The sequence below is a fragment of the Condylostylus longicornis genome, unplaced genomic scaffold, assembly GCF_029603195.1.
Source record: "Condylostylus longicornis isolate FDR11 unplaced genomic scaffold, ASM2960319v2 ptg000004l, whole genome shotgun sequence".
NCBI classification, from domain to species: Eukaryota; Metazoa; Arthropoda; class Insecta; order Diptera; family Dolichopodidae; genus Condylostylus; species Condylostylus longicornis.
Window position 1 is genome coordinate 12656961 of NW_026577973.1, and position 72089 is coordinate 12729049.

A 72089-nucleotide genomic window follows, 5' to 3' on the forward strand; every position below is an offset into this window, starting at 1 on the left:
AACCTTTGGTAACGGTTTTATATTATATATATAATATAATATATAAGTATAAAAATTTACTTGCATGCGTATTTTCTGCATAATGAAATACGCAATAAAGTAAAAATTCTTGTTTGACAACCTTATTCTTGTATGTACTGAAAGAAAATCAAAATGTTCAAAATAAAAAATTTAAAAACGTATCTATAAACATACATACATATGTACATATGTATATAATTTAATTTGTGCATTTATCATCAAACACATTCATACACAATACGATATCGTATATCAGCAATAATGCACACAATATTCATACGTATAAATTTTTTAATTGAATGCGAATCAAAAATCAAAAGTAAATCTACACAAAGCAACAGAAAAAAAATAATTATTTGTTTTATTTTCAATGTCAATTTTGCTTTTAATATTTTTGTACTTCAAAATGAACAGAAAAAAAAAACTAGCAATCAACAACCAATAACAAGTTGCAACATAATTTTAGTTATTACATTTTCTGTTATGTAGGCATAACATGTCGAGTGCACTCTATTTTTCTTTTATTCATCTTTTACCACGCGAAAAATGCACAATGAGAAAAAAAATGAAAACCAGAAAATAAAATGAAAAAATTTCTGCATTCCAATGTTGATGGTTCTTACCGTTGATACCATAAAAGCTACTGGTCATGTGGTTTTTATTATCACTTTATATGTATACACGGTAAATTGATACTTATTGCGCGCTTTTTCACATTCATAATAGCTATACATATAAATGCACAGAGTGAGCGCATATGCTATACAAATGAATACATTCATTATCAGTATTTGTATGACAAAATTCATATTTCACCTACTATGTATATCCGAAGTGTAATCACTATTTGGAGTTGACGTTTAGACTGATTTTTCTTATTTTTTTTTATTCTAGTTAATTTTAGGCAAATTTATAAATATTTACATGAATGCTGCTATTCTTCGAAAAATCATTCTTGATCCCAAATATCTAATTTTTTTTAATTTTTTTTATAATTTCAATTTTAATTCAGAATGTCCATTTTACAGAAATAATACGTTGTCTTTCAAGGTGTCAAATATATGTCTTTGTCAATTACTGCATAAAACAATTGCATAGTACATAGCTTCACTAAAAATACTCGACAAGGGGAAAATCGCACTGGTTCGGTTAATTTCTCAAAACAAACTTACAAGTAAATTTCGATATCAGATAAAAAAGATAATAGCATGGAACTCCCTTGTTGAAATCCCGTCTAGTTCATATTAATGACCTAATTCAGGGTACTGCTAAGCCAATGTTCAAATTCAATTTGGATATACTTAGAGCAAAACTGTACCTCTGACAATGTCAAAAATTTATCCACACTGTTCTTGTAAATTCTATATCGAAGCCAAAAAAAAGAAGCATTCGAAGAATATTAATAGTAATCCTATAGTACAACTGAATAGCTTTTCGATTCTTTATGTGTAAAGCGTTCAGTTTTTTTTACTTGCAAAAAAAATATCAAAATGTTAACATTATTGTCAGCAAGAATTTGTTAAATTGACTTTTATGGAATATTTTAAATTACTATTTACATTTTTCTTTTTGCCTGCAGATACATACATACGTATATATGTACATTATTGTTGGTGTCTATAAAAATATTTGCAACTTCAAAATTTATAATTGATTATTTTTAACATAAATTTTGACATTTCAGCCTATTTCTGATATATTTGGAGGTAACATTTATTGAAAAAATTTTTGGTATATCGTTTTTATTTTATGAATTTGTTTTTACATTTTTGGCTGGTGCTATATGAAAGTTAATGAACATTCTTTAAATATACATTGTACGAGTACATCTAGTACATACATATTTTTGAAAACCAAAAAGTAGGTGTAATTAAACACTATTTTTACAAACCATAACACTTTTTGACGGCCGTATTACATACAATAAAGGAGGTTATGTGATGGCACCAAATTTCGAATATCTAGTTTTCGATATGAACGTGTACACGCGTGTATCTCAATTTGGATGAATCGATTTTGATGATATTTTATATGTGAGTTTATTTTGGCTACGGATTGATCAACTTTTGTAATATATCAGGCTCCCGGAAACTGGACTTTTTTGCGAGCAGATTTTATATTTTTCAACCAATTTCCTTGAAATTTAATATTTAAATTCATGATATTAAAACAATGAACCTATCATGTAAAACTCATGCATGAGTTCTGGTTATTTCCAAAACTAACTCAAACTCTACTAACAGCCAAGTTTACATTTTTTTAAGTGTGGTAGCTAAAAGTTTACTAACTTCCTTAAAATTGAAAAGAAGTTTTTGAAGGGTATTTTGATTATCTTATGTAACATTTCCCCTAAACTAGACAACACACATTGTGGTCGGTCATGTGCTGACCACATCGTATTTTTCTTTCATTGCATTTTGGTTGTAAATACTGACTAAGAGAATCTGCCAAGCGTTAACTAAATTACAAGGTAAAAACATGCAATATTTGGTGTAGTAAAACAAATTTAATGTTTTAGTTTTATTGTAATTTAATTAAAATAATAAAGAAAAGTGGTAAAATATAAGTGTAATTTATTGTAGTAGATATAATTACGACTGTCTGCTAAGGGGGTTGTTATTATAAGTGATAAAGTTAAGTGAAAATTTTTTAAGATGAAGTAAAGATGAATCATTTTGTTTCAAGTGAGTTGGTACAGTTTTTGTTATTTGAAAATAATAATAAGGAGACTGGAATTTTCCTCGATTTTCATTCTTTAATACACGTAAATGGAATATTTCAAAGAATCTACTGTATTTAATTTTTCTCTTAGCTTTGTATTTTCAATTTTATATTTTTAGTATAAGGTTTAACGTATGTAAGCCCCTTCGACTAAAATTTTAACTGAATTTGTAAAAATGAACAAATGGTGGACGTACACATTTTTATTTTCACATTTGGAAATGTACTAAAACTAAAATCCTTATGCGAGTTATAACTATTTCATTGCAACAGTGGTGGCATTAAAACGCATACTTGTAGCAATATGTTTAGTTTTATAATTAATTCATTGTCATGCATGTAATTATTAAATTCAGATAGCTTTATAACACTTACACTGTTTTATACTGTAAACTGTAAAGCATATTTAATTTAACTAAAAAAATTGTACTTCGTTTTTCGTTTCCAGCTAAGTGTAGCGAATTTGTTCTATGAATATTTTTTAAAAGTATAACAGTTAAATAATATTTACTAGTACATTTGAAAATAAATAAAAAATATTATATATGTATTTGTTTTTTATAACTTATTTGTATATTTTATATTTAATTCTTGGTCAACATATTTGCTGTTAATTGTAAAATTAGTATTTTAATTATTAATTTTAATAATGCGACAAAAGTATACTTAGCCTATACTTAATAATGTTAAAATAATTTCATGAATAAACAATACATATTTTGTTCTTCGTTTGTATCGTCAAACTGTATAGTATAGAATACGTAAGTATTATATATAAATATAAGCCCAAAATCTTATATAATATATAAATAACACCATATTCAATATATTTAAAACAAAAACTTTTGGAACCTGTTACATAAATTAAATTTAATTCCGTGTACAAAAGTCCTGAAGTTATATTTCTGAATGTTGTTAAAACATCAATAGTTTACGAAAGAAATATGTCATTATATTTAGAACAGCCAGCTTCCAATTCTTTATATTTCATAGTATTCACTAAGTTTACTCTCATGTAATAAATAGTATAGCAACATACATACATAGATAGTAACATTATTTAAGGTTTTATACTTACATAATATGCAATATAACTATTATACATTGTATTAACATAATAAATATAATAAATAAAATCATTGAATATAAAAATCATTTTCAATCATATGCAGAATTTTTAACGGGGATAGTGATTATTTAGCGATTTTTAGTAGATAAAAGCATTTATAGAAAATTATTTTATTAGTGTACTAATATATAAGAAGTTGTATAAGTATAAGTATGTACAGTCGAGTCGCAGTTATATTAATATGCATTATTAGTTATGTGAACAAAAAATTATATTGTATTGACTACTTTATTATATGAACTAAATCCCACTTATATGAACACATAATATAAATTTTGACATAAAATTCAAAAATATGTAATATGCATAATTACTACATTTTTGCAGCTTGCAAAATATAAAAGATATATAATATTTATATATATAATGGTTACAAGTGTAATATTATTTTACATTGTAATTTTCACTTACCTCTTTCATTTCCATAAACAATACAGATATCTGAACCTCTTTTGACATTTATTAGTTCATATAAATGAGAGTCTACTGTACATATAATATACTTATGCTCATATTACATATTGTAATTGTTATAAAAATATTTCTACTTTAATTCATAGACAATCAATTATTTTTTATTGTAATAGAAAAAATTGCTGTTCAACACATTCCATTCTATTCCATGTAGACGTGATATTGGTCAGTTTTTAAAATAATTTACCATAGTAATAATTCTTTTATTATATTTCTTTGAAGTTGCGTTTTGTGGGTGATAGAGAATGAGTACACTATGCATTTAGAATATTTTTGCATTAAATTTATTATTACTTTTAAAATGAAGGTCATTAATAATGTTAAGTTTATTTTTGTATTATTTTAAAAGTTTGAAGTTTTAAGCAATTTTTATATATTGAGTGTTTTTAATATAGTATACAAGGAAGACATAATTTAAATAAATAGGCGGAGGATTTTCAAAAAAAAAAAATTGCTAATTTAAAACTTTTTTTTTTAATTTTATTTTTTTGTCCAGGAGAGGGGTAATTGAACTATATTATTAAATTGATTTTTACAAACAACATAAATAAAATTTTTCCTAAAATTTTTATAGTCCATTTAGAAAATTTTACTTTGCTTTTCTTTTTTGATTAAAATCAATTAGAATAATAATGTGAATGAACTAGAAATATGCAAATATAGGAATTGTAATAAAGTGAAAGTGATATTTAGTACATTGCCACTATAGGTTATTTATTACCAAATAATAATTATAAAAAAAACCAAAAGCATTTACTGACAAGCCTTTTTTAATATTGCGTGTAAGAGTAGCTTGTATGACCCACAGAAAAATCCTTTAAAATATTGAGCTGTCTTTACTACTTTAAGTTAATTGATAGGAAAGTAAATTAAGTAAGTCAAAGTAAATTCTAGGGTAATAAAGAACATCTTGAGATTAAATTTTCTAAATAAAATTCAATTTATTAACAATAATTCTGTATATGATAAACGTACATAATTAAAATTATTATAGCAATCCATATAATTGAAAAGGTATTGAATTTTCATTTCAATGAATTGGAGCAAGTATGTATAAGTACAATGTCATATATATAGCAGTTAGAAACATGTTAGAATTTCAATGAAAAACATTATTTATATACATTTACATAATTATGTAAAATTATAATTGACAGGTGTTAGTTGACAAGCTAATTACATTTTAATAAATTTCAAATAAGAGCCCATAATTATAATTACATGAATATACAAGTAATTAATACCTATACTTGCATACATAATACTAAGTATAAATTTAATTATGTTATAAGATTTCAATGAATATTATAATTATCTATTAATTATATCACGTGCAAAAATACAAGGTATTTAAAGCAAATACTTGGTAATTTTAAAATAAAATTTGTAAAATACATTTTTAATTTTCTATAATCATAATATTCCAAATTCCAAAATTGAGGTGATATAAGAATAAACCCATTTATATTTGATTTTTTGGCACAAACACCTTATAACGAAAATATGGCAAAAATCCAATTTTGGGTGTATAATTATAACTTTTATTTAAAAATTTCAATGTTAATTTTTTTTGCAAAAATTGTTTTCTGAAAATTTGAAAAATATTTACTTTTGTAATTATTACATATGTTAATTTTTATTGATATACAATTCATTAACACTAACGTAAAAGATTTTTTAAATATTCTCTAAAATATATTAATTTTTAACAATTATCATTCGACCAAAGATAGATATAAGGACCGAGATATGAATTTTTAAACAAATGGGGTTATCTTAAGAAATTCAAAAATAAGTGTGTGGTCTAACAAAAAATAAGTGTGTGGATTTCTAAATTATTTATAAAATACTCTTGCATCATCAACTAAAGATGACCTCTATGGTCATCTTTAGTTGACATTCTATGATAACATTTTTAACACGCTGAACTCTTTATTAAGCCCAAAAAAAGTTTTGTGTGGGAATTTTTAAAAGAGTTGTTGAGATTTACATGACTACATAATGAGGCAAGATAATTTTGAATAATTTTACTAGCAAAATATACTTTTAGCAATAATAACAACAGTTATATTTATTTTTTAAAGTAGTAAAATTACCACCTATTATGGTGGTTCTAAAGACTTATTGTAACATCCCACCACTTATAAATCGACGGCTTGGCCGAGAGTGTATGTATATTGTAAGAGGGTACTTTAAATAGAAATATTTAACAGCCATCATCTTGCAAGGAAACTTTTATGGTTGTTATGCAGGTAAATAACCACAAAAAATGTAGATAAGTAAAACAAAAATGTAGGAATAAGGAAATATAATTCGAAAAAATAAAATAATTTTTACCGATATTTTAGTTTGGTTTGAGTACAAGCTAAACCAAGTTTCAATATTGTAGAAATTCTGGTTAATCTTGTTATTATGTTATTTTCACTATCAAAAAATAGGTGTCGCTTAACATTGGAATAAATATTAAATTTTAAAATGAAAAAGAAAATTTGCGTGTGCGTGTACAAGCTCAATAGTAAATATAAAAAAAAAAAACAATATAAAAATTTTTCTTTATTAAATCAATTTCCAAAATTTCATTTTCAAATATAAATTGTCAAATATTTCTTAAAACTTGTGATGACCGGTGAACAAAAAAAACTCTTACATTAAAAATAAGTATTACTCCAAACTGTTGATGAAAGTACATAAATACCAAATAATAAATAATGATAATTAATTTATTTACTTAATAATGATCTTAGCACTTTGTATTGATCATCTTAATTTCATTAATTGGGGTGTTATTAGATTCTGTTTTAGTTTTATGGCTTTGAGCGATTAATTGCTAAATACAACGAATATATTGAAAGAGAAGGCCAAGAGTAATCTAATAAAATTTTTGTCCAAATTACCGACACTACATCACTTTGTATGTTTATAATGGAAAATCGTTGAGATGTACATGGAATTTATAACAACTCTAAACGAACTTATATAAATTTCAACTTAGATTTACTTCAAGTGTTGCAACTTTACACCTTTAGAAATAAATAAAAAAAAATGAAAAAGCTACAAAACTACTAAATAAAACATGCGAATATGAACGATGAACTATTGCGAAGAGTAGAATCAAAATCTAATTCCAAAATTTATAGAAAAATTTTGAATTATTATCAAATCTAATTGTTTTTTAATGAGAACTGATTTTAGTAATTTTCTAATTATCCCAGATTACTGATTTTATGTTATTCTTTCAAATAGAATTTATATTACACCGTTCTCTTATCAATCTAAATATTTATTCTAAATTTTCCATTCTCTTGTTAGTGGTTTGTTAGTGTTATATGGAACTGTATTTTGTAAATTTATTTGTAAATGTCGTAAATTATTGTAATAACACTTTCCTGCGAATGAATATAAAATTGAAAATTCACAATTTAATTTCATTACATTACCTAGGGAACGACAGTAATAAAGTAAGAACGAGAGTAGTTAGAGTCATATTCTGTAATATCGGTACAATTGAAACGATTATTTGATTTATTTTGCTACACTTCCTCATATATTTTTTTTTTTCAAAATATGGTTGTATGGTTTTTGCTATTATCGAACAATTTCAACGACTTTCAAACAGAAGTATGGTTCTATTATACCATATTCTTTTCTGCGGCATTTCAATACCGTAAATTACGTAAAGTAATAATCGAGCACCACAGCTCATAAAAATATTGATTGAAATTTGCTTGAATTTAAATCAACTACAAATAAAACAACAATAATAAACTTCGAATGCAATAGACATTAAAAAAATCTGATGTGATCAACACATAAGTAAGCTTTTAGTTTTACCATATTAAGATTAAGAAAATGTGAATTTGGATCTTAATATTGTCACTTTATGCTATCGCGAATTCTTTGAAGAGTTCGTTCGTTACTTCTTATAACAAGCTAAACTCAAATATTGAATTTCAACGAATTCAGCCAATTAGTTCCGTAAACATGATAAAAAATTTTAAATCGATCCCTAGTTCGGTTCCCGAGACCTGACATATCAAAATAATTGATCAGTTCGCAACATAGGTAAAGTCAAATATGAATTTTCATGGAAATCGGCCGAAATTAAGATACGCATCCGCACGGATAGAGCTGAAAATGTTTTAAAATAAAAAAGTAGCTGAAAATGTTTTTAACCCGCAAAAAATTAAACAGATGTGACATCTGAACAACAGAACAACTTTGTATGTATTGGTAGCACCAATTTCAAAATGTACATTCCCAATACATATGAGTTGGTAATCAATAATTTTGTATGAAAAACATGGCAACAAATGTCGCAAGTGAACTTGGATCAAATTAATGGTTTGTAAAGTACCACTTATTACTTGAATTGCAAGAAGATCTTGAACAGTTTTTATAAACAATCTAGCACATTTTTCCTTTCATTCATACACCAAAAATATATCCAATTATTGCATTTATAATTTTAATAACAGATTACTTCAGAGTAAACTTCATAAATTACCTGATCTTATCCGATTTATTGATAATTTTTTTTGTTTTATAAAACCATAACGTTATTAATCTCAAAATTTAGTGACAATTTGAATTTAGACCATAATATAAATTCAATTTTAGTTCTGCGTTCTGATTATTTGAATACGGATATCGGAAATTATTAAATTTCAAAAGCAAATCAAAATTGCTGTTATACGGAAGACATGCAATTTTTTCAAAGTATATTAATATTTGCGACAGGGTTTTTGATATTAAGTGAAATTCGAGCCTCTAAGGTAAAGCAAATTGCTCAAAATTTTAAAATTCTAAGTTCACAAAAAAAAAAGAAAAGCCAAAACAAATTTTATTTTTAGAAAACGAATTTCTTTGTACCAACTCGATTAGATTGCCATCTAAGTTCAAATTTGTTTTCTAATTATACATGTTTACTTAAAGCAATTTCAAGAACTAAGAAAATTGTAGGTTTACGAGGTGTACTAGCAAAGCCTGTTAATAAATTATTTGTAAGATGATTTGTGTGTTTTTTCTTTAATTTTAATTATAAATTATTAAAATTTAATTTCTTTTAGGTGAATTATCAATTATATAAACGCTATAATGGTTGGCAACCATTTTTGATGAATTACACATTTGAATTTTGCAATTTTTTAAAAGATGGAAAAGGTTTAGCTTCTCATTTTTATAATTACTTATACAAACCAGCTCTGCCATTACTTAGTAAATATACAAATATAAATCACCCGTGTCCTTATAATGTAATATGAAATTATTATTTTAATTATTCATTTAATAATAACAATTATAATTAATTATTTTTTTTTTAATTTAGGGGACAATTGAATTGTATGAAGTAGATCTTAATTTAGCTTTTAAAGAAAATGTTGAAAATTTACTTGTTCCAAGTGGTTATTATAAGGCTAAAATTGAATTTCAAAATTCAAGGAATCTACCAATATCAACTATAATTTTTCAATTGCTTGTAAAAGAAATTTAAAATATATGTATGTACGTATATGTGATTTTTTTTTATAGTGTCTCAGTTTTTTGTGAGTTCATTTTAAACTTGAAGTTTATACATAGTATTTATGTACTTTTATTTTGAATAAAGAAAAAATCTTTTACAGGCATACCTCGTTTAACGCTCATGATGAGTTTCTAAAAGTTGAGCGTTAACAGAAACAGCGTTAAAAGGGGCTCCTTTTACACTAAAATATAGGGTTACGTTACTACCAACTTCTGAGGTCTATATTAAACCGTATCACTACATCGAACGAACAATGTAATATTGTCAAGATGCTTTTTTTTTATATATAAAAAAATTATTAAAATTACTAATTACAAAAACTAAAATACATCTTCCTTTTATACTCTCAAAAAAACAATATAATCTCTCTCTTAAGAATCTTTGAACATGTAATAATTAATTCTTAAGAATTGCGACTGTACTCAAATAAAAATAAATTCATTAGAATTTCGATTATTGTGAAATAAAAAAAAATTTTTTTTTTTTTTTAATGTGACAATATAAAATATTTACACTTGGTGATTCCAAGAGATATAATAATTTTTGAAAATTTTTTTTTCAAAAGAGCGTTATAACGAAACAGCGTTAAAAGAGGTAGCGTTAAACGAGGTATGCCTGTATTTTGATTCACCTTCAATTTATTTCAATATTGAAAGCATATAATCTTATTCTGATATGTAGCTGATAATTTATACATCAAGTGATAATAATGACACTCATAGTTAAAATTAAAAACATTCTTAACATTTATAATCATTGATATGAATTCCATTTACAACAAATATCCCATTATCGTTGAAAATTATCCAATATAAGCCTTGAAAACTACCCATACATACATATGTATGTGCATAAGAAAACTTAAAAGTGAAATTTAGTGTAGCGAGAAGACATCTTTATCTTAATTCATTTAAGCACAATATAAATTAATAAAATATTTTCCTGGGTTCCTATACTGGTTCCTACTTTCTTATTAAAATATCATAACAATCAAATTAATTAAATATTTCTATATATTAAATTCTGTTGATCCTTGTTAATGCTTGTGTTTTTTTTTAATCCCGCAAAAATTTTTGAACTTTAAAATAACTCAACTCTCAGGTGCCAGACGTTGTAGAGGGCCCATTGAAAAAGCTGCGATGGCAATTTTTTTTTTTTATTATTTTACCATACTTTCCTATCCTATCTAAAAACGTCTTTGTCTTTAAAAGCGGTAGAAAATTTCGGTGGTTTAGCTTACTCTTTTTTTCTACCCATCCATCCATCGAAATTTTAAAATTGTAATAACTTTTGTCCTGAAAGACCAACCAAACTGAGGAAGGGACTATACATTAATAGTATAACTATTTTGTATAACAGTTAAAGTACTAAATAACAACGAAAATATTGAAATAAAAATTAAAAAAAACAAGAAATCGATTAGATTTTAATTGATTTCTTTGAATATTGGTGTAAAATCTTATATTCGTCAACATTTCTAAAATAAATAATTTATATACCAATATGTACTCACAAATAGTGTAGATTGAATTGATTTATTGTACATTGACTAAAAGGAGACTTCATGAAATTTAATATTCTTAACTTGTATACAAAGATTCTACATATATGATAAAGTAAGACTTTTGTTTTACGGTTTGCATGTCCCAATATAATAAAATTTATTTTGAAGAAATATTTAAGAATTTTACAAAAAACAAAAAAAAAGAAAGTAATAAGACAAAGAAAAACATTTTTATTATAAAAATTTGAATTAATATTTTTGTTACTAAAATTTTTACTGTAATGGTTGAACAGTAACTAAAGTTTATAATTGTATTAATTAAATTATTGTTAATGTAGTTGTATTAATAGCCATAGCAAACATGACTATAGAATTTAAAGTACGTGATGAAAATGATTTTTATTTTGGTAATTTTCAAAACGAAATAATAATGCTCGCCATTCAATAAGATTTATTAAGAATATTAAAATTTTTTTCTAAAAAAATAATTATTATTAAAAATAATGTTAAAAATAAATATTTAGAGTCAATTATTTTTAATGACCCATGACTGACTGCAATTTATTGACTTAAACTTATTTGTTATGATTAAACTGTATAAAATTTTTTAATATTTTTTTTGCAAATAGTTTCTCTTATTTATTTAAAAATAGAATTAGAAGATATACAATAATAAATGCTAAGACTAAATTGACTACTAGCATAAAAACGATGAAGTTCGAACTGATTGTAATTAAAAATAAAATTTATACAAAAATTGTAAAATAGTTGACAAAAAATACTATGTATTCTTTGTATGTATATGAACTGTTGCTATTACCAAATATGAATCAGATTGTAAGTGCCTCCTCATATGCCGTAAGACTTAAAGACACTGAAAAGCAGTGCTGTGACCTTTGTTATACTTTTTATTTCATTTATATAAATGGGATGTAGCATTTTTTACTTTGTATATAAGATTCGAAATGTAATTATAAAAATAAATTACTTTATAATTTGTTTAAAATTTTTAAAATACCATTCATCATAATCGAATATATGTATGTATGTAAATTAGTAAATTTTTTTTTATTATCTCTAAAGTCTATTAACCCAATGAAATTTGCCAAATTTAAAATTGCAAAATATTAAAATTTTTTTAACGATTTATCGTTTAAATTATCTAACCTGATAACATTTTTACAATATATTTTTCTATTTCAGAACAAAAAGCTTTTGAAATGTGGCACTTTTAGGACGCTGAGAACAAAACAGATAAAAATTTTGTTTTTGTGAAATAATTTTTGGAGAAAGACATAATATTTATGTACAAATGTATGTTATGAGTAGAGAGTGAATTCGCAACGGTATAAGAGCCTAACTAAATAAACATTTTTTTGGGAGAATTCCGTGTATCTATGTGTGAATTTGTGTATCTTACGTAATTTGGATTGATTTTTAATGACAATTAATATGAGAATTTACTTTGGCTATATGACGGAATGATAAAATTTTAGTCAATGTCATGCATCAGTATATACTATGGACACTTTTTTCATATTAACCGATGTGCTTGATATTCAATACCTTAATTGTGACTGAAAAAAAAAAAGGAAAAAGCAAACGTTATCGAAACATCACGACTCGGAAACTGGACTTACATTAGCTGTCGATTTTACATTTTTCGCCATCATTTAAGTAATTTATTAACTTAAATTTTTTGAAATTTAATATTTGAGTTCTGTTTGAGAACGATAGAAACTGAAGAAGTTTTCAAGGAAATCAGTTAACAAGAAGTGAAACTACACAATTATTAACTGTAATGAAATTTGAAATAAATGCTTAAAAAACATTTTCACAATTTTTTTTGCGAACGGTTTTTTCAAGCAAACGATAATTAATAAACAAGGGTTTCTAATAATTATACTTAATATACGCATTACGGCCGATTGTGTGATGATCACATCAAATTTATACCGACCGTATTGCATACAATAAGCGAGGCTGTGTGATAACACCAAATTTCGTATATAGAGTTTTCGGCGGAAACACACTTCTCCATTGTAAACAAGATGGATGTGCAAACAAAAAATATTTTTAGAGAGATGTCGGTCTGTATCTGCACGCATGCATCTCAAGTTCGCCTAAACCAATTTTATTCATATTTTTACTATCGTATATCTGTTTACTATCGGAAGTAACTGATAAGCTTTTCAGAGAATTCAGACGGAATAAAGTGAATCTCTTCTATGAGCTAACATTTTTCCGCCTATGTTAACTACAAACTAACTAGAGTCCTTAAAATTTGAAGGAAGTGTTTAAAAGCCATTTTCATAATCTTGTACAACATTTTTGCTACCGCAAGGGTTGGTTGTCAACTGACCACATCAAATTTTTTTTCATTTTGTTGCTCCTTCACATTTTGAGTTCAAATTTTTAATACTTTTACTAAACAATTTTTATTTAATTTAAAAAAACACAAAATTATAAATTGAATTTAAAATTCTTTTAAAATTTTTTTTTCTTCGTTAACTGATTGAAATATTGGCCATTTCATTTTAATTCAACCAAATATGGGACATGTTTGACATATTTTTGCACACATTATTGTGATGGCATTATCATATTACAACCACACTACATACACATATGAAACAAATAATTTTTTTCGGAATATTTGCAGTCATGTGCTCATAACCTCTAGAGTAAATAAAGTATATTATGTTTTTATTTTATTTTTATTTTAAAAAATTTTAAAAAACATATAAATATTATACAAGCATGGTATGTACAGTACATTTATAAAAAAAGAATTGTTATAAAATTTAAAATCGAAAAAAGGACAATTCGGATAAAACCATGCATTTTAAAAGTATAATAAACTTAGTTATTGAACACGCAGATAAACCTGAATAGCTAATATGTATAAATATTAGGGAAACTTTTGTAATATTTTCGACAAATAAGGGATGGGGTTTAATTTAAAAAAAAAAAGGAAGAAAATAATTTCAATTTGTAAACGCATATGTCATAAGAAATAAGGATTGAAAAGTAAAAGGAAATAAAGGACTAAAAATGTGTAATGTGGTTTCACAGTACATAAGAGTTTTGAAAAACAATTTCCAATAAAGGACAATAAATTGATTAGGGTGATTACAATTATGTTTATTATTTCGAATTTTAGTTCTATTTTTTGCTTAAATTTAAAAAATTTTTTTATTATAAAAAAAATTTTTTTTTTGAATTTAGTTGAATTCAGTCATAAATTGAGTATCTTGCTTTTTCGATTGAGTGATTGAAATTTGATTTTTTAAAAATACTTTTTTGAGAATTCAATCAGTCCCATCATGAATTTCACTCGTAGAATTCTACAAATTACGAACTTAGCTATACGACGTGGACTTTTAAATGATCACAAATTGCTTTCGTAAGGATTATGAATCAGCAGTGGTAACAGAATTTTTCGAGTGTCAAAATTAGTATTGCATTTCAACTGTCAAATGACAAAACTTTCATAAAAAAGGATATTTTTTAAAAAACGAAGGTTTTCAGTTTTTCTTAATTTTTAAGTGTTTCCGAAAAGTGAAAAAAAAATTTTTTAGCAAATATGAATTCATTTCCATTCATGGTACCTGTGTTGGAAGAACTTAAATTTAAACAAAAAAATTGAATACTCGTACTTTGAAATTTAAAACAAGTAATACTTTCTTTAAATTGCTTGTAGATTTTTTGAGGGTCATTTTTATTACGAATGTAAATTATGATCATTCCATCACGAATATTCGTAGTAGAATTTTAGTAATTCGGAATTAAGAATATGAAATTCGTAATTTTCCGAGTTTTGGAGTTACAAACGAAATTCATGATAGGGTTGAATATTGAAATCAGATAAAAAATTTAATAACAATTTGCTTAAATTGGATAATAAATACGTAGTTATTCTTTAATTATTTGAAGGAAGATCAAACCAATAAATGTAATATGTTTTGGAAGCAATTTTTAATATGAAACAATAAATCAGTTTTTTCATTTTCGAAAACAAAAATTATCAAACGTTTCAATTAAAATTTTCAAATTTTTTAATTACAATATGAAATCTATAAGGTATGTAAATAAATTTTTGTAAGGTATCTGTGCTTTAATTTTTGCTAAATATGAAAAAAATATAAAAATCTAATTTTAGATCGCAAAGACAATGTTCAAAAAATAAAATGAAATCCAAGTATAGAAAAGTTGTCAAGTTAATCATTGATCACAGATTAACACAGAATCTGTTGGGACGGAAGAATCAGCTGTTTACTATTTTGCATATAATGGCACATAAAAAAAATCACCAATATTTTTCGAATAAGAATCGACTAAACCGAATTTTAAACTATTTTTACACCGTCGGTTAAATACACGGTGCTGATTTCATCTTATTCTAGACAATCCCTTTTATATACTTACATATGTGTATTCTATATGAATTTCGACGTTTTGCCGAGGAAAATCGCCCTTGTTCTGTTTCCACCATTATGGATATATGGAAATATTGAATTACTATTTATTAAGAATTTAATTTTTTTTATAATAAAATTATTCATTATTATTATTTTCTAAAATTATAATTGTACCGCCCGAATTTTGTTCTTTATTTAGAAAAACACAAACTTAATTTTTATTTGAAAATGATTTATTTATTTTAATTCTTTTAATTGGCAGCAGTTCCACAACGGCTTTGCAATAGTCTTCTTTTTAATTTCGGTAATAATTCTTTGTCTGCAACTAAGTATTATGGAAAGTTTTTACTATTCAAAACAAACTAATAAAAAAATTTCCTGACCATGTCCTAAAATAATATTTAGGCAGAATCTGTTATTTTTCCTTTGCTTTCATTATCTTATTGTTTATTGCTTTTAATAATTCGTTATAACTCTGATTAACAGCAATGTTACCAGGTATGTCTACTTTTACTTGTTAGGAGGTATGACTTTATACATAATTCACGCAAAGCGTCATCAATTATGTTTTAGGATATTGTCATATCAATGTAAGATACACAAGATAATAGCAAAATAAGAAATTAATAAAATATTATTATTATATTTACCAGATGAAGTCAATTATTTGCGAGGTCATCACTTTCAACCAAACTTGACATTAAAAACCAATTGGAAACCACAAGGAAAAAAGTGTTAGAAAGAGAATTTTAGGCTTTTTAGGTATATGTTACGAAAGTTGGTTAGATTTGGAAAAAAGAGAAGGATGCTGGGAAACTCTTCAAATAAGCATGCAGAATAAATTAAAACTAAAAATACAATAAACTCAAGATCAATACAATTAATATACAGTAAAGATACAGCCTATTTGAGGCGCCTTAAAGGAATTTATGAATTGAAAAGAAGTTTTAAATAAATTCCCTTCATATGCAGGTTAAAATTTGAAGACTTCTTAATTTATTTCACACTCTTATTGTCTGTAAAAATATGTTCAAATTTCAAATGTTTAACATTTTTCATTATAAGAAACTTAAGTGTTATTTATAAAATAAAATTTGACATTATAAATTCCATAATTATTAATTAAGGTCGCCAGTTTTAATGAAATTCATTTAAAAACAAAAATATATTTTACAACTTATTTAAATATTATAAAAAGAAGAACTCTGAAATATTCTTATTAACTCAAGAATTGTAATATCGCATGATTATTTTAGTTGTAAACTGGGTACTTTAATATTGTAGACAACAAGTTTTAAGACTCTTAATGTTGTAATCTAAGAAATGGGGAGCACAAAAAAACTGAAAAAAATAACAATAATTATGAACAAATTCTATATAAAAATTAAAAAAAGAAGAAAATTTTTATTATTTTCCTGACACCCATGCGATTTGAAATTCTAAACACTTTTCTTTTAAAATTAAAATTCATTTTTCTATTTATTTTTTCTCCTTTTAAAATTCCATTTAAAATTTTTTATGATGAATGGATTCCGTCGAGCTATTAAATTGTCTGCATTCCGGTATTATCTGGACAAGCCATCAAAATGTATTTTTAATAAAAGAATGTTTTTTTAACATGCAATCATTAGCAAAGTCACATATTAAGTGAAAATAATATTGTTGAATTTTTATAACAACATTACAACAATAAAAATTTTGAATTAAATGAAAAAAAAATTGTTAAAAAATTATAAATGAGTTATGTGTGAATGTTTATGTGATTCTCTATTTTTGATTAAGCTTTTAAGAATTGTGGTATAAAAGTATCACAAGGATATTCGAAATTTATAACTACACACTTATATAAATATTAAATGTATATTGTATAACATAATGTATAACAGAAATGTTTAAAAATATACTTTCATTTTCAATGAAAGTGAAATTATCTTTGGTATGTCATTAAATCATGACAACATGCATTTCAAATTATTTAACGTACATAAAAATTGTTTAACTTAGTTCTAAGAACGTTTTAACTTAGAACATTTACTGAACTTATCACATTCCTGTTTTATAATGAAATAATTAACAGGAGGAAATTACGGTTCATATTTACGATTCAAGGATCTTCATACTGAGGAGGGAACTGTTATTTTATTTCTGAACGAAAATCTTATATATTATCCTCTTTGCTTTTAAGTTTTTAATAACATTTGGTCTTTAATATTTGGTTGTTCTTTAACATTTGGTTTTTAATAATTGGTTGGCCTTTAATAATAGATTAAATTAGATATAATGGGCTACTACGATTTTAGTAATAATCTGCTCCTAGAATTTATTAAAAAAATTTATCATTGAAAAATTAGGCCACAAATTCTCCTTGTCGATAAACCTGTGACAATAAAGCAATACCCATGAATTTTCTGCCACCCGGCTCGGAGACATAAAGTGATTTTGAAACTGTGATTGAATTTAAATAAATTTCGATAAATAAAGATGATAATTTCATTTTTTAAGCAAACAAAAAAGAACAGGTAAAAAGCTTTTTCCAAAATTGAATACTCCTATATTTTAAGTTAATTTTGTCGTAAATGTTATCTTACTTTAAACCACCAAACGGATGGGCATAACTAGATTGATTTTACTGTATCATAAATGTTTGCTCCTTCGTGTCAAATATAATATGTGGGTGGGTATATGAAAAATTTTTAAAAATTTTCACCGAAATACTTCAAACTCGGATGTAGTTACAGTAATCTTCTTAGAAGAATATTAAACAAAGCTCCAAGAGCCAAAAACGAAATTTATATCGCATAATATTAACATTTGTCGCTTCCCTAAGTGAATGCTAATTAAAGCTTTAATAATAGCAACAATGTTTACTGTCAAATATTAGAACTTACCGTGTCTCATGAGATTTTAAAGTTTTAATGCCTCTGTTATAAATATTTCACATCCTTTTGATGTTATTACTTTCAACTCAACTCACTTATTATTTCTGCGATCTACGTACATATTATTAAAGAAATTTACATTTAAAATTAAATTTAAAAAAAATGAAAATCATATCAAAGTTTAAAATTACATTTACTTTATTGTTGTTGTAACTTTAATTTAATTTTTTCACGTGATTGCTTGCAATATATGCACATACATAATATATTAAAGATGAAAGAATTTGAATAAGAAATTTAAAATGAAAATAAATAAAATTATTTATAAAAATTGGCATTATTACAAATTCTACATATGTATATAAACATTCCATATAAATTTATTGAAGGAAGAGAGGGAAGATTAAAGTACCTGCGCTCATATTTTGGAATTGATAAAAACCCCTTTCATTCAACGATTCTTATATTTTATTTTCGTAAATTAACGTGTATATGTGTACCATGTCGTATTAGATGCAATATATAAAACATCTAAATTCATATTTACACATACACGCGCACATTTACGGCATATACGAGTAGTGCTTGTATATTGTAAAATGAAATCGAAAAGAAAGTTTTATAAATGAAAAATCTAAATTTCTGTAATCGCAAATAACGTTTCTGTTATACAAGACTGCAAATAAATAAAAAATTTAATTTAAGAACTTTTATTTCCGAATTTTTCAATTCTTGCAATTTTTTATAATTTTTTTTTTTTTTAGAAAATTCTTACGGTTACGTGTGTACTTATGTATGTATATTAATGAATACTTATAATGTTTGTGCATAAAATTATAAAACCTTAAAAGTAAATAAAATAAACAGAAGATCCGTAGCATCAGTTGCCTTTGTATAAATCGAAATCTGAAATCCCAAACAAAGGTTCAATACTTTCAAACTATTCAAATACCGAGGCTTTTTTATACATGTATGCCCGGTTCCGACTTGTCCGTCATCTTATATTGTTTCTAAAAATTTCGTCCTCCTCCCCTTTTTAAAATAGTAAACAATATTAAATAAACAATGCACATTGCTGATAATAAATCACTTTCTTGTAACTTGATCATGCTGCATGCAACATTAGTCTAGAATTAGAGCCTCGAATTGGAAAAAATTTCTAATTTTTAAATTTTTTTTTTTAAGTTTTCAATAGCTTTCCTGTGTTCCGGCGCCCATTGCTAATGCTTACTTTGCATATAAGGTAGATCCGTCGCTGTACATTATATAAGCTAAATTTAAGTATTTTAGTACTTCAATTAAAATTTACTTTGGCAACTATTCTTTTTTAGGATACTTAATGATTACTTTTCCTTGCTTTTTAAAGTATAGAAAGATAATGACGATAATACCAAACAAAATGTGGATATGCTGATGAATAAAATATTCTTACTTTTAAAACAAAATCAAAATAAATTTCAATACAAATTCTCATGAAAAACTTAAATTTTCCAACAATTTCCTTTACAATATAGGAAAATTTATAAGGAAATGAAAAGGTGGAATTTCACTCAATAAATATAAAAATTCAAAATAAAAATAATAATAATGTAAAATTACAATATATTCTTATAAAGATACCCGGATACCCCCATCTATTTAAGAACGTAACACAATAACTAAAAAGAACGCTGTAGTCCTTTGATTTTTTCTTCCTATTCAATTCTTATATTTGATTCGGTATCATTTAGTTATAAGAGGAGTCTAAGGGAATGGTGTGTACATACGTACATAGTTTTCCACCCTTTTTCATAAAACTCATTCTTTTTTGTTTGGTTTCTCTTGAATTTTCCATGAAAAATGTTTCCTTTTCTAATGAAATAAGAGTTGTTCGTGATTTTTCATTATATTTACATTGCAGTTTTATTTTCAGTTTCTTTTAACATTGTTATATTCTTCTTTTTCCTTTTTTCTTCTTTTAATATCCTAGACTCAAGAGCTTTGAGTTGTAAATTTGGTTTGTTTTTTTTTTGTTGTCTATTTTTTTTTTTCAATATAATTCCAAATGAAATTGAAATGAATAGGGAAAATATTGTCAATCGCGAAATTGATTCAACAAAATTTATTAGATATTTTAGTAAACATGTCAGTAACTAATATATGAGAATAATAGTTAAAAAAAATTTATATTGTATCACTATTTTATACAAAAGGATATGGGAAAAATGGAAAAAAAAAATTTTAAAGAAAATTTATAGAAACGGGAGAAGGAGTATACAAGTATACAAGTTGAAAGTGAAATCAAATGTCATTAGTTTTTAAAAATTGAAATTTTAATAACAATGAAAGTAAAAGTTTTTTCTCTTCTCGATTTTTTTTTTGCTGTTTTTTATTTGAAATTTCGAAAATTTAATAAAAACTTTAGAATAATATTGTAGTTGTTAAAAAAAAACAAAGAAAAAAATTTTATTTGTTTTGATTGAAAAAATAAAATTGAAAATCTAATTAATTTCAAATGAAAAAAAAAATAAATTTTGAATAGAAAAAGAAAAATTCTTCAATAGATATTTTATGTATCTTTATTTAAAAGATTGAAAGAAATTTTAAACACATTATTGACGAAAAAAACAGTGAAACATCAACCACAACACAAAGTCAATTCGGAATGATTCGTTGACAACGTTATTCAATTCTAATTGTAATATGATTGAGGCCAGATATAATATTTTCTGTTTCAAATATTGGCAGAATGCAATTCCAATCCGACCCAGATAAATCAAACATGAGATATATTTTGAGCCATCTACAATCACACTCAAAACGTTAAAACCTCAAAACTCACACTAATGAACAAACTTAAACTAATTATATAAAATCTAATGAACAAATTTCTGGCAAATCACAAACTCTGATTGGGATGGCGAAATGATGCCCGAAATTGGATACCTATGAGAAATAAAAAATTGACGCATTTAGGCAGAATACGTATGATTTAACTGAATTGTGTATAATTATATAACTGAATTGTGAATAACTGTATATAATGAATTGCTGAACTGTATAAATGAACTTAATTTTGAAGTATATACAGTAAAACCGGTTAAAATAATTAATGACAGCTTAAGTGAAAATAATGAACGAAGTAACATTCGTTCCACAATGATCATATTTTCATTAGTAATAAAGTAAAATGAAAACATATTGAAAAGATGTTAATTACAAATTTTGATTAAAGTTCTGTGGAAAAATTTTATAGTAATCTGAAAGTTAAATTGGGAAACTCATTTAGAACTCTTGAAATTCTGGGTCAAAATCGTAACCCCAAAATGTTATCTGTATCTGTCTGTGTTTAATAAACAATATTTAGAAATTATTTAGTGCCGAACATTTTGCATACACTAATGGCACCTAATTCTGAATGTACTTCTCCATGGTAGAGAACTATTTTAAGAGAGATGTCTGTCTGTCTGTCTGTGCATGTGTTCACGTGGCTATTTATAAAGAGAAATAATCAAACAATTTTAATATTTAAATTTGGAGTGTTAAAACAATAAACCTATCAATTTTTTGGAAATTTCATTACTCAGAAATCAAAATAGAGACGAAGATTTAACATTTTTTATCATGTCTTCGGACCTAATTGGCGTAGTTTGTTGAAATTTAATATTTAAGTTTTGTTTGCTATCAGAAGTACTCGTAACTGATGAATTTTTCAGGGAATTTGGATGGCATAAAATGAAACTCCACTAAGCGCCAAATTAAAATTTTTCTACATATGTTAACTAAAAGCTTACTAGCGTCCTTAAATAACACTTTTATAATATTATTATAAATAAATTCATACATTTTATTCACTTAAAGATCTGCAAAATCAATAAAACTTTGTTATCATAAAAATTATAATGAAGCAGGACTTTTATTTTTAAATCCAAACAACAATATCATTACAATTAGTTTAATTGTTCAAAACCTCCACCCAAACTTATCAAATAATCGCATAACTATGTAAAAACCTATATACATGCAAAAGCAAGAAATTGATAATAAAAATTATTATTTCATCTTTTGAAATTTTTATTTTCTCTAATAACCTATAAATTGAAATTTTATTTCCTATTATTTGCAATAAAAATCTGTTATTTTTATTATTTTTGCAATCATTTAACAAAATATTAATGTAGGAAAAAAAAATATTTAAAGGAACACAATCTTATGTAACAGCATATTATCATTTATTTCCGATTTGTGTTTGTATTTATGTATTTGAAAATAAGCAAAAACAAACACGAATAGAAAAACATTAAAAAATTTATGTAATAATCAACGCCCAAAAGGACCATTACAGCTTATATACGAATGAAGTAAAAAAATTTTGTCTAGTTGATTATTAAGGACATGTCGTCTTCTTTCAATAAAAATCAAAATCCCTTAATGACTTATTTTGTCGTTTTTAGTTTTATTTTATAAAATTTGTAGTGTATTTGTGATGAAAAATAATAAAATTTTTCTAAAAAGGATCCACTGGACCGCATACTACTTAATACTACTTAATATTTTTTTTGATAAGTTCAAAGATCCTGTCAAGAAGAATAAAAAGTAATAAAATATTTTTTTTTTGCAATAAAATTTTTATGTCCTTTAAAATAAAAACATTTTAGATTATTTTGGTCTATTTATAGCGAAGAGAAATTCTATACGTCCATAATCCATATTACACCAATTCATTTGGGATAGGATGAGAACAAGAATGGTAAATTACAGGATAATGATTCATAAATCATTTTTTATTTTTTTTCGTCTTCTTTATCTCCTATCGTGACATCATTTTTATGAGATACTGAAAATATTTATAAAATAACCGAAATAAATCTAATATTCAGAAATTAAAAAGGTGACAGACAAATAATGCGTCCATCATAATAGTGTTAATTAATAAAAACCAATGCTGAATGGTTGTAATAAAAATAATTAAAATATTTGAAAATAAAATTTTATTTCAAATCAATTTAAATGTATAAGATTCTTATAACATCGCACGAAAGAGCAAACACAATCATCGTTTAGAATCTAAATTTTATATTGCCAAGTAGAATCGTCATCATTTAATGAGGAAGGAAAAGAAAATTGTGAAGAGTTAATAGAGAAATTGAAGATAGTATAAGAGATACAAATTTTTCATCACGCCTCATTAATATTTTTTATTAGAGTTCGTATTGCGATGACGAATATTCAAAAGTTCTAGCCACCTCAAATTATTCTTATTTTCCTAGAAGAGAACTCCTCCCACAAAAAAAGTTAAACTACATTCCGCGTAATAAGTTATTCAAAAAAAAGTATATCACCAATAAGAATGCTAGAAGCCTCAATCAGTAATAAATAATCATTAACCTACTAAGAGGTTGATGATAGCTTGACGGCAGCCTGAGAAGTTCAGAGAAACCTAAACTATTCAATGCGAAGCGAAAAAATTTCTTTTGAATTGAGTTTGAAAAAACTATTATAATTTTCTTTCGAGGCCACGAAATGTAAAATGTCCGATAATTTATGTATTTGGATGTCTGATATTGTTTGTTTTTTTCTTTTTCACACCTAGAAGGAGCATAGGGCTAGTGCACAATATCAAAGATATTCATGTTCCAGTTTTATTGGGTTTTCATTGAGAGTTTTAACTAGGTAGATGACTTACCAGCCGTAGTTTTTTCTTTACATTAAATATTTAAGGTTATTTAAATTAATTGTTTATTTGCTTTAGTTTTTTAATATCGAATATTATTGAATATATGAAAATTGCTTGTATACTAAATTTGTTATTTTTTTATAAAATTATTGTATATTAGGCTATATTGAATATAATTTTTATAGTAACCTGGCCGAGGTTTTAACCAACGCGAGACCCTTCGCATGTCTTTTTGATACAAATTATTATCATTTTGTTTTTGATTTATGATTCATGATAAAATTCCCAGCAGCATATTGAACTTCTCAAGTCTTACAAGGCTAACATATTGCATATTCGAGTGGCATTTCAAAAATTGTAGATAAGACACAGGAAGATTTATAAGGCAATTGTGTACGTTAAGGTAGGCAACTCGAAAATAGATTTGGTATATTCCAACAGATAATCAAAAAAACATTTCCAGTTGACACAAAAAATTTTAGTTGTAGATGTACGAAACCCATAAAATTAACTCCTTGTTTTTTAACCAAGGCAACTAATATATATAATTAGTATATATATCTAGTTTATTGTGCCAGGACAAAAACCGGTGTAATTGAAAAAAACAAAAGTTGAAACAAAATTAATTTTGTGTTGATTGTTGCTACTTATATAAAGAAATCGAAAATGTCCTATTATTTATGTGAAAAAACTTTATCTATATTATTTGTCTGCCCTATATGGCCTACAGATGACATCATTTACTTCTATAAGTTATAATTATACATAAAGGGTTCAATGTTAATCTTTTATAAAATACAAAAACTAACCTTACCATATATGATTTTTAATGTTCGAATAAGAATTAATTTTAAAATTTTAAGCTGTTCCTTAATAAATTTTCAAAATTAAAAATTAAAATCATAATCATAAATATTTTTATTTTACCTTTTTCTTTAAAAATAAAACTAAAAAACGAACTTCAAAACTTTTTCAATTATCCAAAAACTAACATTAAAAATCTATTTTGCACCGCAAAAATTCCAAATCATTTGTTTATTTTTCAAACTAATTATTTCAATATCCTAGTACTCAACATCTCTAAACGATTAAAATATTTCATTCTTCTCTATGATTTTCGAATCTTCTGAAAATTTCTTACTTGGAAACGGAATGAATTACAAATCCCTAGAGAAAAATTAATCCTTCAAAAAGAAATTCTTTTGTTTTTTTTTCTCAAAGTCAAATTAAAAAAAAAAAATAATATAAAAAATTCTCTTTTAGTTATTTTTCTAAATTTTCTTTAGGGGAGAGGCGCGCTATTGCATTAATAGTACTATGTATGCATTGAAAGATTGCATACATAGGAATAATTTCAGCATTGGTTTTGCATATGTGTGTACACTTCATTTTATATGTTATTCAAAAAATTATTCTATGGCAACACTATACAAGAATAATAGAAGAAAACCGCATACGTCTGGTAGATTTCATTAAAATATAGAAGTGAAAAATGTTCAAATATAACTTTGCTAATTCTAATAAGAACTTCTGTATTTAATGATATCATAAAAATTAATCGCTATACTACAGCTAATTATAATTATGAAGTGGAAAGCACACAATAAAATTTAAAAATACAAAAGTTATCAACGTCAACAATCATCATTATCATCATCATATCATCAATCATTTACTATATAATCATAATGTAATCATTAAGAAAATTTTTTGTATTTTACTTTTATAATCACAAAATTTTCAAAAATATATAGAGAAAAACCAGGACCAGAAGAAAGAAAACAATCAATTTTAACTTCTTGATGATGAATTTTCATATACACAAAGAATGAAAAAAAAAGGACGAAAAGAGAAAAAAGAAACACAAAAAAATTGTCAAATTTTATTTTAATAATTTCTCTCGTCACCCGTTATCGCGTAAACATTTTGCGGGAAAATTATGATTATAACGGTTTCTTTATTATTTTTCTTCCTTTTCCTCTGTTCCTTTATTTTTTGTAAAGGAATCTTGTTTGTTTTAAGTTTTACAGGCATACACACACACCACGTTTTTTAAGGTAATGATAACTTTTTACGTTTTTATTATTGAATTTTACCGTATTTTGTCATACCGCTAACTAAATTTTCAATATCCCGTTTATTCATTTATTCATACAGTCTGTATGGTTTATTCTTTGAATTTTAAGGCTTAAAGGAAAAATTTCTGACTTTACTTCATAAGCGAGTAAAATACTGAAATAAGAAGAAGTCATAAAGAAAAGCATAAAATAAAACACGAAATAGAAACGGGAAACAAAAGAAAAATCAAATACGATAATAGAAGTTTTGAATGGTAATAAAGTTTTTAAAAGCAGTAGTAGTAAACGCGGCGAAAATAATGGGGTGAAAATTAGTACACAAAAAGAGAAACTATATAATAAAGAATGAAATCGGATGGTGAGGGAAATTAAATTTAATTTTTATTATAAAAAGTTAAACGGTTTAATTAGATTCTTTTCTTTATTATTATGTTCGTTGGGTCTCTTTTCCTTAAGTTTATAAGGAAACAAATAATATGATAAGAGTTAGAAGAGAAAAGCGAACAAAATAGCACGAATTTTTTAACTTTTTTAATAAAATATTAAGAGTTAACTTTAGAATAAAAATATTTTTTTTACGTAAATAATTAATAACCAGACTTAAACAATGCACACTTTATTTTAAGGAGTTCATAAATTAATCTCTGAAGGTTGGTATTCCTTAAATAAAGGTCTCATCAAAAAGTGAAAACATTAAGTGAATTTTAAATTTGGATTACAATTAATATTTTGATTTAGAATTCATTTTAGGCAGATTAGAATAAGATTTGTTGAATTTATTATTAAAATTAAAGCATAAATTTCAAAAATCAAAAACTAAACTGTTTTTTAAAATTATTCTGTACTTGATTTTCTTACCAAATTGCGCACAATTTTCTTTAATTCTATTATTGAAATATTAATAAAAATTCCATAAATTATACGTAAGATACAGGATAGATTAACGAGAACGAAAATATTAAAAAGGGCAAATGGGTGTTAAATTTTCTCCACACTTTTGTTTTTAATAAAAGTTAAAAAAAATTCAAATTTATGAAAAAGAAGAACAAGTTTTTCTTCTTATAATTGTTTTCCTATTTGTTTGTATGTATTTGATTTGTATTCATTTTTCGATTTAACATGAACTATCATAAATCAGGGCATTATAACGCCCAAAAAACTGCGTTTGCAATAATAATAATGTCGAAAACATGAAAAATTGAATAATAACTTAATTCCTGTGACTCTTGTCACAATTTTAAAATTGTAAAATTAATATCTACGACATAGCTTTATCGTTAGAAATGAAACTGATTATTTGAAATTAACTCAATGTGGCTGAAGTGTAGAGAAACACTGAAGGAAGAATTGAGAAGCGATTTTAATTTAAAAGAGAATTATACGAATTTGATTAATTTTCCAAAAATGTAGATCAGCATAACGTAGATCATTTAATTTGAAGAGTAGTAAAAATAAATTTCATACGATCGTAAAAAATGTGACAAGATTACCTGCTTCCATTAAAACTTAACTGATAATAATTCAATTAAATTTTGTTGTGATTGTACAAGCTCCTACAATAGATCGCAAAAAAAATTAAAAAGTAGTTTGGCAATATCTTGCAAACTATAAGAACTAAAGTATTAAATTTTTTCATTTAATCGTAGGATCTCACAGGTTCCTGCGAATATTATTTGAGATATTTAAAAAGATTAAGCTTTTTTAATTTTTTTTCATTATTCAACATTATTAATATTCTGTGCATTTTTATCCAAACTGAATAACATAAAATCTGATGTGATAAGCACATAACTGACCGGAAGTTTTTTTGTCCAGTTTAGCAAAAGTGTTTCAGGAAAATAGCCGATAGATCGATAGACCGAAACCTTGCTAAAAACACTTTCTTTACGCTTTCATACCATGTAGAAGTATAGTTTTACCGAAAAATCGCCATCACAGCATAACCTCACTTATTGTATTCGGTCAGTAAAAATAATTAATTTGTTTATTTTTCAGAAATATTAATTTAGCATTCTATAACATAATAATTATGTAGCACAACGGTAAACACTGATTAAATGTATAATCAAGATAAATTTTCTTACAAACTCCCATACCTTAACTTTGCATACAACTGTTTTGACTCAATTTTCACGTTCTTAAATAATTTTTTTTTTTAATAAATTTTCCAGCCCACCTTTCATTTTTTTCACTTTTTATTTTAATAAATCGCTTATAGGTACACATAAATGCCTTCCTCTTCTTTTCATCATCCAATTCATTATTACAATGTAAGCAATAAAATATCCTTTTTAGGCGGAAAAAATAAATAGAAAAATTGTTCTTTTCTGTTTATTCTTTTTTTTTTTGTTTTTTTTTGTTTATTGAGATGGTGTTTTTATAATTTATTACAAAAATATCAAATAAATACGCAATATTAGTGAAATTTTTCATAAGTAAAATATTTTTTTATAAGTGTGTTAATACTTGTGCGTATAAACATATATATACATACATACACAGTATATGCCGGTCTAGAATTTAATGCATTAAGTTATAAGTGTATAAATATATTTTGTATATACGATTATCTTTATTTATTTAAAAGGACATTTTGATATTTATTTTTATTGCATATTCATTATGATAAATTGATCAATTTATTGACAAAAAGGATATTATATTATATCAAAGGACATTTTTTACTTTTATACATTATTTTCAGTATACATCGTGTATCGAAAGTAAATATAAAAACTAAAATAATTTTTATTAGTAATTTGTAAAGATTACCACTATTTATATGATCGAATCGAATATATGCTTAAGGAAGGACGTTTATTATAATGCACATATGTACATGCATAATATATTTAAAGGGTTGATAAAATATCAAAGATTATGAAAATTTTCAAATTTATAGCTATATTATAGTTATTCAAAAGAAAAAAGAAATTTATAATGATAGCTTACATCAAACTCTTATATAACGTACACAATATACAAAATGCTTTTATAATATAAAGGAAAAATCAAAAATTATATTTTCATTTCCGTCAAATAAATAAGAAAGAAATTTATGAAAAATTCCTTTCCGTATGTTCTTGTATTATACAAACATATTAAATGTATAATTTGTCATGGTCAACAGAACATCATTTTTTATCAAATTACTAAAATGAGCCATAAAATTGATTTACTTATTAAAAGAAAACTTACATATTTAAAGAGTAAAGAGTAATTTTTCGAAAATATATTGAACATTTTTGATTAATTTAACTATTATTTGTATTGTGTGTTTTTAATGCACAGTAGACAGTTAAATTATTAAAATTTAAAATTATATTATATATATAGGGTGATTCAGGAAGGTATATATAACAACATATACCATTGATTAGAGGGTAGAAAATGGGTAAAACATTTGTTCCGGACTGGGTGCCAAATCTCAAGGGTTTCCGAATTCCAGGGATTTTAACGAATTTTCACGAAATTTTTACTTATCCAAGTTTTTTTTATTATAACTTCCGTTCTGAAAAATATAGGAACTTCGAACAAACAGTTTCCGAAGTAAAGGGTTTGAAATAAATATGTTCCTTTATTCTGTATTTGTATCAAATTTTTCCCTTGTTGTATTTTTACAGTTTTTTCTAATTAGAATAATTTCGTAAGAAATTTTTTAAAGCCTTGAAATTTTTTTTTTTGGGCGAAACTCCAGCTGCTTAAGGTTAGGTGCTCAAGCATTAAAATTTTTTTTATGTTACAGAAGATTTATCACAAAAATCATTTCAATGTCAAGTTATTAAAGGTCCTTAAAGGCGAGGATTTTAAGCGCTGTAATTATCAACTCTTATTAATTTTGAATGAGGAGAGTGTTATTTTGGATGAACAATAATAAAATTGAAACAAAATTCTATACTAACTTTTAATTTGAAAAACAAAAATTGATTTAAAAAAATTTGAAATTTTTGAAAAGAAAAACTAGAATTTTGTTTATTAGGAAAAACAAAAAAAAAATCAAGTAATCAAAAATTTTTTTTCGAAACTTTTCTTGGCAAGAAAAATTATAAGTTTTTAATTTTTGCCAATTTTTGTAAGAAAAGGTACCTATATGGTTTAAAATTTTTAAATGCATTTTTCTCGAATTGGGTGCAATATAAAAATTTGAAAAAATAATTTTCGGAATCTAGACACCATTTGGCATCTGAAGTTGTTAAAATTATCCAGTTGGAGCGATTTTTTAATAGGAAAATTTAATTTTTTTGAACAAAATGGAGTTTGTAAGTGATATGGTATTAACATTACTAAGCCAATAAATAATAAATAAATAATTTAAGAGAATTAATAAATATCAAACATATTTCTACAAAAACTAAAATTGGTATACGGTTGATGCAACTAAAGTGGTGTTCTAGTAAAGCAATTAACATAAAATATGCGATTGAGTAGAAATAGATTTGAAAGAAGAAAAACATAAATTTTTTCCGAATAAGGTGAATTTCATAGGAGAATTTGGTGTTTGTATTGAGAAGTTTGTAAATTTTTTATATAAGAAATTCGTATTTTTCCAAATTTTTCGATAAAGGAATATTAAATTGAATTTAATTTAAGTTTTATCAACATCTGGTTTGATTTTAATTGAATTTCTTGCCACAATATTTGTGGTTCTTGCACTAAAACTTGTCACATAAAAAAATGTTTAATGTTTGAGGACTTAAAATAAAATATAAGCAGCCTGAAAAAATCTATAAAAAAAATCTCAAGGATTTAATAGATTTTTTACGAAATTAATTTAGTTAGAAAAGAAAAAAATGAAAAAATAAAACAATGAAAAAATTTGATTTTTCCTAAAGTTCGAAATGCTTAGTATTCCGAAAGTACAAAAAATACAGAATCAAGCAACATGTTTATTTTAAGCCCTTTACTAGGCCTTTCAGAAACTGTTTGTTTTAAGTCTCCATCTTTTGCAGGACGGAAGTTATAATCAAGAAAACTTGGATAAGTAAAAATTTCATGAAAATTCGTTAAAATACCTGGAACTCGGAAAACCTTCAGATTTTCAATCTTCTAACCAATGGAATATGTTGTTGTATACCTTTCAGAATCACCCTGTATATAAGTATGTAAAAATATAATACATATATGATTTATAAATTGTATTGCATTTAATAATTTACTACAATGACGTAATTTTAATTTGGAAATGCAATACATTATTAAAATTCAGATTATTATAGGCACTACGAAAAAAGTTAAGCTTATTTAATTGTTATTCAACAACATTTAGGGATACACTTATTTATTTCTCTTGATTTCTTTAAGAAATTCTAGAACTATTAAGAAAGTTACTTTTGCAAAACCTTATTCAATTCTCAAAGCGATATTTAAAAGCCACACAACTAATGTTTGAGCGACTGGAAAAGAAAATCTGTTGTTAACCTATAACTGATATCAGGGGTCATTTTTCACTCCAAATTAAAATAATATTTGTTAAATATAGCACTTAAAATCGATAAAAATAAAAAATAACGAGAATTTTTTAAGTTAATACTCAAGCCCTTGCGTTAAGTCTTAAAATTCAAATAGCTTTTTTTTGTTATATCTCCTGTACTGCAATTTTTTTTTAACATTTGATGACTTAAATTAAAGCAGAACAATCTGGCCAAAATTTTACAAAACAAAAATTATAAAGTTTTAAAAAGTTTCATATAAAGTTATCAGCTTAGATAAATCTAAAAAAATAGCAGAAAAGGAAAACATATGAGTTTGAATATTTGGTATTCCGAAAGTACATAAAATACCAAATCATGTAATATGTTGCCTTCAAGCTCTTGAAGGCAACAAAGCATGGAAATTCATTAAAATTCTTGTATCTAGTAAACCGTTGTAATTTGACACATAGTTTTTCCCATTTTACTCAACAAACATTTTACTCAATTTTTAATGCCTTCAACGACAATCTAATATAATATTGTAATCTTAACTGAATTACCCTGTATATATTCTTAATTATTATCTTATTGAGAAATACAAGAAAATAAGAAAAAACTAATCTTAAAATTATAGCAAAAACTATTATGGGGTAATAATTTCGTCAGTTAAGAGTTAAGAAACTTTAACTCATTAAAAATAAAATACAAAAATAGAAACTCCAAGACCTGCACTCATAAGTTGAAAAGTTTCCTTTTAAAAAAAGTCATTCTTGATGTGTAATTTAAGTCAATGAAGTAAAATTTCATCTATCGTAATCCCCAGATTATGCCCCAGTACAACCCAGAACGGGTTTATACTACGGATTTTAGATTCCGAAAACCTGTATTATGAAAAATAAAACCCTGTCATTAAATCAAATATGTAGTAGAGAAATTCGGGATTTCAAACTTCAACAGTGCACTGAAGAAATCAAAAAAATATCATATACGTTGATAAAACTTTACTGATTATAGAAGTTCAGAAAATCTAGTTATAGGCAACGCATACGGCTGCTTTCATTCAACGACAGAATAACAAATTATTGTTAATTATAAATTTATTCCAGAATGAATACAGAATGTTTCTTTGACAGCCGTATTATAGAAGTAAAATTGAATATGTACTTAATATGTAAGTATTAATTATATTAATTAATTACAAATACATATAGCTACGAGCAACTTATTCAACAGTGTTTGGAATATCATTTAAAAACTTTTGAAAATGTGATTTTTTAAAACCGTTTTATGTTTTCGAATTTAAATGAATATTTTTCCGAAACACAATAACAATCTTTAAATTTCAAGAAATTCTTTGGTCAAAACTCCATAATAAAATTTCTAAAATAACAAACAGAAATATACATACATATAAATATAATACTCGTATACAACATAATAAAAATTGAATTTCTGTAAAATAAAAATCCAATTATGAAAATGAGATTTTTATTATTTCAACCGTGTAACTTTAAAACTATGAAACCGGAGAAATCGAAAAAGAAAACAAAAGTGTTCAGTTTTAGTGCTCTTTAAAATTTGATTAATTTAAAAAAATTATACTTAAACTGCATATTTACATACATACATATCCTAATATCCTTAAAGGATTCGAATTTAAGTTGAGTTAACGGTATTTTATGGTATAAAAATACAAAATCTATCTTAACTACTCGTATACTATAAACCACAATTTTTTTTTATCAGTAATAAGAAAATTCATTTTCATCATTTTTCAAAACTTTTTATTTGTGCTTTTTGAATCCTTTGTTTCTTATACAGAAAAATTATGTGGACTTTTTTTTTTATTTTGATTTGGAAATGCACATAAAATCACTGTTGCGTTCGCTGGTTTAAATGTTTTAATTTTTTCAATATAAATTTTTTCATTGCATGCATCTTAAAACTTTTTCTTCGTTTTTATAACTGTATATATTATACAATAAATAAGGATATAATATTATACAAGGATATTATGCCCTTTAAAGCCGTAAATAAAATTGATATAGAATAAGAGGAACAAAAAAATGTAAGAAAAATAGAAGAGTAGAAGGAAAAATAGTAACAAAATAGTCATAAAATGTTAGTAAAATCGTTATAAAAACAAAAATAGAGGTTAAATGTAAACTGATGAATATAACAAAAAAAAGTCTCAGTTAAAATGATGAAAAAGAATCGTAAATAAAAGGATACGTTTAAAAACACGAACAAAAAACAAAAAGTGTCGGACTAGTGATTTTATGTGTTTTATACTTTCAAGTAGATTTACAACATCGTAAAAGTTACTAAAAACTTCACCTTTAAAATAAATATAATTGTAGTTAAAGTAATGTTGATATAACGGGGTGTGTACAATAGATTCTCATCTGAGTTTTTTAATTTTACGGCTCAAACTTACATGCAATTTTAAGTTTTGAAACTACTATTTGATTATTGTTGCGCGCACAACTAAGAAACTAAAAATTACAATTAGTTTGTAAAAAAATAACAGACTGTTTGATTGCTTAACTGCATTCGATCATACAGGTTGCATGTGTACGCGCAACCTGTATGATTGTGTTCCATAGATTTGAATATAAAACTATGGAACACAAATAGGGAATTAAACAGTTGTAAAATTAAAAAATTGCTAGCCTGCCTGAATCCTTACACTCGAAAAAAGTTGTACAATTTTACCACTGTTATAAATTCAACTTCATCACTATTAATATACTTTTATTCTATGATACAATAAATTTAATTGTGTTACACAATAATTAGTTGAAAATATTAATGTGAGTCAAAAATTAATGTGGTCAGTGAAACTTTTTGTCAGATCGGTTTGCTGTGGTAAAAATATACGAGGCTGTATTGTTTGCAGCCTAATAAATATATTAGGCTTCCAACATTACAACAGCTAGCGTATCGATGTCAAAATTTTATATGAATGATGAAAATACATACATATGTATATGTATTAATACTTTAATATATAATTATGTTATGAACTAAAGGAACTTTAATTTTATAGGAGTTTTATTAGGTGTTGAATTTTCTTCATAAATTGAAAGCTACATATATACCAATATATCCGCGTGTTATATACAAAATAATATATATACATACATACATACGTAGCTATAAAATTCAATTAGAAAAAATTTAAATTACACAACAGAGCATTATACAACCAACTACTGCTAAATCTAATTTTTTGTAGCTAAATGAATCATGTTTGGCGTGTCAATTTTCTCCAAAATTTACACATTTTATATGGTCATTTCGACTTTTTTATGGAATCACAAATTCTCAATTAGATGAAAGTCTATATAGATTTTGGGGTATGGTGTGGTGAAGTACTTTTGATCAATTATGGCGCATTTGTTGTTTGCGTATAATTATAGTATTTCTATTTAACTGGTTCTTTTACATTTACATTGTGGGAGAATGTCGACCATTCTTTAACTATAATGGAATTAATTTTACCTAACGAGAAATCTACCTTCACGTTCGTAATATTAATTCCTTCTTATTGATAAAAAAATAAGGGGTCTTAACAGTTTTCTTTTTTTTTTTGGCATAATTAGAAGTCTGCAACATCTAAAGTACTACTTTATTTAGCTTTAATTTAAAAATTTTAGATACAATTAAGATTTTTGTTACAACTGAATTATCAAAATGACATATTTTGTAAGTCCCAATTCTTCTGTCAATGCGGTCTGAATTTAATTCAAAAATCTGAGTTATTAAGCTAAAATTATAATTGTTTTAAAATTGTAAGGAATTAGGTATTTAGTATATCTTTATGCGATATTATGTACATATGTATGTATGCATCGTCTAATATGAAAATAGTTCTGGTTATAAAATTTTTATTATTTTCGTCTATGTCTGTTGCATATAGTTAATTATCGTCCCACATTTTGGTAACGCTAAATGCAGTAGATTGGTTTACTGCTAAAAAATTATAACTTGCCATTAATTTTATTGCTTCATGAAAATAATTTTCGTAATTGATTTAGAGCTAGTAGGAGCCAACTTGACTAGGCAAAGAAATCACTACATCATGTGTAAATAAATTTGAAATTGGGCAAAAGATGACTAAAATTTTTAGATTGAAGCGGAAAAACATCATTTCGTTATACATATTTTTTATTTTTAAAAATAATATTAATGCCTATAATATTCGATTCTAAAATTAAGGAACTTAAGGGATTTTTCCCGGAATATAATAAAATATACAAATAATAAATATAAAATAAATGTTATGTGTCATTGTCGTAACCTATTGTCCGTTAACATTGTTTGCGTTTTTTATGATAATGTAATTGAAGCTGTTCTTTTTTTTATATTCTTTTTATTGTAAACATTTACATTTTAATAAAAAATACAATGGCTTTCTGACAAAATTTGGGTTAAAATTTTTAGTTAACTTTTTAACAAATAAATAAGTTTTATGTTCGAAATTAAGTAATACGTACGTCATTCCGTTCATCCACTTGTTTTCAGGTTATTTATAGAAAGTTTTGTTATGTTAGAGCAAGAATATGTCAACCCTGTCAATATTTAGCTTTTAGTAAAATAGTTATTCGACCTCTAACCTTATCAAATGCCAGGTTTTTTTACAGTTTTACCACCTTATTCTTTTTCAATCAAAGAAAATCCACGGATGTTTACACAACTTTCATTAAATTAATAAATTCGATGAATGATATTAGATGCGTAAATGTCATAACAAATTTAAAATTCTTTCAATAATTCCTCCTAAATCATATTAAAATTTGAAAACACTTTTTTTTTCACAAAATTTTCGTAAGTTTATTTCGAGATTTAATTACAAATTGAAATATTTTAAATTATGAGTAAACGACAATAATTTAAAACCATGAAAAACACATTTTTTCCAATTTAAACCATTCGACCAGCTTTTGCAACGTTATACGTATTATTATGACCAGTAACTTTAAGAATATATGGTGTTCTACGAACATTTTTTGAAAATTTTAAAACATTCTTCTGAAATTTTTCTCCATTTACAGTTTTTTTGAAAAATATTAATATTGCAATGATTGAGATCAAAAATGTATCGAATAACCCAATAATTAAAACACCAATTTCACTGTATTCAATTAAAGTCATAACTTTATGATTTAACAGATTTAAACAACCCTTTTGATATGATTTACTTAATGGACATGATCTTTCATTCCCATATATTCTAAATGGTAGGTTTCTTTTATAATTTACATATATTTGACAACAGCTTCTAGGTATTCCAGATCGATGTTTATACCAGTCGCTAGCAGAATGTATTCCACAACACTTGTATTTACTTTGAATAATATTCCATGCAATATTATGACTCATAAATTTATCATATTTTCCCATAGAAATATCATGATAAATTGAAAAGTTACGTATAATATTCTTTGAAGATATTAAGTTGCAAAAATAATTTGGAATTATTAAAAAATTGGATGATGCTGTTGTACTATTATTATTTTCAGCATTATATTCCTTATATTTCAAAAACTTGGACGTATTTAGGTAACTGCAACAATTAATTATAGCGATGAAAGAAAGTAATAATAAAATTTTAAGTGTAGCACTTCGAACATATTTCGATTTGATCTTAAACAATGAAATTCCAATACATTGCAAAATTTTGATCACAAGGAAAATAATGAAAAAGAACCAAAATTGTGGGAATTCCGATGGCAATGACGTAGTAATTTCACCCCAATATAATGTCAATATTTGAATCCAAAAAGCACATATAAGAAATTGAAAAAATGTTATGAAAATAAATCCACATTTAAGATATTTTGTTCTTGTGTCATTATTTGTTTCCAATTCCATATTTTAATTATTCAATGAAGTTTCTATGTTGCTATTGTGGAATAAAATAAAATTAAAATTATTTGATTTCAGTTCAAATTAACATTAAATTTATAATAATTGATATTCAAACTAAACGACAATTTTTTCAAAGTAAACTTTAATCTCAGACTTTGTATTTTGAAAATTTCACACTTTAGAAATGTCTACTTTTTTAAAAAATTTTAGCGACCGAATTGCTTGTAATAAGAGAAATGATGGAATGGCACCAAACTTTACATATAGAATTTTCAACGGAAATAACTAACAGATTCTCTGAATAAGTTTCATCTGATAATAAAATATGACTACAACTGAATCTTTAATACGGGTATAGATTGCAAATTTTTGATTGGTTTTACGATAATGAGGGACACTATTTCTTGAAATTTTATATTTAAGCTTCATCGCTGAGTCAATAAGCTTTTCAAGAATTCAATTTCTTAAAACTGGTCCTTCGCTACGTATACTAAATTAACATTTAGTTCAAGTCGTCATAGAAGCAAATAATAACTAAAAGATTTTATGGTTAGATTCTGATTAATAAAACAATGAATCAGCAAAATTTTTCGAAAATATTAGTTCCCAGAAACTGGAATAATTGGCTCAGAAAAAGCTGATTTTACATTTTCCTCCATATCTAAGGAAATAATTCATTAGAATTTTATTGAAGTTTAATACAAAGATACCGTTTTGTTTGATAAGGACACCTTATAAAATTCTCGAAGAAATTATATTTCAGAAATTGAATCTCTTGTTAGGACTAAAATTAAATTTGTAAGGGTATATAACTACTAGCTTACTAGTTGCTAGAGGGTTATTTGTTAACTAGTTAATACGCAAACTACTATAGTTTGCTTAAAAATTTAAATTTAAAATTAAAGTGTAGAAGGCATTAGAACAATTTTAATCAACCTCTTTGTCACACGAGGTTTCAATGTTATATTAAAATAGTAACACATTGTGAGCGGTTTCAGTTCTGTAATCGGTGGTGACCACATTAGATTTCTTTTTGTGTTCGACACTTCTTTGAATAATGCAAGTAATTTTATTTTATTTTTTTTCAAAAGCCCTTGCTTTGTTTTATTAGTTTTCACTTTTTAATGCTCTGTAATGGTATAAAAAAAAACCAATTCTCTTTCGTAAATTTGCAAAAAACGTACAGCAACATGTGCAAAATTCGTTAATAACGTACACTAAACTAAATTTAAAAAGGAACTAGATTTTAATGCAAAACAGGAATAGGTAGTGTAATCATACAATTTTCAATACAGGTTTTTTCATTTAAGGCCGCACTGCAGCTTGAATATTTTCTAAAATATGAAAGCTTTTAACTCCAATGAATTTCTTGAGAATTTTGACTAGCACCATTGTAGCTTGAATATAGAAAATATTTACTTTATTACTTCCTTGCTCTTTGGTTAATTTCATTACTTAAAATTTGCGAGTGTATTTAATTTGTAAGTTGTAACAGAAAAGTAATTCACAAATTTCTGTTTTAAAATCTGTTTCTTGAGAGTACAATTCGTAATTTTAAAAGAAATTCTTGGAATACGATAATGCAAAAAACATAAGCATATACAAAATACAAATTTTTTAAATGTACATTAAATTTAATGGGCTTCGTTTTAATAGTAACAAAACATTATAAATTAAAGCGTGTCCTTTTGAATAACATTGAGAAAGCATAAAGGAAATTTTATAAGTAAAAGCTTGATGGTAATAAATTTTATAAATTGAAGAAAATAAAAAAATATGTTTTGATTTTAGAAGGCTGCTTAACATTTTCTAACTTAATAATATTTATAAAAAATCTACTTCACATGTTTTATAAGAGCTATCAACGACACTGTTAATGTTTTTCGGAAAAATATAAAATTTTATATGGTTGACAATTTTTACTTTTTTTTTTGTAATAGTTTAAATTTAAAAATTTTATTTAACCCCTTAGTTTTGGATTTTGCCTTCGATTGGAAAGAGTAATTGCCAGAGATTTATTGTTACATAACTGACTATTTGTAACTATATTTTTCAAAATGTAATATCGAATCATATTAACTCGATGGGCTCATTCTGACTTAAATGCGCATTATGTAATGAATTACGTATTGAAATCAAACAAAAAAGTGCTATTGAACCTGAACACATGGATTTTACCAAAATGACTCAAATTAATTATTTAGTGGAATTAATCTAAAAATCATCTATCAGTCTTATTTCGGATTCTCCGGCAACTTCGTGAAAGCACTCCAAAATTTTAATATTTAACCAGTCCTTCCAAATTAAAAAGAAATTTTGTCGCATAAATCAGCGCTTTCTTAGGTCTCAAGCAATACCTTAAATCCATTACTTTTTCATTATATTATAAACATTTTCTCATTTCCGAATTCAAAAATTCTATTCATAGAATTGAGGGTTAAAAATTTCATATATGCATACTTTCTGTTGAATAGGGTGAACTTAAAAAAAAATATATGGAAAAGTCATTCAGAAAATTTTTAAAATATTCAAATTTATTTTTTTTTTTGTTTTTTTATTTGAAATAAAATTACCGGAAAAAAATTAGTCGAAAAGGACAAAATATAAGATTTTTTTTTGAATTCAATTCAAACGCTGCAATCCTCGTAATTTAAAATTCAAGTATTGTTTATGAAAGGTAAAGAATTATGAACCTTCTGTATTAAATTTATTATTAAAGGCTTTTTTTTAAAAAAAATCGAAATTACCTAGTACGTAAAAAAATAAAATTAAAAATAAAATTGATTGTGTCAATTGAACAAACAGTTTTGGAAATCATAAAACAATAACGCCGAAAACGTTTTATATTCAAACTTTATTAATTCTGTTAAAATTGTAGTCTGAAAAATTCACACAAAGTAAAATTTGAGCACTGTTTAAGCTCAATATTTTCCTACATACATATGTACATGTGAAGTACGAATACGAATAAAAAGCTTCTCATACTATTTGACGGTAAACTTAACTACTAATTGAACTAGAGTAGTGAATTAATGAACCGACATAAAGAGGAATTTCAATAATAAATATAATTTGTGAATCATTCAGAATATTTATATTAGGAATAGTTCAAAAACTTTAAATCTAGAATATAGATTCTCATATTTTGAATTATTGTTAAAAAAATACGGGAGGGCAGATTAGTTAATAGACGGAAAACGCTAGATCGTTAAAAAATTCGGTACTAGACTACAATTTTTTACGATTTCAACTTAAAATTTTTAAATCCCATACGAAGGTATTTTCACTCACATCGTGTTACAAAACAACGGTAACGTGTGAATCCTTTTTTATATTAAAATTTATAAGAAACCGTATTGTTATTTATTTCAGTCTACAGAGCTTAATGGTGTTAAGTCTGGATAATAGAAATTCGAAGTAATCGATATGTTTATACCCGTACGAACGTATGTTCGAAGGGTATACTAAATTTGCCTTACCGTTTGTAACGCTAAGAAATAACGGTGTTAGATATAGACTCAAGTGTATGTTTTTGATTAGCGTCAAATTCTGAGTTGATTTAGCTTTGTCTGTCCAACGATAACTCAAAAACTAATTGAGCTAAGTTCACCAAATTTTCACAAATGATTTATTGTAGTAAGTGCCAGAACCCTATTTAAATTGGACGTGATCGGGGTACCGGTTCGGGTAGCTGCCATACAACTTCAAAAGTTATTTGGCTATATCTCAGAAACTATAAAAGTTATGATATTGAAATTTCACATAAACGAATATATTAGTAGGGCCAATGTTACTCATGAAAGTCGTTGAAATTACTTGGCTCCTTCTGGTTCCTGCCATACAACTTCAAAAGTTATTTGGCTATATCTCAGAAACTATAAAAGCTGTGATATTGAGATTTGACACAAGTGAATATATTAGTAGGGCCGATGTGCTTGATAAAATTCGCTAAAATTTCTTGGCTCTTCTTGGTAGCTGCCATACAACTTCAATAGTAGTTTGGCACAACCGGAATTTGGAAAAACACATAGTACTGAAATTTTGCATAAATTAATATGGTAATACGGCAACTTTAAGTCATAGTCTGCCCCATAGTTAGTTATGGCACATTAGTTATTCGCACATAGGATAACAAATTCGTACGGGTATCATAGAGTTGACAAGGTCAACTCTATTTTTTTTCTCGTTTTTATGTAGTGGTTTCTTATCCTTCCGATAATTCCTGATCACTTAACATGTTTAAACGTACACAAAACCTGTCTGTGGCTAAAAGAAATCTGAAAATACTAACGTAAAAACTCTAAAGGCAAGTAGCAAATCACCTCGATCCCAATATACGTCACAATTGAGCATAATTCTCTTAAACATCGGTTATTATTATCATATTTGTGATGAACTGCAACTCATTCTTTAAACTTATTTTTAAAAAATTTCAAAGCATTTTTTATAAGCCATTTTTTATTTATTATCATTTATTTAATTTTTTATTTGTTAAATGATTGCCAAAAAGAAATAAAAAAACAAAAAAAAATTTATTTAGTTAAAGTTAACAAATCATTTAAGATATCCTTTGAGATTATAAGTTTTTTTTTTTATCACAAGACTTAAAAAAATGAATTGTCATAAAAAACGGTTTCCAACTTGCCTCCCCCATTTTTAACATCGTAAATTTGTTTTTAAATGTCATATGTATGTATTCATTATTCAGCCTACATTTTAACAAGATATATATAAACATAACTCACCGAAGCAAAATGATAGTTACACAGGAGAGGTTTAAGATTCTTATGCCAAACACAAAATATCTGGAAACTACAATAAATGATTCGATATGAGAACATTATTTAGAAAACTTATTTGTCTTGTTTTACCCGCACAGTGAGAGCAAATCTCTAAACTTTAACTTTGTAAGTATCCGGGAGCACAAAGTTGAAGAAGCTGCTAAAATTGAATTTAATTTATCGGAATACCTAAATCAGTTTGTTTGCGGACAATTTATACAATTTTTCAAAGATTTTGAAAATTTTCATAAGAACCTTTATTTACGGAAAAAATTCCAAATTACTTTAAATTTTCAAATTTTGTAAAAATGAAGAATTTTTTGCAAATATTTGCAAAAAAAAGATTTTATTTGCCGAAATATGCAAAGATTTATTGGCGTTATCGCCTGCTGTTGTTGCTGTTATTGCAGCTTTTGCCGTTATTTGTATAGAAATTTCAGATTTCTTTACAAAAGGAAAAATTTAACGTAATATTAGTCAAATGAAATTTCATAAATCGAAATTTTAAAAATTTGTGTGAGGAAAGCGTCTGCGTCCTTATTTTTTACAAATGAAGTGTGAAGATTAAAATAAACTTTTTTTCATCTATTTTTCAGATTTTTCTAAAACAAAAGCAGGCCAACAACCCTGTAGCTATACAAATATATGGTTCTTAGGTTTTGCTTTATTAAAGTAAACCCCCAATAGTTGATAAAATCTACCTAGTCAAAGAAAAATTTCAGAAAGTACTAAGCGACTACCTTTTACGGTTAATTTTTTTATATCTTTTAAAATATCAAAAGTATTATAAACTTGATATCGAAATTCAAAGTTATTATGAGATTATTATATTCAGGACTAAGTTATGAGAAAATAAACAAAAACGAGAAAAAAAATAGAGTTGACCTTGTCAACTCTGTGATAACCGTACGAATTTGTTATCCTATGTGCAAATAAAGATGCCATAACTGACTAAGGGACACATTAATTTATGCAAAATTTCAATACTGTCTGTTTTTCAAAATACTGTGTGTGCCAAACTACTATTTAAGTTGTATGGCAGCTACCAGAAAAAGCTAAGAAATTTTAACAAATTTTATCAAAAACATTGGCCCTAGTAATATATTCGCTTGTGTGAAATTTCAATACCATAGCTTTTATAGTTTCTGAGATATAGCCAAATAACTTTTGAAGTTGTATGGCAGGTACCAGAAGGAGCCAAGTAATTTCAACGACTTTCATGAAACACATTGGCCCTACTAATATATTCATTTTTGTGAAATTTCAATACCACAGCTTTTACAGTTTCTGAGATATAGCCAAATAACTTTTGAAGTTGTATGGCAGATACCAGAAGGAGCCAAGTAATTTCAACGACTTTTATCATACATATTGGCCCTACTAATATATTCGTTTGTGTGAAATTTCAATACCACAACTTTTATAGTTTCTGAGATATAGCCAAATAAATTTTGAAGTTGTATGGCAGCTACCCGAACCGGTACCCCGATCATGTCCAATTTAAATAGGGTTCTGGCACTTACTACAATAAATCATTTGTGAAAATTTGGTGAACTTAGCTCAATTAGTTTTTGAGTTATCGTGGGGACGGACGGACGGACGGACGGACGGACAGACAAAGCTAAATCAACTCAGAATTTGACGCTGATCAAAAACATACACTTGAGTCTATATCTAAGACCGTTATTTCTTAGCGTTACAAACGGTAAGGCAAATTTAGTATACCCTTCGAACATACGTTCGTACGGGTATAACAACAAAAAAAAAATACAATATAGGACATCGAAAAAATAACAATTTTTGTTCACTGACCAACAATCGCACAATTTTTGTTTTTTTCTTCTTTGCGTGTTCTTTGTTTGCTTAAGTTGAATTTCGTATTCAGCTCATGTTTACCTTTTTCTTTTCAAACTGTTTTACGTGTTTTTTTGCTTCTAGCCTTCTTTTTTTTTATACATAAGGACAATAATTCCTTTTGAGTAATTTTGAACTATGACTTTGCTATAATTTTTAACCAGTTAAATAAATGCCCACATATGGACATTAATCTTTTGTTGTTATAACAATTCGATTTGTCATGATGGATTCATAGTTAATTCTAACTGCGATATAACTTTGATTGATTGTAACAACATGGGAATTTCAAATTTATTTTTTTTTTGAATTTTATTGTTTGCTTTTCTATTTTGTTTTTTTCTTAAACTGTACTTTCACTTAGAAATTTTGCTGTTCCGATTATTCCTAAGGGAAAATCTTCAATTATTTGCGTTGATGATTTAAGGAATTAAAGGTATAGCTAAATTTGAGAAGTGTTGATTTGCAATTTAATATTTTGTTACATTGTCGAAAATCGTTTATAGTTTTGATTCTTAATTATTTAAAAATGATTGGCAAAAAAAAAATTAAATATTACTTGTTTGGAAAATTTCCCCGATTGCAAAATAATTGAAATATTAGGAAACGATTTATTCATGTACTAGTAGGAAATGAAACGTGTCTTCTTGTGTACTGAATGAATTAATATTGAGTGTCGGAAGATCAGTATACACGAATACAAATGAGTGTTGCCGATTAATCGGTTAAATTCACATCAAGTGGCCACACAGAAAATAACTAACACTGAAATTGTCAATTTAGGGAATGCTCCAAATAACCAAGTTTCAAATTCAATAAATCGTCGACCTCCTTTTTGCAACGATCTCCATTAACAATATCGTGATATCTATCCCATTTGTGAAGAAATAAGATCTCATGTGTCAAATTGAATGGTGTGATCAATGCACTTCATCACTGATCACAATTATGCGATGAAACAACATTTATTACATTAAAAGTCGACTTATATTTTTCAAATTAAATTTAAAAGTTCATTTAATATTAAAAAGCGACTGCAGCATCATAGCTAACTACGCAATTTAGTTTTTACAGCTTCAAATGCTTAAAGTATATAAGATTTCGAATTTTTTATAAAATTTAATACCTAAAAGTTCTTTTCATACTTTTAACGGACTCATCGCAAAAAATGTTAAAATTAAAGTTTCTTGCCTCATTATAAGCTATGCAACCATAAACGATGAATCGATTTCTTGTAGTATATGAATCGATTTCAAAATAGTACAATGAAGCTTAACCATAAGACTCAAACGAAAAGGAACTCAATAATTATACAATTATTTGGCATTCATGAGTTCAAATGTATTTGGAGGTTATGTAAAATGAAAAACATGAGATCAAACAAATTACTGATTCAGTGTTTGAGATTTCTCTTTTGTTAAAACGGACGGGCCGGACCGAATCTGCTCTGTCTTTCCAGTTTCCGGGCATTTTTCAGGGGAATTAAATAAACATTAATATATATAGATCTAAATCGTTGTAACTACAATAAAACTTTGTAAAATTTCTTAAAATATTTTTTTATTGAACAGTCTTTATTAAAGCATTTCTGCATCAAGGTTCCTAAACTAGACATCACTGCCGGATAAGTTTTCTAAAAACTCTTTACTGCTAGCCATTTTTACTGTTCTTATTAGATATTATAAGAAATACTTCCTAAAATCAAAACTATGCTGTTGGAACAACAGGCTACAACAGATGTTGAAACAACAGGCACCAAGAAAAAATAACACAATGTGCGGAAAATAAAAAAGCTAACGCAACGTACCTAAAACTCAATGAAAAATGTAAATCTACGTGGCTCGTCCGTTAAGTGTTAAACTAAATAATAAAAAGCCCTTATATTTAAAAAATTTTGAAATATTTGTTTACAATTTTTCTACATTTGTCAAAAATTTTCTATATTTATTATAAAAATTTTACCATACGAGTAACTTACATATCTAGGACCACATTATTTCTTTGCTTTCATGATTATACGCACCACGAAATTTACAACAGTTGTAAAACATTTTTAATACACTTCGATTTGCAATGCCTTTTAAAATGAAAATTTGTAAAATATTTGTAAATTATTAACCATATTATTATTAGCCTTGTTAACTCAATTTAATCCTTTTCCATGTTCAATATAATGATCAACAACCGTTATATTAAGAACTTGGCTATCAAACATAATTTCCTCATTTTTTATTACAAAATTTGAAAAAAAGAGTCATGATAGGAATTTCGCAGCATGATTTTAAATTTATATATTTTAAAAAATATTAAATGCTATGAATACCAAATATTTACAAGTAAAATTATTTAAAGGATATAGGGTTAAATAAAGAAATGACCCTTTGACCAATTTCTTTCTACATTATACAATATATGTAGTTGCTATGATAATAAGGATGATGATGATGGTCATGTTATTCGAGAATGATTAATGGACAAAATAGCCTTAAGGGTATAAAAGTGTAAAATTACTTATGTATAATGCTTTTTGATTATTTTAATGCTCAAATGAGTATCAAATTTTCAGTAAAAAAATATTTCTTAGAGTCCATTAATTCTTTCACATTATAGTTAAATGATGTTAAGTTTTAAAGATTAAATGAAATTGAAAATTACAAGCACGTTACATAACACTTTTTATTTTAATCAACATGTTAAATTTAACATTTTAAAAATATTAAAAAAAAATTTTTTTTTGTTTCAGATATTTCATATGTGATAATATTTAATTATTCAAAATTGTAAACGTAAGGACATCAGGAATATTTGATTCTTACATGAACTTATATTGGAACTAATACTGAGGAATACTGAAAAGTTTTCCCTCTGAAATTTTACTTTAATAGTATAGAAAGAAAAAAGTGAGTAGACTTTTTTTTTAAATTTCTAGTATTAGTTTTTTTTCTAAAATCATCACAATTTCACAAAATTTACCAGGGCCTTTTTAAGGTTTTGAAAAAAGTATACTTTTTTTATCAATATAATTAGTTATTGAGACTTGTTGCAGCAGAAGCTTTGCATGTTTCTTGCCTCACTTAGAGCCCACATTTAGTTTGTATTTTTGGGAGAAAATTGAAAATATGGCGAAATATTGAGCGTACGTAGCACAGAGGCTTGGTTACACCCATATTATAAAAATTTTGTCAACTTAAACAAAGCACTACTTTCCATTTTGTTAATGCAAACATTTTAACGAAGCATTCAAATCTATATTCTTTAAAAAAAAAAACAATTTTCAATGCGCATGAAGAAACAGAGAACACCTCCAAAAAAATCTCGATGTTTTTTACAAAGTTTCAAAATGCATTGCCTCAATATAACTTGTAATACTGCATTACAGCTAACTAACACTGCATTACATTTAATTTTTTTTTGCATAAACGACTTGTTTTTGACTTATTTATTTTTTACCTGAAAAGTAATAGAGTTTTTAAGTTTAAAGACAAGTTGTGAAACGTTAAAATCATATTCGAATATTGAAACATGCATACAATCTCTGCAATTTAAATTCTAAATTCTTTTCGTAATGTAAAAACAATTATCTGTAAGGAATAATTGTAAGAAGCTGCAATTTTAATAATATTAAAGTTTAATAGCTAATTAAAGGCGTTTTGAAAACTGATTTTGTTAAAATCTGGAAATCAAAGGTTATAAGCACATTGTAAATGGAACAATGACTAAAAATGGAAAACTTATGTTTTGTAATTTCATGTAATTTATTTATAAAAAAATTTAAAACTGTATTAATGGCTCATGAACTATGATTTTGCCCGTCAATTTTTAAAAAACTCCTCTTACGAACTAGAATGATCGATCTTTTAGAAGTGTAGACAGCTCGCGACAATTGCCGAATCTTATAAGACCTTTTCACTGTCAATTCGCATTACCCTATTCGATTATTTTGTTCCAGACCTTTTTCGACCCTTCTCCGAAATAAAAGGTAAATATGAAATTTAAAAGAATTTTAGTAGAATTTTGATGTATAACTTCATATTTTTAAGCAATTGAAAGAAAATTTATTTTCTTTTCAACATTTCAATTCTTTTCCCTTTTTCATCTTGCATCGTAATTAACAGAGCGTTTTTTGGTTAATCTTCGTATGAAGGTTATTTTGGCCGAAATTAAAACACTTTTTTTTTGTTTCTTTATTTTCTTTTTTTTTTGTTACGTAATGAAAATTCCCGAAATTCATTGAAATAGATAAAGGGTTAAAAATTTTAAATTATTTACAATTTTTATAATCCTTTTAGATTCTTTATTCAAAAATTTCAAAATTAAAATTGGTCAAGATGAGCCCCACGGCAAAAAACTTTTTTTTGTATTATATGAGCTCACTGTATAAAATTTTCACAGTTAAAATTAAGAATTCTGAACAACACTTGTTCAAGTATTTTTACTAATTGCAAATGCTTAAAGCAATAAAAATTTATTATTTTTTTTCTTCTTGTATTATAATTTTAATTTTCTTTTTTTTTTAATTTTAAATGAATTTTTGAATTTTACGTGATTGTACTCGTAAGATTACTGAAACCATAGTAAATTAATTGATTTTTTTCAACTATTCTTCTAAAAAATAAATATTAACATAGAACAGAAATAAATTTACCAGGAAATTAATCTAATATATGGTTGATTGATTCCTTCTTATTAATATTAGGATTTAAGGAAGTTCCAAGTATTTTATGAGCAAAAAACTAACCAAATTACATGAAAATAAAAGAGCATAAACTAAACAACGTGTTTGTATACATGCCTACCTGTTTTTAGCTTGGAAAAGCCGATTTACTCCAAAACTTAATTCTAAACTAAATTAATCCAAAACTGAATCGGTTCCCTGACCGCAATATTATTCAAAGTCTACATTTTATATGCACAAAAAATTGTATTTTGAGTATAGAAAATTGCACAGCTAATGCTTCACTGACGTAAATATCTTAAAGTAAAAAATCAGTACAACATTGGCAAATTTAAAAATTTTATTTTTTCAATAATAATATCTATATAAATGCAATTCATATTACAGTGTTTTATCGAATATATATACATAATTTGAAGCAAAGATTCGCTTCACCGAAGATTCGAAAGCCCTATATTTAGTTGTTTCTTTACATTTCTCTAATATGTAGGGAAGTAAGTACATTGTCATTGTAAACTAGACGTTTCAATGAATATGATTCAATTACCATACTTTCCTCATTTTATGAATTACGGAAATGAACACATAACCTAAAATGCTTAAGTAAAGAACACATTAAGTTAAAAATTAATTTTTTATATGTTTTTTGTTCAAAGTACTGCAAACAATGACTGATGTGCAGGGCTGTTGTTTTGGCTCCAACAGAAGCTTTTTGCTCCTTTTTGTTCACTTATGCTCCGGTATAACATAACTTAAATTCTTTACGATATTCAATAGTAGCTCTATAATCTTATATAAAGAAAATTAACTTCAAAACACGAAAATAACAACTCCATACAAACATTTTCGTCGTAGAGTTTCTAATTTTAATTTATACATATATCTTGATAACTGGATGTTGAATATATATTACTTTCAGATAGTTGTATGATGTATGTCTTTTATACAAATGTTAAATGATATGTTAGTTTGGTCATCCTTAAGTAATAATTTAAAAAAATTTCGCAATGAAATAAGTATAGTTGAGTTAACGCAAATGGTACGGTATAGCATAGTATTGCAAAATCGAGGGCCCCCTTTAAAATTTTTAAAATCGACTACTCCGTAGAGCTGTGGAACGGCAACACTGCTTAGCTGTTCTTCTCAAATCAGATTCACATTAGAAACGAATAATAATTCTGTCTTTTCGGGCTAGCAAAATGTACACGTTTTCAAACATAAATTTGAGTATTTTCCCTTTTGTCCCTACAATTTTTAAAAAATTTCGTATGAGTTTTTTTGACGCATCACATACATCAATCCATACGAGTACTTTCCATCAACTTAATAATAAATAAGTCATTGGCTTAATAGTAACCATAAGAATTTTTACTCTTAAACATAGCTGAGATTTTAATGTTTTCATTTCCAAATTTTTATGTTCTTATTATAAATTATCAATTTAATATATAGAACAATTCATTCTCTATTTTAATAAAATCGAAATCGAAAAAAAAAATTTATTTTGTTATACCCAAAACAAAATCGAAATTGCAAACTATATTGAAACCCTTTTCGAATCTCGCTATACTACATCGCTAATACCAAATAATCTGGTAAAGATTACAACTTTCCTTACCCATTTTATAATGTTTTATGATATTATTTATGTTTGTACATAATTTTTTTTGAAGTTGAAAATTCATTTCAATTCAACTTTTATACAAGTATTTTCAATAAAAAACGTAAAAAGTCAACAAAATTAAAAGAGAATAAAATAAATATTTTCAATTTTCAAGTATCCTTTACGAAGATCCTTAATACACATTATTCATATTAACATATTAATGTTACAAAAAAAGCCAAACAAAAAAAAGAAAAACTAAAAACAGAAAATTAAATAAATCTTTTATTTTTAAAAGGACCTGTCGTTAACAAAATGCGTTAAAAAGCCAAATAGAATAAATAAGAAAACACAAAATCGCAACGCATTATTCATATATGTATAGAAAATGTAAATAATATGTATGTTAAGGACTTTAGTTTAGAAGAGGTCTTAGAATTGTATTAACTTTTGCCCACCTTCAAGAAATAATACTTATGTATATGAAAAACTGTAAATAAATGAAAAAATAAGAGTCATACATGATTTATTCGTTGCCCAGAGCTAACCCGAAGAATGATTTTTTTTTTGTCTTCCTTTTAAAATAACAAAACCAAAAACTAAATTTAAGAAAATACAAAAATAAACCACGAGAATAATACAAACTCCGTATGGAATTATATAAATTTGCATTGTTCGAATGTTGTGTGGGGGAGCGTCACATATATAAAACGAATTTTGTGTGAAATTTTAAAATCAAGAAAATAAGTCGTAAATCTTATAAAAGCTAGGAATATATTAAGGAAATTTTCGGAAAAATTTATAAAATGAAGCCAATATCAAACAATATACTAAACTTCAAAGGATAAGACTCAAATATACCAAATATAAATCATGATGTTGTCATGTTTTCTATGTAAATAACCACCATCGTAACTACTTCCTAGCCAGACTCTATAGTCTACATAATAATATATTGGTGACAGATATTTTCTGTTAATATATATGTGTAGTGAACAGGTGATTTAAAAGTTTTTCTTGCTCTATATTTAAATTCATTTATCAGAATAGTTAAAGAATAATGTGTTACTGACATATCGAGGACATATCTATTAAATTGATATTATTAAGTTCAGTATATTTAAATCACATTTAACGAGGTAATGAGTTTTTTAACATTTTGCCGAATTACTATAAGGGATATTGTATTTTATAATTTTTAACTTATTACTGCAACTACGTAGTTAATAACACTTAAATATGTTTGTCGAGTCCAAATAAGTTGAACGAAATTACTTAGGTCTCTGGATATATTTAGTTTATTTAATAAATTATGTATAACTTTATCGAAATCGTCAAGATTGAATAATTTATTTAAAATTTTATGCAATTTATCGATAATTTATCATGGAATTTAAATTTTTAATTGCCTCAAACTATTTAACACAAAATAAAATTAAATATTGAAGCAAATTGAAATGTATGGTCGCTAAGAGTTCCAAATCTTTTTATTTTGAAGATTTTTTAAATTTTATATTACAAGAAATCGTCAACCTACACAAAAAGAACACAGAATGGTAGGAAAGCATATAGAATTTTATAAAAAACAATTTTTGAAAGTAAATTTAATTGAAACATCAAAATAAAATTTCGTAAAACCAATGGTTTGTGATGTAGTACTTTTCCTTTTAACAAGTGAAAATACTGCTCTTAAAAACAATATATGCAGCTAGGTATGATATTCTTATACGAATATATTTCAAAACTGCATACATTTAAGATAACAGTGCATGGAGTCTTTACAATAAAAGTATAATACAAAAAAAATTTGAAGTGGCATTAACATAATAATCGAATTTAAGGGTTAATTGCATGAGCTAAGAAAAAAAAATTATATTTTTTAGCGGCATGGCATTTACCGTTAACTTTCTGCATTTATTTGGAAAAGCTTGTAGTTTCAAAAATATAAATTGTCCAAAATTCAATTTTACAAATTTCGAAAGGGGATAACCTAAGAGAAGGTGGAGGTGGAAAAAAATTTTGCACCTCCACGCAATGAAAAAAAACGACATTAAAAATTTTAACGTCTATTTTGTTTTTTAAAATTCAAATATTGTATGCTTGTGTAGAAGAAGCTTGCCACCGCTTTTTTGAGTTTTCAAAATTCAGAAAATGCTTATCTGGTTTCACTGCAATGAATTGTCAGAAAATGGCATTTTCAGGACTTTGAGGGGCTATAACTTTTAGAGAAGGAGAGATAGTTAAAAATTTTCTTCTGTAGAAATCAGTTTTTAAAAAAAATCTATATACATATAGAATTCCAGCTTTCTATCTTTAACAGTATAGAATTTTGTAAACATGTCCACGGACGGACAGTGTGAAGTTAATAAGCTCTTTTTTTTTTTAAATTTTTGGAAAAGTGCTAATAATATAAGAGATTTTAAAATTCTCGTATTCAAAAATTACTATTTTAAATGATCTGTTTACAACTATGACAGTAAGGCTATAAAAAAAACAACTATCAAGCTAGCGGATTGAGTTTAACTTCATTTGCTTAAAAACAACAAGTACTTAATGTCAAGCTGGTAATCCTCTATTTTAATACAAATTTGAATTTTATTTTTCAATAATTTAATCATATACTAAAATTTGGGTAATGTACCATTGCTCCGAATAATTGTCAAAATAAGCTCAGTCCTTAAATAATATTGTATTTACAGTATATCTTGCTATATAGAAGAAAATTTTTACAAGAGCTTTGTTTTAAATTGAAAAACTCAATTCTGACTTAAAAAAGTAGATTGTTGGCGGCCCTCAAAAAGATAGCTTCTTGTGTAATTACAAAAATTTGTCTTCGCTGTATAGCACTAAAAACTGTGACACACAATTGATAATATTTAAAATTCTTAAAAATCTTCAAATATTCGAATTAAATATTTGCCCCGGGTATATGAATAATCAATAGTATAAAAAATAAAATTCCATGCTTAATAATTTTAAATTTTTAAACTCCAAAAATTTATTAAGATTTTTTCTGTTCAACTTTTACAACATTTTTGCCTTTACTTTTGAAATTGCTTCTGAATTTAATTGAACAAAAAAAAATTAACTCGCTGAAATACAAAATATTAAGATTTATTGTTCTCCAATGAGGCTATACATATACACAATAAAATAACAAACACATGAAAAGGACACAAAAATATTTTTAATTTCATTGTTTACTCTACCGTAGTAAATGCATGCGTTTTCCTCAAAAAAGAAAAAATCCTCCCTTTTCATAAAGGCAAAATTTAAATAAAAAATTTTTGTTTCCAAATTTTTTTATAATTTTTTTTTTGTTTTCCTATAGTGAAAAGAATGTCACTTCTTTAAAATTATCTGAAAATTACATAGGAATTCATAAATTTTTTTTTTATATACAAACATGCATAGCTTCAGAAAAATTAGGATGTTTGGCCAACATACACATAGCATTTAATGTATCTAATCATATTGTGGAAGCAAACTTGTATGTATGTATATTTTATTCATAAATCCCGTACATTATTACAACTTACAACTTCTTATATATTAAAATATTATAATAAATATTTATATTTAAATTTTATGATAAAAATCCTTTCCTCTAAAAGGATTTCTTTTTTTTTTTCTATTCTATTATTATAATAACGTTCTCTCCATTGGTGTGCAAAAATGCAAAAAAAGCACACACGAAAAAAAAGAAAGGAGACAAAAGTGAATGGACGATGTTTTATTTATGTCGCCAAAGTGCTAAATTCTTAGTTTATATGCAAAATAAAAAAAAAAAAGAAGAAAAATCGAAAAAGGGGTTAAAAAATTTTATAAAACCCATAGTTCCTTACACGTTATTAATATTTGCGTTTGGATAAGTACGAATGTGTGTAAACTGAAAATATTTATATAAAATTATGATTATGATGGGATCATAAAGGGGAATAAGAAAAAAATAGACAAGAAAAAATTTAATGTTATAGATAAAAAAAAAGGATTGTAAAATATTTTGTTATTTTCTTCCTATTTTTTTCTTTCATATTTCAATAAAATTTTATTTATTAAATCAATTTAAATAAAAATATTTTACAATATTAGTTAAATTAAATATTTTATGGAATTGTAAAAATATTTCTCTATAATTTTCATGTTAAAAGAAATTTTTTTGTAACACGTACCCAAATCTTTTTTTAAAACATGAGATGATGTGTGATAACATATAATGTGTAGTTGTAAATCTTTATGTACACCCGAGATAACAGATAAAACTCTTGTACTTAACAGAAAAAATTGTACCACTTTTTCAACAAAAAACAAAAATTTTAGGATTTTAATTGGGCGTCAGCAATCCCTTACAGTTCGTTCTAGAAATGGAGAATGCTATTCATAGAATTGCGTCTTATCAAGAGTCAAGTTTGTCACCCTATATAATGTTTTGGGTGTCCAATTATAAGATTTAGCATTGTTAAACTCATTCTCCTTAATGGTATACCGCGAACGCTCAAAAATATTTAAAATTTATATTTTTAAAAGAATTATTCTAAAGAAAGTAAAATTCGGAGGTTTTTTTTTGCACTAGATATTGTAAACCTATTATGCCAGTCATTGCGATGCCGTCTCATGTGCGACCAATGTCTTGCCTAGAGAACTCTCCGAGACCCAAATTTCTGATGATTATGAGCTACTTTTCCGAAGAGATATCCCACAACGACGTGCTCACTAGCGATGGTCCTCCCACATTGTCGCTACTGGATCAACGCTCCACTCTCATTGAGAAGGTACATCTGGACCCCTGCTCCTTCCTCGAAGAGCCTACAAGAACCGTCGATGGTTGCCAATTTGTAAATATTCTATAGTTATTAATTATTTCGAGACCATATAACTAATATCAAATTGAAATCGAAATCAAAATGAAAAAATTCGGATTCATAAATTTTGGCTTCCATATTTGCCGACTACTAATTTTTTTGTAAACTCAATTGGCGAAAATATTCCCATTGAATTTTAAAATTTCATTAATTTTCTAATCCTTTTCAAATTTTTTTCAAATATAATATTGTTAAATTCATATGTGTGTGTATGCACGCACGCATCCTTCTCAAACTTAAAGGGAAATTTTTTTATAAACTCTTCTTCAGCTTGATTATAATAAAATCAAATAAAAAAAAAGTTTCTTTTATGCCTGAGTAAAGGAAAATTGCGTATTCTATTTTTAATTTTCTTCCTTAGTTTGCATGTCATTTCTAGAGCCTTTAATGCATATATCACAATATAATTTATTGGTTTTAAAATGTTCTATTTAAAAATTGCAAATTTTTTTAAAATAAGTCGCTCTTCTCGTAAAATTCTTAATTCTTTTGTATTTTTACGTGAAATTTTTCTTTTGTGGTTCACGTTCGTTTATTGTGTATTCCTTTCTTTTGAAGATTAAAGTAACAAAGAATATAGGGCTCATATGTGTACTTTCTTTTTATTTAAAATTTGAAAATAAAAAATAAAATTCCTACCACTGAAACCAAATTGCAATTTGGAAATATTTTGCTGAGTTGTTTACTAATAGAATTTTATGATTAGGGTATCTGTTATTTGATTTTTTTTTTTTGTTGTTGGTACTTGGAGTTCATCTGCATATAAACAAGTATTATCCTCACGCACATATCAATTTTTTTTTTGCATTACACACATATGCAATGTTATTTAATGCTTCATTAAGCCTACTCAAATTAGTTTTATTTTCCTTTATTGTTTTGCCGTCGCGTATTTTGTATAATATTGGGATTGTTTGCACATATGCGTGTGTATCACATGTATTGAATTAAAGTTAAAGAAAATTTGAAAAGAGCAAATAAAAATCCTTATTTGCATGCTCCATAGGTGAGTTGAGATAAATATCTAATGAAAAAATATCCCAATATTAAAGTGAATGAAGTCCAATTCTCAAAAACAAAACGTGTATGTATGCTAAATTTAAGTTAATTCAAGCATATATGGTATTTAAATTCCCGAACACGGACTTATTTATTATAGCCTAAAAATTTGTATTTCCTTAAAAATATTTAAGATTTGAGCCAATACCAAAATTATCGCAATACTGCGATATACCAAATTTTCATATACCATGAGACTCACAATTATGTTTAAATTAAAACTATGAGTAAAATACTATCGAGTTTTTCCAATACATAAAATATTTCCAGATTTTCCCAAAATTTTAATTTGATTTTCACAATCATAATGTATCAAAATCTTGTTCAATGCATTTTTGAGGTATCTATCACTTAAACAAAGATCAAGGGACAGATGAGCCAACGTATTGAAATAATCAGCGATATAAAATTTTTAATTATAAGTGAGCATTAACATTATACAAGGTGATTCAGTAATATAGACAATATCATTTAGAAAATCAAAATAAAAACGGGAGAAAACGAAAAAATTTGAATTTTTCTTGTTCCCAAAGTATGCTTCAAAGAATGCTTCATTTTCCAAAAGTTCATAAGATACAAAATAATGTAATATGTTGATTTAAAGCTCTTCAAATACTTCATGAATTTTTATCAAAATATTCTGGAAATCAAATACATATATCGAAACCCGTCGAGCTTTAACAACGTGAATTAAAATTTCTCTCGTTATTGATTCTCTAAACCTAAAATATGATACTCGTAATTACATATATAATATTGTAATAATTACAGAATTACCCTGTATAAAAATATTGGTAATTTCAATTATTTTGGAAAATCTAATTAAGGTAGCTTTTATTATCCTGGAACGCTCCTTAATAATTTTATGATTCATAATTTAATTTATTCAAATTCTACAGCTTGTTTAAGGTATTTTTCTTCTTTCCTATACAAATTTATATGATAAATTTAATGTTTAAATAATTTTTAGAGAAGAAAAATAAATTCTGAAATTTTCCAGACAACAGTAAAGTTTTATTCTTTATTTAAAATAAAATAAAATAAAAAAGACGATTCTTTTACAAATTTTTTCTGTGCTAAAATAAGTTAATTTAAAATATGGTATTTTAAATGTAATTTCACTCGTTTATTTTTTTATCAGATTTGAAAAAGATTTTCCATTCAAAATCTTTGAAGAGATAAAATTTTCCTCTTTTTTTCTTTTTTGTTACCATTTAAAAATCTTCGAAGAAAAAAAATTAAAATGCAAACGTTAACATTCAACTCCTGAAAAGGATTAAAACCGAAATGAAATATGGTCACTGCATTTTTTATGGTCCCATAGAGAATATGCCATTTCACTGGTATTCACTTTTTATACAGCAGAAGAGGAAGAAACTCCCGTAAGCAAATTAAAAAATATACTTGTGACTTTCTTTTTTTTTTTTAATTTCAATTTTTATTTTATTTTTTTTTTTTTATAAATTGATATGAAAATTCCTACTTAAAACACGCCACCAACAAAATAAAATCCGAAACACATAAATTAAAAAATTAAAATGAAACATTTTTAAAAATATACATGGAAACTAATTAAGAACGAATATTTTAATGAATATAGGGTAATTAGTGCATGCGATGGCAAGATATTTTAAATTATGTTCCGTTTCTTTAAACAAAATCCCATCATTATTCCAATGTACAATAAATATACGTGAAATGTAGGCAAATATCACATTAAAAGCTAAACATCTATAAATTTTACATAAAATATATGTTTCGAATTTAATTCCAAACACAACTTCTAAAATTTGTCTTTTGAAAGTTTGGTTTGACAATCAATAAATCATACAAAAAGAGCTATAAAATTAACTGAAACTTTTCCAATTTCAATACAAATTTTGGTCGAACTATTTATTCTTATTATTTTGGACATAGATGATTTTCGACATTCGTCCTTCACAAATTATCTGAGTAATGAAAGCTAGTAGTCAAACACAAAGAAAACTACTTATTTTTAAAACCACTGTAGAATCGTTTACCTTATATAAAATTTAATCATCTAATTAGTTACCTTTAAATTGAAATGACAGAAAAAATTTATTGTGCACTGAATTTTAAATGAACAAAAAAAAAAAGAAAAAAACGTAAGTGAGACATAAATAAAAATTGACCAGGAAAACCACGTCTCCATAATTCTTTTCAAGAAAGTAAAAGTGTAAAGACACCAGACAAAATAATAAAAAAAAAATAATTTATATAACAAAAAAATATTTATGGTGAACGAATAAAAAACGTAATAAAAAATCGTAATCAAAATTAACCCTTTAAATAAAAAAAAAATCCTTGTAAATTCTAAATTGTTACGATTTGTAGTCAGCGAAATATGTTTTTAAGTGCAAACAAAATTGGGACATCAAAAAAAAAAACAATAGCGTTAATATAAAAAAAAGTTAAAAAACAAAAACAAGACAGATAACAAATTTCGAAGGATTTATTGCATTTTCACAAAACGACAAATAAAAGGTTGGAATGAGAAAGTGGCCATATGATTAAGTGATTCAGTTTTTCCTCTTTTTTCTTTTCTTTTTCTTTTATCGGTAACTCACTTGAACAACGTGCTTTTAATTCATGCTACTTACTACAATTTATTGTAAAAACAAGTTAAAACATTTCCGTTGGCCTTAGTTTTCTGAATTTTACCCTATAATATGGAAATCTGTTTTGAAAGTTGTGTAAAGAAAATTAGATCCATTTTGGTTGGACCCATTTCAGTAAAAAACAGCCTGACCGTACGTCTCGCTTTTATGCTCACTTTTTTTCACTTTCAAATCAGAATTCTCATTATTTTTTTCTCAAATTATCGACTGAACATGTCACTTTCAAAAACAAAGTGAATAAATTTTGTATGAATTTTAGAAAAAACTGAAATACGCAATACCAAATAATTCTCACTTGAAAATTACATTATACAAGTATATGATAGTTACTCACTTCCATCTCAGTTTCCGAGTAAAATAGCGAGATAGACGATCAGACCCTAAATGTTATATTAATTTATAAGAAACGCGAAAAATCGTATGACAAATACTCGAAGCCATACCGAGATATCTGATTAATTAAAATTTTTGAGGTTTATTAGTAATGACATTTAACACAAGTTGGTTAAATTTAAGGAAATTATCTTCATAAGTGTTTATAACATTCTTAACTAACTTTAAGAGTTATAAAAATACCATCCAGAGCCAGCTGAACAAAATTTTTGAATAGTTTCAGAACTCAACTAATTTTTGCAACACTTAATATTATCTTTTAGGGTTGTATGACAACTACCAAAATATTTCAAGCCACTTAATTCATTTAACACTAATTTTTTTCTGAGTGTATTATGCACTGCAACAAAATTTATGTATTCATAACAAGAATTAGCTTCCATGTAGCTATTTTCTTAATAATTATTTTTCTGAAATCTATAAACACATAAATACACACACACATACATACATAAAGAAAATTTAAGCGAATTCATTTGCATTCCGATTTTTAAAGATTTGAAAAAAATTAATAATAAATTCTGAAGGTTTTAACATCCAAAATCAATGTGATTTTCATATGAATTAAAAATAAGTCAGTTAATATTAATACTCTAAGCCCAGTTTAGATTTTTGTAGAAACTCGAAACAGCTTTATTTGTGACACAAAAAATTTTACACAATTAAATGATTTTTTTAAAAATATAATGAAAATTAAGGCAGCAAATAAACTATGAAACTGCTTAAATAATTTTTAATGATGAAAATTTTTAATCACAAAACAGAATTAAGTCACCTAATGGAAAACTTTTATATTGTACTCAAACGAAGCATACATAAAGCATGGCTATAAATTAGTATATAAAATGTTCATGAATTTTCTTGGAACTTTTAAAATTGTAAGCATAAATTAATATATTTATATTGATTATGTAATGTCAGCAATCAGGTTAATATCACATATGTATGGATGTATATCCACCAGGCCACCAAGCCTAAATTGTTTTCCGAATTATTCTGAAGCAATCAAATTTACAAAAACCCTATTTAATGTTTTATATTCCAAAGTATTCCGATTGAAATATTTTTCTTCTACTTGTGAGTAGCTTTTCCCATTTATTCGATATTTCTTCTATATATAGAAGTATCCAAGTATATCGTAAATTAAAATGTAATAATTACATATTAACTTCATGCGTATTTTATTCTTGATTTAATTTCACATTTAAATTTTAAACACCATAAAATAATTATTTAAAAATTTTATACAAATAAAATAATCTTTCAACATTATAATCTTATTTCAATTGAAAACTATCAATTTGAAAGATACAGAAATTATCAAATTACGGCAAAAAAAGGGGGAAAGTACACATACATATAAGAAGAAAATTCTGAAAGTTAAAAATTCGAAAAGAACGCAACATTGCGTTTCACTTTTATAATCATTGCAAAATATTTCAAAGTTTTTTTTTTCATTCCAAAAATTGATTTGTAGGTATTTAGAATTGAAAGGCAACACAACGGGGCCATAATAAATTTTTTGATAAAGTTTCGTTATTTAATATTAAAAACTCCCAAAAAAAACTTAGAATATTATTTAAAAAGTTAAAAGGTCTTTAAAATTATAGAAACGATTTCTCGTACATTATAAAACAAGAAAAGGCTATAATTTTTAAATAAATTGCGATTAAATTGTCATTTGGGAAACATAAAATATCAATCAGATAATAGTTATTATCCTGTTGTCTGTTACAAACATGTGTACATGTGTGCATATTTATATGTACCATAGATGTACGCAAAACAATTTATCTAAATTTTATTTTTCTTTTTTTCAGTTCAGTTTAGTCCTTTATTTTCGGTCCTTTTCATATTATTATCATGATTCGGTTATAATATGTTTATAATGTCTTCTTTTAAAATGAATTGGTTTCGCGATTTTCATTTTATTTTCGTTTTTTTTTTGCTGTTATTGTATATTTTTCATTTATTTCTGTCCTAAAATATGACATAGTCTATGATTTTTAGTTCTCTGCGAGTGGCCTAAAATTTGTTTTAATATTCAAAAGTCTGTCAACGGTTGGGTGATGGCATTGCGTGTGTAGTCAGTTGAATTACGATAAATAATTTTTATTTCTTAATATATTTTTTTGTGTTTTTGCTTGAGTTTAGAAAATAATGTATGTAAGCCGATATGTAAACGCGACATAAGAATAGGGTGGTGTAATAAAAAAACAAAAAAAAATTGAGAATGAAAATTATTAAATCGAGTGAAAATTTTTATTATTGAAATTTGTTGTGATTTTAAAATTAAGATTGTGTGCTATTTTTTTTTTTCGATATGTGCAATAAATTACAATTATGACTTGTTTTTCGTTTTAAAAGTAAAAAATTATACATTTTAAAGTATTTAAAATTGTATAAATATTTCGAAAATGAAAGTAAACTTCAGAAATTTTAAAATTTTAATAAACGAAGAAATATTCTAAAATATTTTCTAAATTGTTAGTTTGCTCATGTTAGTTAATTAGTTAGTTAAAGAAGGGAGGTGGCATCATGAATATTTTCCTCCAGCATTAGACTATCGGCATTTCTTCACAAATCCATTGCTAAATTCATTGAAGTTCCCTGAAGCATCTTCATCCTTCAAACTAATATCATTCCAAAAGGCGTCTTCTCCTTCGTATCTGAGCGATGCACTCGCAGAGCACGCCAGATCCAATGAAAAAATGCCCAATCTCCTAGCCAACTTTCTCAAAAAACAGTGTCGCGTCAAAATGCCAATTGCAATGCTGAGATATCCTGAGAAATTGTTGTTGCACAAGTTCACCCGGCATCCCAAAGCGAATACCCCCTCCTTCTAGTTTCCTTATCTATAATGTTCTTCGGCTCCTCCAAAGACGGAGAGTTTTCTTCAAATAATAAATTATTTTTGAAATTTACAAATGTATTTTATTTTACTAGTTTAAGATGTATATAACACAAGTAAAATAAGATTTTTTATAGAACTATGGTCGCTAGTTGTCCGGATTTCGACAGGATTTTCTGAAACTGATAATTCAAATTTTACAGTTAAAATAGCTTTTGTGTACCAATAAGTTATTCATTCACGCATTTTTATATTCAGCAGTTGTGATGTTATTTTTTTTATTCAAATCGGAATAAATTGCATAATAACTTAACTACTTAGCTCCCAACGTTACGTCATTACCCAAAGATAAAATTGAAATACAAGTGATATATTTAATGTACAGAATTTTCTTTATAGTTGAATGTAGGTGCTTCCTATTTGAATTTACGCGTCCCGCATTCACTTAATTTAGCTAGATGCTAAATCATTGTTTTATGCCGTTTAACAACTTCCTATGTATTTTTTTAATTTATTTAATATTTTATTCAATTTTGTATTTCTATCTAAGATATGGTTTAAAATTACTCTCCCGTTGGATTTTAATTTAATTTTTTTAAGAACCGTCTACCCACCATGTTTTCAATATAGCATATGCAAATAATTTTTGTTATTTTTATGTAATAATTTTGTAATCTTTAATTTCTATACTTGAGAAAAATACATAATTCATTCTAAATTTTTTAAAAAGAAAGAAAACAAAACAATAAACAAAACTTAATACTCCTGAGACCTTGGGGCTAATATTTTAGATTTGAATAAATTATACGCGGTTTTCTATATATTTTACTCTCTGGCAGAACAAAAAGCACACAAATTTCTTAATAAAATATCAACATTTTGTATCCATTACTATTACAAAGGATAACCGTACTGAAATATAAATTTCCTTGCCACTTAAAGTTGGAATGGACCTCAGCTCAATGCAATGCATTAAAATTCTTACAATAAGTGATTTCTTATAAAACTGAAATAATTTTGATGTACACAGTTAAAATGGGGAATGTATGTATATTGCTGGATGTAAACAGGGTTTTCACCATTTATTTCTTTATTAATAATATGACTGACTAAAATTATGAATTTTAATAAGTGTATTGTACCTACTTTTCTCTCATTCTTAAAATTGCTATTTGGATTGTGAACAACAAAAGGTTACAATAGAAAATAATTTTATTCGAAAAGAAAATTAAATTTTTTTTGTTATGAATAACAAATGGTTTACAAAATTTTTGTATTTCAATCAAATATGATAATGAAAATTTCAATTTTAATATAAAAATAATATTTTAACAATAAATTTAATATTATGTTTAATTTAAATAATTTGGAGGCTATGGGGTACAGCGTACAGGTGAAATAGAAATATAAAATACGAGTAGAAAGGAAAAGGAAAATTTATAAATCATTTTATAGCTGATTTCTAATACCGAAAATTAAAAGATTCATTGAAAAGGCAGTATGTCCTAGAAGATTTAAGTTATGAATTTTTAATGTCGTAAATCGGTACTTGAAATACATAGATTCCTTAAGAAAATTAAATAAAGCCTGAAATCTGTAGATAAAAAGGCAGGTGTATTGTTGAAGAATTAGTTCAATGCCTTGAAACTTTCTATGCCTTTGTAAATAATTCTATCTAAAACGTACAGTGGGAAAGGTAGCAAATTAATTAAAAAGAAATTCTATTCATTTTTTATACTTCATTGCATTTTTAAATGAAAACAAATGCTGTGATCTAATCACACGTTATAAAGCCTCAATTAATTTTATATGAATAAAATTTGAAATTATTGTTAAATACATCCTACTACATAACTCTACAAATAATGCAAAAATATTTGAAAATAGTGTGATGTTACTGAAACTGTATGAGTATCTCAAGTTTATGTGATCTACACGTATAAATTTGGTTCATCACACACTTTTATTACTATTTTACACTATAACAGCAATATCATACAAAAATGGTCTAGAAAAATATATTTCACATTACTGAATAAGTGATAGAAAATAAATTAAATTGTAAGTTATTATTTTATGCTTATTTTTTTGAGCTTTATGCTTGCTTTTTCTTAATTCTTCTTCAGATATAAGATATTTTGCATGTATATAAATATAGCATTATGATAGTTTTCACAGTTACCATTAGGTTTCAACCATGTCTACAATTAAAAAAAAACTTCGGAGAACATCATTTCACGCGATATGTCTAAAAAATTAAAATAAAATTATAAATCAAATTAAAATTTTACGAAAATAATTTTTTTTAATAATTAATAACAAGTAGCAACAATATACTTCAAGTCTAATATGGTGTCACTAATTTATTAAATAGTACTGCTATAGTCAGCCATCTCAGGTTTACTGAAGAAAACGTATTTCGTAAAATCATAAAAACTTCATTTTCAGGCATTTTTGTTTCCTTTAAAACTTAAAAAAAAAAGTAAATAGAGTGAAGTAAATAGAGTTTTTTGTAGTTGTACAAGATTAGAACAGTTCAACATCCGCATTTGCATCTGAAGAAAAAGCAAATGTTCCATTTTTCAAAGCACTTTCCATTAGTCCAATTTTATTGGATGTGGATTGAAAAAATGACCTATTCTATTGCTATTCGTGACGACTATAACCAAACAAAGGAAGGTGTAGATATAGTAGACAAAATAATTTCATGTTACAATGGTAAACGTCAGAGAAGAAGAGGTCTTATAGTAGTTTTCGAATCGTTTCGAATATCATTTTTTATTTATCAAATTTTCAGAAAACGCAAAAAAATAGAAAAAGAAGAAATTTTTTTCATCAATTAGGGATTTCACTTGTAAAACCACATACGTTCAGTAGAGTTGGGAACTCCAGATCTTTATCCCTTCTTCAAAATCTGACTGAACAAGATTCTGATTTTGAAAAAGAAACCTCAACTTCAAAACGCCAAAAAATCATATATCCCACATTTGTTACGAGGAAAATTAAAAAAAAAATAACGTGCATAAGACAATATTTTGTTGGAACAAACCCTGCTATAAAGCGAAGCACACCAGATACGTTTATACAAAATATTTTTTAAATAAATTTCTATTTTCTTTTTTTTTCAATCAAATATATTAAATGTACATGTAGATATTACATATGTGTAGAAATCTACAGTGTACACATGAAGTATTAAAACGTTGTTTTTGTTAAAGAACAAAGAAGGGTTAAAACAAATCTTTTAGCATCACAATGTAATAAAAAAATTTCCTGAGAGAGAAGGTGAATTCCTATACGAGTATCTGTGTGCATGTGAAAAATATTTTGACAACGTTTTAATTATAGTATTTACGATTCATGAATATTCATTCATAAAATCGATTAAATTTCTATAATAAATAAATTTCTATGGGCCGCAATTTTCAAGCAACTCAATAATAGAACTTGTTAAAATTCCTAAACTCTACTTATCTTAGACGCAATGTTGAAAACATTTTGTCATATAAATATTATTTAATCATCGTATTTGATTGCATAAGACTTTTTGTCTATAAATAAATAAAAATAATTAAAATATTGTATAAAAAAAAAACAAAATCTAATTTTCTATTTAAAATATACTAATGAAGCACGAAAATAAAGGACTAAATTAGAAAAACAAAAATTACAATAAAAAAAAAAAGAGATTTTTTTAACAAAGTTTCTTAATTCTTTTTCCTTTTCAAGTTTTTCCGCGAAATGGACATAAACAAGAGAACCTTTTCTTATTAGAAAATAATATTTACGATTTTTTTTTGTTAGTCCTTTATTTATTTGGCGAGTGACTCCCAGAATTTCAAAATATTTTGGAATTTTTTACAAAATTAAAGAAAAAAAGTGATTATTTTTTTTTTTTATATTAAGAATTTTCTACCTATTGAGAGGATTAATTAAAGGACTCTTTTTTTCGCTTAAATTGGTTATTTTTAAATCCTGTTAACGATTAAAAATTGTAATTAAATTTCTCTCTTTTTTTTTCTGTTCTTCTTTTTTCTTCTTATTTTCCATTTTTATCAGGAGTTAATTTCCCCAGTATTTTATTTTAAACATTTACAAAAAAAGAAAAGCAAAATAAAATCAAAATTTCAGTATGCTTCGCCAGAGACTGATTAAAATTGGCAGGACGATTATGAACATTTTCGTTACTTGAGTTAAACAAGAAAAAAATTTAAAAAAATTTTCATTATAGCAATCTACGTTATACGATATTACAAGACGATCGCGCTTTTACAATTATAATTAAGGAACTAAGTGATTATAGTGTTTAGGTTTTGTAAGTTAAATGGGTGTATGATATTGTTTTTCTATTTTATTTTTTTTAAGGAATGAGATAATTTTTACGAAACTGCAAATTAAAAAGGATATTTTGAGATAATATATATGTATATATGTATGTACATATATATTTAAAATCTATGTATAAAAAAGTATATTGCTAATAAATAAAAAGAGGGTGGTTAACTTATTACATCAAATAACAAAAGCAAAACAGCATAGAAAACAAAGTATTACAGCAAAAGGTAATTTTAACTCTAAATTTATTAATTGATATTATCTTGTTTATTTTAAGGATAATAGCAAAAGAAAAAATTAAAAACAATATAAATAAAATCAATAGAAATTAAGTTAAGAAGTAAAGTGTATGTTGTTGTTTTTTTTTATTTAAATTTAATTACGTTAGATAAAGAAATGTTTTAAATAAGGATTCTAAGGATAGACAGATTTTTTATGCTATCACTTATAAATGAAACTATATATGATTCTTAAATAGAAGTAATTTAAAACATAAAATCAACTTCTGCAAATAGTCTTAAACAGTAAGTCTTTAAAAAATTATGAAACGCTTTAATTTTAAGGTACAAATTGTTTTTATTTAAAACTGGCCGAAATCGTTACTTTGCAAATGTGTAAAGTAACTATACTTGTAACGTTCGCAACGTAATTATATAAGTATATTACGTTAAAGAATAGTTTGCTGAAAATCTTGACTAATTGAAATCAAATTTTAAAATTTCCATTTTTAGTTGCCACTGACGCCACATACTCACGGGCCGCTTTAAACGAGTATTTAAACACATGCTTTCTCCTAAAAAAGTTTTTTGTATTTTACAGAATTTTGCGTTTATTTTCAGAAGAGGCGGTATGGAGAAGTACAGAGTAAATGCAGTGTAAAAGCTCAATACATATTCGTTTCCTATCACGCCACCGAGCTAAAATTATTTTCTATTTAGAAGAATTTAGGCAAAATTTAGGTAAAATTTAGGCAAAATACAATGCTTAATGTTTTATATTCCAAAGTAATACCTATGATATATGTATAATAGATATATTCAGCATTAATTTAAATTTTAAACTTTCTAAAATAAATTTTTTCGGTAGATTTTCGAGTAAATTGTAAAAGAAATAGAGAAATTTTGAACGTTGTTTTCGATCTTCGTTATACATTAATGTTTTCATTAATAATGTTAACTTTGCCGTGGCATCCATATTATTTGGGAGCCATTTAAAGAAAATGTCTCTCTCTGAACCCACTCTGAACCATCTCTGAACCCGTCATCAGAGCAATATATTAAAATATTCCAACGTCATATTAGCTTAATTTATTTCATTTTACGTTTTAATGTGCCAAAATATAAAACGTGTCATAATGATTTTCAAAATTTCAAAAGCAATATTTAATAAGATATAAAATGAAAGTAAAATTATTCAAAACTTAAAATTTTTATATTGTACAAAACGACATCTTTATGAATAATTTATAATAAATTTTAATATATAAAATTTAAACGTTTTTTTTTACTGTAAAAAATAAAACTGCTAAAATTTTATGTTTGCATTCGTGACAGACATTAAAAACTCAAAAAAAAAAAATAAATAAATATCAAAAATTTCAAAAGAATATTTTAAAAATTTATTTATAATGATTTTCGAATTTTTACTACTATTTGTACATATATTCAAAATAAATCATTATTATTTACAAAATATTATTAAATCTAATTTCAATACATTTCACAAATATGTACATGGACTGACTTCCATACCGAGTATAATGTGTATTCCCAAAATATCTATAAAAATTATAAAATGTGTGTGAATATCACTGGAAAACTTACGTGCATTCAGTTTTTTACAAATCATATCATATTTGATTTTTCCTTATCTATTTTGCAGCTTGAATGACGAATTACTCTCTACCATAAATTAATGCTGAATCCACAAAGATAAACGTAATATTATGGTTACTATTTACTAAAATCTATATAGACTCTTTAACAATGAGTATAAAATGGGTATTAAGAAAAGAAAAAAAAATATTATAGATTATTAAAATAAAAATTATTTTTTTATGTTCCCATGTGAATTGTATTTAATATTGTTTTTTTTTTTTTTAAATAAAAATCGCGCACAACAAACTGTGACGGAATATTAAATTTCAATGATTTTGATGATTATATCATGATATCCTTATTTTTTTTTGTTTGCTTCTTCTTCTTCTTCACAAAATATTATAGAATGCACTTTTCTTTTGTGGTAAGGATAATAAGGGAAAACAAATATTTTTTCATGTTTTCTATTTATGACTCTAAATAACGCGAAATATATCGCTTCAAATGTATTTTTAAATATAAAGGCATTTCAATAAAATAAAAACAAAATTCATTTTTTATGTTGAAAAAAAAAACAGTGCGTGAACAAGTCGTATAACAATGGGCGCTTTCAAAATGAATGTATGAACGCATCCGTAGATTGTAAAAATGAAATATTTTTTATCACTATTTTACTGCCTTATATAATAACGTTTATTGTTTATTTTAGTTGTTTTTTCTTTTTATATTAAGTAATAAAATAATCGGTTAAATAAAAAAAAAATATCCTTAAAATAAATATTATAAATTGAGAAAATTATTAAATTATGGTGTCCCTGTAGAAGTTTACGTCAAACGAAGTTTTAAAGATTCTCACATAAACACAATATAATGATTACTATTAGTTGGAAAGGCTAGCGATACCTTACTAGATTTGACAGAAACAACGATTTTTATCATTTTTATTTATTCAAGAACACGCACCAAAAATAATGTTTCAAATGTTTATTTTTATTTTTTCAATTTGTAGCAATATAAGCATTATTTGTTTCAATGATATATGTCATTTTAATGATTTCAAATCAGAGGCTGCCTTAGGCGTAGCGTTTAAAGTAAAATCAAAAAGTCAATAAACAAAAAGTTTATTTTACATATTGACGAAATTTCTGTGATATTTCAACATTCATAAATAAATGTTACCGATTAATTCTTTAAAAAAACATTTCTACCTCATTACCAATATAGTGACATTATTATAACCAGTCCAGTTTTTATTTTCAAAACCACTGTGAAAGCTCTATGTTTTTTAAAATCAACTCATATTCTATAACATTCTTTTAAGAAATCTATGTTCTAGTAGTTCTATTTCGCATTTTCACTTCTATCGGGATTTTCCATAAATCAAACATAAACTGAAAGTTTTGAATTATATACCTAATTAAAATACTTTTCACACATACTTACTAATCTGCCAGAAATTGAATATTTAACATTTTGATTTTTGATATACTCTAGTAATTCTTCATTCAACATTCTATTACGACCATCTTCTAATTTAAAATATTTTTGCGGGTAGTTTGCAAAAAATTTACGAATTCCTTTAGAACTTTTTATTAATTACATCGAAACCCATGTAAGAATTGTCGAAAATCCCCTATTTTAATATAATTATAAGTTATTGAAACCATATAAGCTCTTCAAGTATAAAATTTTGGAATATAGTTAGATAGCAAATTCCATTAGAGAAAAATAATGAATTTATTAATTTAATTTTAATAGGTCTAAGTGTGTCACGTATAAATATATCAAGTCTTGATAAATTGTACTTGTCTATGATAAATTGTGAAAATGACTACTAAATCAGTTTTTTCTAGAAAATTTACATTCAATTTCGAAGAAAATTTACATTCAATTTCGAAGAAAAAAAGTTTTCGTATACTGAAAAAATCTGAATTTGGAAAGAGAAAATAAATTATTATTGGCGATAATTTTACTCACTTTTCTAAGTCATTAAACTTGTCTTTTATTCACTTTGTATAACTATTTTTTTTTCATATTTTCCACCTTTGTTTTAAAAATAGTACAATATTCATATTAAAATTTATTATACAAATGAATATTACAATTATTAAAATTAAATCAATATAGCTTGAAATTTTCATTCAGAATAATTCCGGTAAAAACATCCAATAAATTTCTTTTCGAAAAAAAATCTTAAACAAGCCTTTATTGATATTTATGTGTTCACAAGCATAGAATTTTTCTGCAATAATAAACTCTTCTATAACTGAAAACTTTAAAATTCTCATTTGTTATTACTTAAGCTTGCTATATACATATAATCACATTCATTCACCATAATTACAAGAGTTACTCTCCTATGAATAGTTCATAGAAACTAAATAAATTCGCAAATAATTTTTTTTTGTCTTTTCGTTCTTTTCTGATATAACAAGGATCTATATTATATAGGTAACATAAGGGTGATAAGGTTGATTTTAAGAAATTTGTGGATTTTTTTAATGTATCGTTTTATATATTTTATGTTTTTAGTTTTTTTTTTCGCAAATATAACAATAAAAATCTATAAAAAATACATATATCAATCTACAACCTTGTTTCGTTAAATGCACGCAATAAAAAAAAGGACATATACTGAAGGATTTTCTGTGATGTTAGTGCACACACGCACGAACATGGAAAATAAAATGAATAAAGATTTTTTTTGATATTTAAAATTTTTGTTTTATATAGAAAATAAATTTTTTTTTTGCAGCCGCAACTTTGTACACTAAAATCATTTTTGGAGTATGTTAAGAACGCATAAAATTCATTGAAGTAAAAATTATGCTAAAATAATACACCGCGAAATGGAAATTTTTTTTATGATCCTTATTTTTGCATAGCAAAAAAATAAAATTCTTACCAGGTGGTGACACAAGCGGGGAATCGCATGTGACTTTAATATTTTAATTCTAATACAAAAGAAGTACATTTTTCCTATTGCAAGCAGATAGTAGAAGTGTCAGTACAAGTGTTTAGAAAAAATTCTACTTGTCATATGTCAAATCATTTTAATATGTCAATTAATTTGACAGTTAAGAGAATTTGACTAATGAAGTAAGAAATCTTATATAGATAACTTGTAATCTTACTAATTTGGGTGTCATTAGCAATTAATTAATTCAAAATTAAGCAAAACTCTCTATTAAGTTTGATTTAAATACCTTTTCCATAATGAAAAGTTCATTCCATTAAAAATGTTTCCTTTAATCCCGGGTTACGGAAAGTGTCATTTGACAGTTTGTTTTATGCATAACAAGAATGCCATCTGGTTACACTCTATACTAATACAAATATACTCACATCATTCATTATATATAAAGTAGTAGAGGATAGCAAAAAGGCTTCTTATGTTAAAAAGATTATTTTTTTTTTCAAAAATTTTTATATTTCTATACGAATTAAGAAATATTAAAAATAAAAACTAGAAATCGCGATATGCGATATTTTTTAATGTTTTCATCTATAAAAGAGATTTTTCATGTTACA

The 72089-nt window shown here is 25.5% G+C and overlaps 1 protein-coding gene across 1 annotated transcript; it reads left to right on the top strand.

The window, feature by feature from the left end:
* The first annotated feature begins 9045 nt into the window (after positions 1 to 9045).
* On the top strand, positions 9046 to 46791 carry LOC129613371 (uncharacterized). The gene is made up of 6 exons (XM_055527389.1): positions 9046 to 9117; positions 9196 to 9345; positions 9412 to 9597; positions 9672 to 9821; positions 29741 to 29754; positions 46743 to 46791. Exons 1-6 carry the CDS (start codon positions 9046 to 9048, stop codon positions 46789 to 46791), a joined length of 621 nt encoding a protein of 206 aa, XP_055383364.1.
* The last annotated feature ends 25298 nt before the right edge of the window (positions 46792 to 72089 follow it).

What these genes read in the sequence shown, in the direction of transcription:
- LOC129613371 (XM_055527389.1), top strand. Translation starts at nt 9,046, where the DNA reads ATGCAATTTTTTCAAAGTATATTAATATTTGCGACAGGGTTTTTGATA. An exon ending in GTGAAATTCGAGCCTCTAAG is followed by an intron (nt 9,118 to 9,195) that starts GTAAAGCAAATT and finishes TTTTATTTTTAG; the next exon opens with AAAACGAATTTCTTTGTACC. An exon ending in ATCACCCGTGTCCTTATAAT is followed by an intron (nt 9,598 to 9,671) that starts GTAATATGAAAT and finishes TTTTTAATTTAG; the next exon opens with GGGACAATTGAATTGTATGA.